This window comes from Perna viridis, chromosome 8 (assembly GCF_037379345.1).
Source record: "Perna viridis isolate PV_CMFRI_1.1 ecotype Kerala chromosome 8, ASM3737934v1, whole genome shotgun sequence".
Classification (NCBI taxonomy): Eukaryota; Metazoa; Mollusca; class Bivalvia; order Mytilida; family Mytilidae; genus Perna; species Perna viridis.
In genome coordinates, this window is record NC_142452.1 from 4,930,244 (window position 1) to 4,984,695 (window position 54,452).

Below are 54,452 nucleotides of genomic sequence, written 5' to 3' on the forward strand. Positions count from 1 at the left end.
ATAGAAAATGGAATTACAGTATTAAACTTAAACTTATCTTATTTGTTTATTATTTATTAGAATACATGTCCTTGAGATACAACTTCATATCAATACGATAAAATATGCTAGTGTTGAAGTATGATTTCTCCCCATTCCAGACTCACTTCTCCCCATCACTCCTGGAAGGGAGAAGTCACTTTTCCCATTCACTGAATCCTAGATTATGCCCTGGGTATGGGATTAGAAATTTGGGGGAAAAATAGTTCAAGTTATTCATTTATTGAAAAAAAAATTAATAAGTCAAATTTTTTTAAATAGAAATATTAATTTTGTCTGCTGCTTAAATATAAATAAAAATATTGCACTTGCAAGCAAAAATTTTCATTAGGGTCGATCCCCCTCCTCATAATGCTCTTTATTATTTTTACGAGTCTCATACAGATGGTTCATGTATGGTAAAGCTCACGGTGATCGCAGATTTAGGCAATGCCTACCCCATATTATTTGACAGTGGGAGCAAACCCCTGTGATCGGATGAGTAACATTTTGACCACCGGCCCGGGATTAAAAAACCCAGGATACATTTGAATTTCTTTGTTTTGGCTTTAATTATGTGCGTACTGTTTATGATTTGGGCATCTAATTGACAAAGATATGTTCTGTGCTACAGTTCAGATCACAAATAGCAATAAATTGTCTTGCCCCGTTGTTGGCGAAATCAAATCAAATGGTCGTCCCTTACTGAGTTTGAAAAGAGGTATTATTTTGTTATCTAAAACAATGTATTTGATAATTTGGCGGCAATTGCAAAGGACTTTAACTTACATCTCAAAAACATGCGCCGTTCATGGATTATCAAAACACATGACAAACGTTCCAGTTTCATCAGTCTGCATCATTCATCTTGCGCGCTGTTACGTTGATTTCTATCTTCCGATACAAAAGAGTACATATTACAGTTCTATTGACACGGAGAAGAAAATCGTATTACTGACACGAAATATGATAGAGGTATAAAAAGTTCAAATAGTAGATTGACCGTCCGTGCGAGACCCGACACTCAGTACAAATAAAATAAGCTCTGCGGAGCTTTTAGTGGTCAGTATTACTGCGTACTCTGACAAAATCTTTTTGAACCGAAAAAACACAGCAGGTTTACGAGCTTGCAAGTGATTTTTTCTATTCAAGTGACTCTTCAGCTAATTTTAAAACCAGACAATCTGGTCAATTTACATTAGATTTTTCAATGATTAGTTTTGAAAAGCATATTTCGTTTCTTTTGTATTTTTGCAATTTTTAGTTACGATTAACTTAACTGAGTATTACGCTTAATGTTATACCTGTTACATGCTAGACGTTTATGTATTGAAATGTTCATTTTTGTTACAGTGCCTTTTTATTCTGGAACTTGATCAATAAATTGATTGAACACTAATAGCGTTGTTTGGAAGACCACCCCAACAATTAGCGCTACCACATAAGTATTTGGCTTATATTTTTATTTTAAAGTAACTAAAATAATACATACAAAGTAACAAAGGCAAATGAGCAACTCGGACTCCACTAAAAATTGGGAGCATGGACCAAGTGCACCGGTAGGGTAAGCGCCTCTGCTTTTCTAGAAACACCCGCCGAGTTGCTCATAAAAAGTTTAATCCGGGGTAGTCGAAAGAGGAAAGGAAAATCATGACACGTTTAACAAATCAGTTTTCATGGCGCAGATGGATACACCGTAACGATCCACGAGTTCATGATGACAACAATAAAACTTCTGTAGTGATGATTTCAATCTTGTAGCATCATAACCCTGTTCCAGAAGCCTAGTTGTTAGAAGTCTAGCGCAATACAAAAAGTCTGCGTTGTTTCGGCAAGCATAACGTATGAGTTGAGAGAATCGGGCAGTCGATAAAACATAGTATAAAAAAACCCATCATTTTGATAGTGTAATTTGACTATTTGTACCAAACATCAGAATCAAGGAAAAAAGACAATATTTTCCATTTTATTTTGGTAAATTGAGTTTTAATTGCAATGCAATGCACCGTGCTGAAAATGAGCATTTTAAGGACAGATAACTGTCAAAAACTATTTTTTTAACATTTTATCGAGAAATTTCTGAGCAAAGCTAGCTATATAATGATGCAGAGATCAAATAATGGTCTTTTCAAATAAAGAAAGTATCCTTGAGTGATATTACATTGCCAGATCGGTGGGTTTTTGATATGCATATTTCTGATTTTTTTTCCATTTTGCCTGATTATCACAAATACTTACACATAATAATTAAGTTAAAATTTATTTTAATATGCATTAACAAGTCAGTATTGTAATAGCTGGTCATTTCCGTCTAACTATATATATATATATGACAATTAGATATACATTGTACGCTCCTCAATATATGCTAAGGGTGAAGTAACGGACTTGCTACAAGTCCCTCTTTATTATTTATATATGACACAGAAAATCTATGTATTTAACATCTCTGATAACACCACTACTAATATCTGTAATAATTAGTAGATTTGCTACCAGAGGGATACATGCAATCAATAAACTTTTTTTCATATATTCCTTAATATAAAGAGAGGGACTTGTTAGCTAGCAAGTCTAGTGGAGTAAGTACGTATTTGGCTGCTAACCATCCCTATCTGACGCTATATATATAAGTGACCCCTTCGCATTCAGTTCTCAAAACTGACTAACAATGTACATAGCTATGTAGACCAGTTTAAGAACTAAGAGGATTTTCGTAGTTTGCAGTAACTAAATAATCATAGGAAGGCGAAATCGCGCTTTACAATATCCTAGCCTGCAAGCTATAAATAAATTTTAAAATACCCAATAATGAAAGAGGAAGCTTAAAACTAATGTTTACGTGTACAATCATTGAAAATGGAGTCGTGCGAGAAATTAAGAAATCTACTGAAATCTTTCACAGGAAAAGTATTAGCAGAAAGCGATATAAACGGAGCTTTAGACATACTGGATTACATTCAAAAGTCTATAGTTTTGGAAGACCGTACTGTTCGTTTTGTTGATGTTGACGCTATTGATAAACATTGGACTAAAGTTGGATCTGGCCACTTTGGATATGTCTACTCTAGTAGATATGGGGGTTCTAAAGTAGCCATAAAAATTTTCAAAGAAGAATCAGCATCCAAAATGAGAGAAGGAAAAATTCTGGGATCTCTAAGTCACGAGAATATAATAGCATTTCGTGGTATTGGCTATATATCAGAAGAGAAAACAAAAGATCTAGGCATTCCGGAAATTGATAGCCCCGAAAGTGAAGATATCGAATCCGAAAATCATGGTGTAACAAGAATGTTTCTTGTGATGGAATACATCAACCAGAACCTTTTTAAGTACGTGAAGGATATGCGAGTTCATGAAAGAATGGGGTTATCATTTGATACAGTTTGGTTCATCGGACAGCAAATAACAAGTGCTCTGAGTTACCTCCATACTTTAAAGATCACTCACAGAGACCTTAAACCAGATAACATTCTCTTGGAGATTGGGCCCAGAAGAATTGTCGTAAAATTAGCCGACTTTGGACTAGCATCCGATCTGAATCAAATCAACACCAATCCACCTCGGGGAAGTGTGAAAGGTTCGTCGGCTTCCTCGGTCAATTCAAGCACGAACGTCGCTAACGTCAGATGGGGTGCCCCGGAGGTTTTCAAAAGTGCAGGAAGCAGCAGTCGGGAATGGACTCTAAGTGATTACAAGGCCGTAGATGTATACTGCCTAGGAAATGTTTTAACATTCACTCTAACCGGCGAGGTACCATACGGGAAGATTTCAACCTCTGAAATCGGAGATCGCATTGGTTACTCAGGTTTTGAAGACGAAACTATATTTGTTCCAGCCTTGCCTAAATCACTTTTAGGACCATTGAAAGAAGTAACACAAAAGTGTATGAATAAAAATGCCAATGAGAGACCAAATGCTTCAGACCTTCTAAAAGATTATTTTGGTTTGGATAAAAATCCGTATCTGCAATTCGATCCAGAAACAGAAGCAGAATTTTTCAGCTGCGGTTTTATGGACAGGACTGATATTTTTGTTGCTGACTCCTGTACGAACATTGAAGCGTCTCAAATCGGTTTTTATGAATCTGGTGATATCCCTTCTGGATATGATCATATTGATTTGCGATGTCCAATAGAGGTGGGAGAAACTCCTTACCGAGAAATACCTGAATGGATTGGTGAGGCTACTTATTACGATGTTTTAGAGGAATTCCTTGAGAAGGTAAAAGAAGGCAAAATAGACAATAATCCGACTGTTGCTCTTAAAAGATTAGTTTTTAGTAGGCCTGGAGAGGACGAGCGTCAAAAAATAGCTTTCGAATTCAAAGAATCCGAGTATGTTCACCATAGAACAATGAGAAAAATATGGACTGAGCTAACAGGCGAAGAAAGGAATAACGTTGTTAAGGCCAAATCAGACGTTAATTCAGCGTTTAGCAATACCTTTGGTTTGCACGTAGCTGTTTTAACTAATGAAGGTCCAGATGCACCACAGAAATTTCTGTTCCCTCGTCGAGCAAGTACAGCTGGGATGTCTTCGCCGGGTAAATATACTTGTGGGGCCGTGGAAAGTGCATCAAAACCTGACTACAAATTCGAAAATGATGGCAAAAAATACGTAGACCTTATCAATACAGCAGCGAGAGGACTAAAAGAAGAAATAGGACTGGAGTTAACAGGATCCGACTTAGAAGCGATCTGTCTTACGACCGTTTATTTGAAGTTCGATACTCATGAGTGGGGTCTATGTGGGTTTGTTAACCTTAAAGACGAAAGGGTATCCAAAGAACATAGACTAAGTGCTGATAGTTTAAAAGACATTTTCAGTTCGGGACCAAAAGATAAGTTTGAACACCAGACACTAACGTTTATTGACTTTGATTTGAAAACTATGGTCGATTTTGTATTCAACAACCATGAACATTTCGCAAGTTCTGCTAAGCTAGTGGTTGTCAAAGTCCTTCAAGCTTTTTACGGTTGGAAAGATGTCCAACATGAATTCGAAACTGTCCGTTTCGGGAGTAAATGATACACGTTTTTTCAAGCGTTGCAATAGGTTAGCCAGGCTTGAATTACTCAAAAATACTAGTCCCACCTATTGACGTGCTTCCAGGACGATCACCGTGACCAGCTATGGTTTTAAGACACACATTCTCAGCTTTATTTTGACTACTTTTGATCCACATAAACACAGATTATGCCCTTACAATTCATAGATCTAGGTTTAGTGTGTTTAAGGTACTTTATCAGCGAGTCAGATTTCAGTCATGAAAAAAAATGCAAAAAGAGATATCATTTAAATACATCAATGATATCATTTCTTTACTTGTTTATTACAATAACCAGTATTGTAATTAAGGGCAACTACAGATAATCATTATATTGAGACAAAGTACAGATATTAGTAGTAATTAACATTTCACATATAAATTTCAGCGCATAAGATTAAAGCAATATTTATACACATATTCGTAATCATCTTGCAATAACCGCTCTGGCAATAACTGCGATCCAGACAAGGAGTTCTTTAAAATAAAGTTAAAGACTGTCAAGGCTATTTCATTAAATCGGGAGAAAAGGGTATTTAGATGGATGTTCGATACTTTATCAGAGTATCACAAATATTAGTGGAGAAAACAGATATGGTGAAATGCAACAATTTACACCTGTCCAGCGTATAAATTTAGTCCAAAATAGTACTTTCAGACACCACCAAAGGTCTTTAACAAGTATTAACACACTGAACACGGAAACACACAGCTCTGGCAACTAAAATAATAAAATCCATGGTAACAGAATGATGACAATTCTTCAAAATCAAACGGAATATAACGACACAAAGACACATTAGTGACCCACATTGGATTCTGGACGGCCGCATGATCTTAATCTAGTTTTATAATCAGCGGTGGGATTAAACTAGATTTGTGGTCTTAACTATCCATTTAATGTGAGGTAAAAATGAACTGAAACAGTAGAAAAAACACCATATAAATCACTCAATAATTTATCCGACTTCCAAATACATCATATAGAAAAAATGAGATATATATATTTAAAGAACGCTCAAAGTTACTGGAAGCAGTACAGGAGCTTTATATATAGTCCTTGCTGAAAGCTAGCTAAGAACATATCCAAGAATGAGAATACCATTAAAACTATATACAAGTATTGAGGGGTCATCCCAACTCCCCTCCCCTAGACCACCGCCTCCCACCCTTTTGACTAACGCTTCCCGACCCCTTTTATTTTTTCACCCTATTCCCATTCCCCGCATCCTCCACTAATTTCCACCCCGTTAGCCCCTATCCACCCTACTACTATTAGAAGTAATCAGTCACTACAATTTCGGTGAACAGGATTTAGAGTAGTAACATCAAGTACTAAATAGGTAAGGCACCGAACATTTTCATACTGAGGGGGTGGGGGAGCTGGAATTTTCAATGTTGCTAAATAATTTTTTTCTACTCTTCTTAAAATTATTTAATTTTTTTTCAATAGCAATTGAATTTTTTTTTCAGAAATATGGCAGGTTTTATTTTATTTTTTTGCTAGTAAAATTTACGATAGACATTAAATGGAAAATACTATATAAATATAAATGGAGGACAGATGAAAATAAAGACTCAGATAATCAGATATTTCATTCTTGTTAAGGCCAAATAAAATTAATTAATAGGTTTACATCCCCTACAGCTCCTAAAAAATAACATTTAAAAAATGGAACGGGAATTTCAAAATCAGGATTTTTTTTCACTTCAGATTCTTGTATTTAGGCACAATAATATACAAATCTTTCCATTCAAAATAATGTTTCTTCTCTGAAACTGATGTGGCTATGGATTTAGAACGTGTCTATACACTAAAAAAGATAAAATTAGACCAGCAAATATCTGGTAAGGAGTAAAAAATTAAAAAAAAATAAAATTCTCCCAACCACCCCATATTTCTGGTGAGGGTTGGACGAAATTTACTTGGCTTGACTTCGTCCCAAAATATCAAGGTTGTAGCGCTCCATTTCTATATAATGTTATAATGTCTCCCAGTCCAGCTTACAATCATTGAGGCAGTTTTAAGGGAGAAATGTTTCGGTAGATGAAAAATCATAATTAAGTGAAATCGAATTTATTCTGTAATACATATACACATATTACAAATATATTTCACGAATGTTGCATGGGCTTCAGACCATATAGTGAAAAATATTAATTAGTTTCGTAATTAAATGTATTATGTAAAGGATGCATACATAAAGAACGGTATAAACGTGATGATTTTACCTTCAACAGATAAAAAGTGCTATGGAGTAATATTTATAGTTAAATTGTTCATGAAAGACGTGCATTGTAAAGGTTTGACCAGGGTCTGCTTCAGTATTGGTTCTATTAGTTGAGAGCATTCAGGGTCATTAATTATATAAGACAAGTGCTTTCTTAACAAATACGAGATTGTGTGTAGTGTTGGATAATATTTTGATACGAATGTTAATAACTTCTTATTATTTTTTTATTGACTTTAAGTCTGAGAGCGCACGCTCTGCTATTGGGCAGCACAAGCTGTATATTTTTCAGTCTATTAACTTCTTAATGAATTAATGACTTGACTTTTTATGAGCAACTCGGCGGGTGTTTCTAGAAAAGCAGAGGACGCTTACCCTACCGGTGCACCTGGTCCATGCTCCCAGTTTTTAGTGGAATCCGAGTTGCTCATTTACTTTTGTTACTTTGTATGTATGATTTTAGTTACTTTATGTTCTTTGTTGTGTATGTCTGTTTTCCATGTCTGGTCTATGTCCATGGATTACACTCTTTTGATTACCACTATAACCTTGGTTCCCTTGATTGCTCTTAAAACTGTTGAGATTATGCGTTAAGGCACAATGGACTACTATTAAGTCTTAAGTGTCGTAAGGTTTTACCTTATTCTATTTGGATTTAATTGCACTTTCTTCAAGAAATTAACTGGGGATATACATGTAGATAACGTATAAGTAAACTTGAGTAGTTCATGTTCTTATTAGCGATGTTAAATAACATTTGAAGTTTATCAAAAGACCCATTAAAGACAATATAGCCATCATCTCGGGGCTACTTATGTTGTGCTTTGTTTGGGAACTTTTCAACCATAAAGTTTATATGTTCTTACTCTTGTACGTCGCATATATCAGGGCAAGGGACTGTCCTCAATGCACATCGCATTAAGAACTAATTCTAATAGAACAAATTATAATATTCTCATTGCTCAAAAGTATAGCATAGTCTTCTCTTTCCATTTCAAAGTGAACGTTTTCAGCCGCCTTAATTAGTTCGTTACTAAACATGCTTGTCATGTCATAAGTACATAGGCAATTTGTTGTCATTTAGAAACTGTAAAAGTTCCGAGCTGTCTCGTACATAAGTTCCTTGGTCTTTAATAATAGGTAGCAAAAATAGTGAAGAAGTCTACGCAATTTCCACAATGGGAAATAATCGGACGGCATGGTGTTCTTATCTTATTGGAGATAAAATCTAAATTGGTTATAATGTTTATTGGTAGTTCGTGTATTTTTTTCCATCTTTCTGATAGTTTAATATACTGGATTAATATAACACTAAAGTGTCTGGATATTGATATCCAATTATTTGCTCATCATAACATAACGAATTTTTCGACTATAAACCGTAAAATGTTAATATCAAAGACATTTGTTACTTACTTCTTCATACATAATTTAACATGTTGAATGGAATGGTACATTCACTATATGTACATGGTATTCCTCTCCTCTCCTTTTCTTTTCTTTTTTTAATTTTTTTTTCTACCTAAACTTTTTTTTAATGAAAAACAGAATACAACATTATTTTTTTTCAACATTAAGGAACATCATTTATTTTTTTTCTTGCCACAGCAAAAATATTTTTTTTTGTTTTTCTTCACAGTGAAATTAATATTTTTTTTCGAAAATATCCCAGCCCCCCTTTCAAAATAAAAGTGGTCGGTGCCTAAGATTTGATGTTGAAATGTACTTTAAAATGAGTACGTAGGGGTACTTGATTACAGGACCGGGGTACCGAGGCACGATCCTCCAACATATGCTTCCTCAGGTGTTAAGACAACATATTATCATTGTGTCGTCTGTGAACACTATAAAACATATAATGCCACCATGCCCCTGACGCCTCTCGTAACTTGTATAAGGAAAAAGCACATTTGATATTTTGTAAACGGCACCCCTTAATCCATAAAAGACAGTGTATTAGAATCTTCACAGAATGTAAATGCAATTATTCTTTTGTTAATCATTTAAAGTGAAGAATTTCGAACAATGCTAAAGACTGCATTAAATATAATTTCTCTCACCCTAGGTCTATATTAGAACGCTTACTGACTAAGTGAATTTAATCTTCAATATCGTCTTAATTGCATACACACATTATTTTTTTCTTACAAAATCTGAAATATGAAGAAATAATCTGATCTCTGCCTTTTTTCTGAAACACAGACTGCAATGTTTAGATTTTTCTAGAACAATATCACCTTTTGCTTAGATCTCCAAATTTAATCTCTACACAAGAGCCATCATTTGGAGTATGTAAACAGTCCGAGTTGGCATGGATTTCTCATAAAATCAAAACTATTTATGCCGTTGAGGTAATCCTCAAAACCCAAGTTGGTTTTAAACTTAAGAAAGGTGTATAAATTGCCAAATGTTTTGAATTGCTTCCCTTCTTAAAGGTTCTATGTATGCTAAGAAGCCCGTACAGGTCAGCTATAGACACTACTTAAGGTGTGATGATCTTTCAAAGGAAACAACTTTTCTGAAATGCTGATATTACTGACATGTTTCATGAAAATCAAACACATCCATGGCGGTATTGTATTATTACTTGATCTATGAACATGGTTGTCACCTTTAAAACATTGGAACTAGCCTATACAAGTCGATCGGTTGAATAACGATTCTACAGATGTAAATGCTTTTGAGAAAGATTTAACATTTGCATTGGGCCCTTATTCCTTAAAAAACAGGACTAATCAAATCTTTGAAATAAATATCTGCCAATCAATTCAAAGATGTCACCCTTTAGCTATTTATCAAGTTATTTTAAAGAAAATTTTTCATAGCAGTTTTTTTCCACAGATGATAGTGTAGAAAATGTTAAAAAATACCAACCACATACTCTTATAGGCAACAACATTGGAAATTAAAACAACAAACACTTGAAATTTTATTCAATTTATTGAAGAAAATTCCACAACCTAATATTACAAATGCATATCTGTTTGTACACAGTAAAACACTATTGGGTCATTAGACAATTAAATGTCATGTACAGTTTGAACTTTGGGAAAATAAGGCAATGCATAACTGTTTGAAAAAAAAATACATATATAAAACAAATCAACTCATTCCATTTAATAAAAATAAGATCAATGCCACATGTAAACCAATCTACAATGTAATCTTGCATAGCTCCCTGCTTTCTGTTATCTCACACACACAAATCACTGAGAGCACTGCACATAACATAATCACTTTGAATATTGTAAAAATGTGAAGCACATTTAACTTTTTGCCAAATCTGTAGTGACATTTAGTTAAATCGTTACAAGAGTTTTTTTTTCTTGTTTTTTTTTATATTACACTTACAACTATGTTGTTATCTTATTGCAACAGAGTACAATACCCCTCAATGACCTTATATAAATGAGAAATAATAACATTTGTTTTGTAAAACCACAAAGAATATTAAAACTTTCTCATTGTAAAATATACAAGAACATTAAACAAAATTTATTCCTAAAATCTAGAGCTTAACAATTTTCATAAATAAAAGAGAATGCAGAATGATATAAAATTATTAGATGTGCACTACCCAGTACCAATGTTGAACTTAAAAATCATTTGATTAAATCAAGGAACTAAAATCAATGCTGGTTTTATTGCAGTAATAGCACAATACATGTTCTAAACAAATTAAATGCAATTTACTAATAATAATGCTTTGTATATACTGTTTTTCTTCACAGAGTATTAAAGCACCATAATCTAAAATTTGAATTACAATAATGAACATTACCTCATGAAAGACATAGCCAATCTAAGTCAAACAAGATGTAAATATTTTCTATAGAACACTTGAGAAATTACAGTTGAATAGGGTATTTCAGTCTAAATAATGAAAAACTTCAAATCAATATGAATATTAATAATTATTCGTGCAATTATTAGTAACAAAACCTCATTTTGCAGTTTGTGCATGCCTTTCATTTAAAAAAAGTTGAAATTTTAATCATTGGGAAAAATACTTTATTGCAATGTAGGACACATAATAGTGACATGTATTTTCAACATTTCAACTATGAATTTCTGTTGTCTCAAGTCAACATTAAAAAAAAATTTCAGCCTGTAAAAGCATGTGGTCAATATTTACAGATATAAAAAAAACCAAGCTGTAAATCTCTGAGTTTTATTTGAAATCAATGAAAAATGCACATAAATGGTAATTTGTAACATCAGGTTATTATAAATAATGACATTTAAGCTAAATTTCTCTGGTTTTGATATTTTGTTTCACATTATGTAATGAGATTTATTAAGATGCTTTCTGGTTCTAGTGAAGTTCAAGTTGCTTTTTTACTTTTGTTGCTTTGTATGTATTATTTTGATTGTTTTATGTTCTTTGTTGTGTGCCATTTTCCATGTCTGGTCTTTGTCCCTGAATGATATTCTTTTGATTTCTGCTAGAATCTTAGTTACTCTTTAGTATGTAAGGTAAAATTTTCAGTGAAACCTGGAAACCAGTAGAAGGGAACAAAACCCTTTGATTTGCCAAAAAAAATTACAAAAACAAACCAAAAACCAAAAACAATGTGAACTTGCAAATTACTACATTGTTTTTTTTTTTTAATGTTGTCTTAGGGAAATACCCATCACTCAATGAAATTTAATGTTGTCTTAGGCAAATACCCATCACTCAATGAAATTTAATGTTGTCTTAGGCAAATACCCATCACTCAATGAAATTTTATCTTGTCTTAGGGAAATAACCCATCACTCAATGTAATTTTATAACTTCAAGAACAAAATTATCCTTGTTTCGACATGAACCATTCAACCATCTTAATTTTTTTATGCATCTCCAATAAAGGTAAAATAAAAATTGGAATAATTGAACCATGATATATGTTATTGCTCCTAAAAAGTAAATTCCAATTACCCCATGCTGGAAAATCTTATCATAAATGAAATACGTTTATTTTTATAGAAATAATCCTCTACTACAGGTATGGTACGTTTAAGAAAGATTTCATATAAGATAAAAGTATGTCATTCTATAAATTAATAAATGCAAGAAAATGAAGGATGAAATAAATTCGTAAATGAATTTATACACTAGTTCATCGTGAATATCTAGCATCAGCAAAAGAAATGCCCCAGAATTTTATCCTGGTCAAATGAACTAAACATGGTTTCTTCTTAATGATAATGGTTAATCAATTACATGTACAAAAATGCTAATATGAACTTGTAAATTTTTTTTCACCCCTTATTCTTCATTGAAATTTCAGGAAAATTTCCATGTTCAACTATTAAATGAAATTATTTTCCTCAAAATGTTTCTAACTATTTAAGCTGTAGATAAGCATCAGAAAAAAACAAAATGATAGAGATGATAACAGAGTGCACGAACAATATGTATATATTCCATTGCCACTGTACGTAAGCAGTTTACTGTATAATACATATCTGTACTACCTTAACTGTCCTTACAGAGTTCGAAAAATTAAGTTGGCTAAGAAGCCTCAACAAGGACAGCTCAGTAGAAACGGAAGTGGGATGTGTCTAATCTAATGAAAACAATGTAATTCCATTCATAAAAATCATTTCAATTTCACATGACAATTAAAAATAAAACCAAAAATGTAAAACATAAAGACAGCACTTTGGTTTAATACAAGATTCAGCACTTTGTGATTATAAATGACACCTTAACACATAGGGAAAAAACATGGTAATGTCCAATTTGGACAACTACAGATTAAAATAAATGCACCGTTTGATTGGTCTTACAATCAAAGATCTTATAAACAACATAGTGTGCTGTTTAACTTGTCCTGTAAAACATCTGTATCACATTCAATTCATTTCTTGTGGAAAAACTTAACTAAAATAATATTTGTTCAAAAGTCTAAAATACATCATCTTCTTACATATAGCTTTTTAAGTCCCAAAGACTTTGGAAGATAAAAAAGTATCCCTAATGTGTCATTGAGTTGATGGACTGACAGATAGGCTATGCAATCTACTTAAGATCAGACCTATTCATTGTTCCCTTCAGTCACTGCATGTAGGATCTAACAACACTCCATTCTACTTTCTGTTCAAATGACCTTTCTGATCAGCAAATCAGAATGCAGCTTCAACAATTGTAAAAGCATTATTCAGACGGAAAAGGTGAGGGTTCTAAAGTTCATCTGAATAGAAAGTAGAATGGAGTGTAGTTAGACCCTACATCCAGTCACTGGACAATTAGTAGATCAAATCAATATGGCTGTGCAATAGGATCTACATGATATGGTGACTGACAATTGTACACAATTTCAACAAAATCTGTTTAACAGTTTCTGAGAAGTTGTGTCCACAAAGCGTGGCAGCAAGGACACCAGAATTTCTATGTCTCCTTATGTGTTGTTGTGGAAGACAAAAATCTCATCAGAGAAACTAAAACCATCACAATTAAATATAACTGCATAGGAAGTTACTTTGATTGGGTTGACATAACAGGTTTATTAGAAGTCACAGAACTTAAAAAAATGAAATGTGCCATGATTAAAACAGTCATATATAAAATAAAAATATCTGTCCTCAAGTCAATTAACAGATTGCTGAAAGAAATTAAAATGTGAAGGAGCAATATTCCAATAGAGTAAGACTACAAGGTCAATTCAGAATTTTTCTACTTTACCACTTGTGATAAAAGTGTCTGTAATCAAATCATACTATGTGTAGTGACCTTAACGTATAAAACAAAGAAGATAGTTTCGGGTAATAAATGACAATTTATATTCAGTTTAAAACCAAGATTAAAAAAATAAACAGTATATATTGAAATTAAACAATAAGGCACAACTACCAGCTACACAACATTACTTCACAATTAATTCTGTATTAAGTGTGTGAACCATAACATTTATATAACATTATCAGCCCTTCTTCCTATATCAACCCACAAGCATGCTTAATGATAGCAGACTTGCATACAAACTGCCCTGAAATTAACCTGTACTGAACAAAACTTAAGTATTTTAGAGTGAATTATAATCACTTATTATATAGATAGCAGTGATTTTCCGAATGTTCCCATTGTAATATTTTTCCATAATTCACACTGTGAAATAAATTCGATAATTCACTCTTGCACTTTCTCCCACCAAAACATCACAACACCAATATCAATCCACCGTTCAGAAAATTTAAAATTTATGTTGAAAATAACAATGAACAATGGAGGAAATCTATATAATGAATAGAATAATCAATTGGTTAGTGTGAATAACCAAAATATGATCACTTGTGCCAAGAACACATTCAGATTTGACTCGTGCATGGAACAAGTTCCACACAATCATTAAATCTAGGCATTCTTCAGCACTCGTGATCATATTTTAGTTATTCACTCTTTCCAAATAATTATCCTATTAATATCCCATTAACAGTACATATTTTAATAAATGTTCTCATGTTTAATGTATAAAAAAAAGAAAGTTTGAACAACATTTGCATTTCAAATATATGAATACACCAGAAACGGGTTAACACCATGTTTATATAAGCCCTTTACTTTTACTAATGTCAAAGCCTCAATCTACCCTTTCCAACTCAATACATCTTGGAAATATGACTTGTAAGTCTTGTCATGTGACCCTGTGAATTTAATGAATAATAATCAAGTCTTTGAGTTTTGAATGCTTTCAAGAGAAGAAATTCCGGATAAAAAATAGGTCAAGAATATGAATTACAAGCCCTATTTTGGTAACTTGCACTTAGCTTCACTTGAGGTGCAAAAGTTTAAATATGGTAACCTGAATTGACATGAATAATATGATTCAAATAATGATGTGTTTTTGATTAATAAGACTTTTACTAATATGAGATCAATCAACAACATAAAATGTAATCCCTATCACACTAGTTTTTCCTACATAAGTTTTTCATTTCCAACAAACTTAAACCATGTCCTAGTTTTTTCACCACATTGTCAACACAGGAGGCTATTGTAGTATTAATCTTAAACTTGTTTCTTTCCATTGAAAAAGAAATAAAAGAAAGTAGACAGAATTAACAATATATCTTTCATATAGTAAGTATCACAATTTAAGAAACAACCATCTGAATTTTCAAAAGAAGGGCTAAATTATAATTATGTCTAAAGTGACAGTCTCTGTAAGAATCAGGCTGTGAATGAAAAAAAAACAAAAAACATGCCATTTTGAAAGTTTACTTTGACTAACTTCCATCAGAATTAAGGAAAAAAGACAATATTTTCAATATCATATATGTAAACAAAGTCATAATTTCATTGAAATGCACTTAATATGAACATTTCAAAAACAGATAACTCTGTCAAAAACCTCATTTTTCTAACATCCTATTGAAAAATTATAAACAAATGCAGCAATACAGAGATCAAATAACGGTCATTTCTAATAGAAGAAGCATCTTTGAGTGAAATTATATTGTCAGATCAGTGGGTTTTTGACATGCATGTTTCAGATTTTTCCCATTTTACCTGACTATTACAAAAACTAACATTTAAATATTTGTTCTTGATATTTCTATTTTATTGTTCACAATTTAAGTTTCTTCCTCTTCACTTTTAGTAATGGAACAAATTGCATATCCTTGTTTTAACCATGGACTTTTTCCATGACATTGGATTATAATTTTTACACTATCTTAATAAAATCAGATTATATCTGTAACACTACAGCTTAGAACTATAAGTAAAATGTGTAGTAAAATATGCCTATCCAGGAATAGTGACATGACATCAAAAAAAAGAATAACATTTGTAACAGTTACAAAAATGAAAAAAAATCATATTGTTGTAATAACTATAATGGTAAACTAGTCCTTATTTATAGGTAAAGGAAAATACAAGAACAGTTGGAACAAGTCAACAAATAATTCATAGAACTTATACAACAGGTAATATGACAATTCTCTTATACACCGTAAAACAGATCACATATCTTGGAAAACAAACTAAATAAAACTAAGGTAAGTCACATGTTGGTAAAATCACCAGTATTGAGACGAGGTCTGGGTCTTTCTCCAAAAATACATCGGTCATCATTGTGAATGCTCTGAGCAAGAGCTTGCATAGAGGCAGCAATCTGGTCTGGGTCACTTGGTAATGACTACAAAAATAGAAGCAATCATCAAGCAATAGATTTCACAGATTTCAAAACAACATGCAAGACATCTTTTCAACTAAGTTTTCACTGTGCAAAATGTAGTTACAGTAGTTAGAGGGGAAAGTATAACAGGAAATTGTGACACAGGACAGAACCATGAGGTTTAGACAGTGTATATCATATCCCTAAGTGTAAAACAAAGAATCTGTATCCCTCATAACTATAATGGTAAAAAAGGTGTATCACCCATCCATCAATCTCAATGTAGAAAGTTACCTTCAACAGGGATCGTGGTGCATTAAAATTAAGGTCACACTATTTTTACTTATCTTTCTTCTTGACATCTTAAATATGGTCAAAGTAACCCTAATTCAAACTATTGTCTCTTTGACATATTGACCATTTCCATTCTCATTATATACAAACAAATATTCGAGTATGTGTCACTATGTGTAATTCCTATGTGTTATGATTGAGCTAAAATTGATCTCTAGACAAGGCAAAGACAAAGAATACCTGTATTTCTACTACCTAATATGCGCTAAAAAACTAGGAATGGTAGGTAGGCAAAACGTCTAATCCTTTCAAATTTTTTTTTATGACTGGTTTGTTTTGGAGAAACATGCAGACTTTAATAGTGCTTGTCAAAAAATTGCCAAAAAAAAAAAACAACTTATAGGTAGGCACAAAAAATTAGGGTCAGTAAGTTAAGCGGAATAACAGGCAACATTTTTAAGCCTGACGGATATTTTGATGAAAGATACAATTGATGTTAAATGGACACCACTGACTTTTAAGAGGCTGTCCATGTAAAAATCTGTCAGATCCTTCTGATATGAGTGGCACAGAGTAAATTTTATCCCACTGAATTTTTAATTTTCATTCCAGTGCAACGTATATACCATATGTAAGTCAAAAAGTATCAAGTTTGTTTTGAATCGACAATGGATGGCAAAGCAATCAAACTTTGTTCAAATTAAAGGGTTATCTCCAATTTTTCAATTAATTACCATGCTTTCTAAGTAATTTATTTCTCTTTTAATGTTGCAATAAATTCAAAACCAACATTCAACTGTGGACAAGCTGATTTTTACTTATCAAAATAATTATTGTTTTCCATTTATTGACTTATATTTCTTTCGAAATTTTGATCTGTTCTCTACAGTGGTCTGAGTTACTCTACGCTTCGTTGCATTTTGCATTTTCTTCGCATTGTGCTGAAAATCTGCTCACTGGTTGTTATTGGATTTAATATATTTAGAGGTTGGATGTTCTAGTTTTTCCACTTGTGAGTAGTACTATATTTTGGTATAAATACTCAGAACTTTTTATAGTATTTCAATGTGGAACTGGGAGGCCAAGATGAATGTCCGCTTTTAATTGTTAGAAGTATAGCCAGCAGATAAGGTATTTATGATGTTACTTTTTCATGTTCTTACTTTTCATTTTTCGTACTGGCACTTTGCATTTAAAGCATTTTTGTATTTCAATGTTTTATTTCAATTTGTTTTATTGATTTTGCAGATCATTGAATCAGTTTAATTGATTTAATGTTATACCTTGTTATAGTGAGTACTTATAAAGGACTTTAAATGGTCAGTTGTGTACAGTTATAGTTAACTGTGGGTATTACATTTAAATATTCAATTGATGATTTGTGTTCTTTTCGTGTGTTCGTTAAGTTAAATTGTTTTGAACATGCAAATGAATTTGATTTATGCAAGTTGTTTGAATATTTGCAATGATTTTCTATGCTTTGCATGTATTTGACAATAATTGGTCTATTTTGTATATTTATTCATTATTCCTTTTGTTCTCTATTTTGTAGATCTTTCAATGCCTTCTATGTGTTAATAAAAGTAGTTCCACATTCGTGTTATATTTGGGCCAGCATTTACCATCACGCCCCACTTGGTCACAGAATGGCGTCGTCGACAATTCAATTATGTAGAAGGCATTGACTGCTGGCAAGGCGGGAAAGCAAGGTTAAAGGCATTAAGCAGACGATATTTTGATAGGATTCCGGAAGATGTCGAACATTACCAAGTGAACTACACGGAGTTTGCCGAGTAACATACCTGTAAGGATGTCTCGCCCTACATGTAAGTCGCTTCAAAGACAAGTTCTTGAACTACAGCATCAACTTAACCAGATGAAAACAACTGATGATAATGAAGACGTGGAGAATGATGAACAACTATACGACCAGAAACGTTCTGTTATATATGTTCAGCGTGACAGAAGGGTACCAAAGTTTTCCGGATATAACATGAACGTAGAGGATTGGCTTGAAGATGTTGAGTCTTGCACACGTGAAATGTCTCGTCAGGAGCGTGCTGATTTCATTTATTCGTTTTTGGAAGGTGCAGCCAAGGAAGAAATTAAATATAGATCGAACGGTATTAGACAGAATCCTAGTCGAATTGTGAAAGTTCTGCAGGATGCATTTGGTGGGAAGGACAACATCACAAAGCTGCAGAAAAATTTTCTCGACAGAGTGCAACGACAGGGCGAATCCTTACGTGAGTATTCTTATGCTCTAATGGATTTAATCCGGAAAGTAATTAGAAAAGATGATTCATTGATTCCGAACAAGGACAAATCACTATGTGATCAGTTTTCCCAAAATGTACAGGATGTCATGCTTAGGAAGCACCTGAAGCGTTTAGTTAGATCTGATCCAGACATTACGTTTCTCGGTCTCCGCGAAGAAGCGATTATGTGGTCAGAAGAGGAGGAGATAAATGATCCCGTACCTAAAGTGAAAGTTCAGGTAGATTCAAATGTACTGAAAGATCAGCATTCTAATGATGATAAAATGAATCAGCTTTTCGCGATAGTAAGGAAACAAAGTGAACAGATCGATGCTTTAACAAAAACAGTCAATTCCAAGCCATCTGGTCAGAATAGATCCTACAATGAACAACGTTCTTCTAATTTATGCTTTGGGTGTAAAAGGCCGGGTCATAAAGTTGCTGATTGTCCGAATAAGCAGGGAAACTAGCGCCATCTTTCGTGTCGAGTCCCATGTTAGATGGAGGATATATGGACTCTGTTGATTGTGATTATTTGATAGGAAAGTGTCCGGTGGTTACCGTTGCCATAGCAGGCACAGAGGCTAAATGTTTAGTGGATACGGGATCTACTATTTCTTCGGTTACAGAGTCGTTCTATGATAAATTTCTGCGGGATTGTACTCTATTACGTACTGACGTAGCTTTGCAGCTTCGGGCTGCAAATGGACTTTCTATTCCATATATTGGTTATGTGGAAGTTGATATGGTAGTGATGGGACAAACGTTGAAAAGCTGTGGTGTATTGATTGTGAAAGATTCCACTGATCCAGTCACAAGAAGAAGGAAGGCATTGGTTCCAGGGCTATTAGGTATGAATATCATTAGGAGCTGTAAAAACATTTTAGAATTTGATTTTGGCAGGAACTTTTGCGAAGAAGTATCCACTATTGCGGAAAATTCAAAACTTAAAGAGCAATTTAAAGCTTGCATTAAAGATGAACATTTGAACACTATTGGTTATGCTAAAGTTTGCGCTAGTTCTCCTGTACGCATACCTGCTTCGTCTGTTGTTACTTTAAATGGCACAGGACCAAATCTTCCTAGAATATATGATGCCGTAATAGAACCATTAAAATCAAGCGGACATTTGCCAAGTTCACTAGTCGTAGTACACACTTTTGTAACCGTCAAACGTGGTCATTTTTCATTTCGAGTCGCAAACCTAGGCAGTGATGACATTTATATTGCACCAAAAACAAGAGTTGGCATTCTTATGAAAGGAGAAGTCGAGCAAAACAATCGGTCACGTATTGAGTTCATTCGAACTGATTCTGTTGAAGAAATAATTTTCCACAGTAATTTACCATTTTCTGATGTTCCGAATTCTAAAGTTGATGATGATTATAAACAATTTGAAATGCCGGTTGATATAAGCCATCTATCTGTTAACAAAATTGAGTTAAACGCTGTTCAAAAGTTGTTTTATAGATACAAAGATGTTTTCTCAAAAGATGATAATGATGTTGGTTTCACTTCTACCGTTAAGCATACCATTCGGCTGCAAGATGATAAACCGATCGTACAACCATACAGGCGTATACCGCCAACACAATATGAGGAAGTTAAGAATCATATCAAAAAGTTGCTAGAAAATAAGATCATTCGTGAAAGCACCAGCCCTTATGCTTCGCCGATCGTTTTGGTCAGAAAGAAAGATAACTCTCTGAGGCTCTGTGTTGACTTCCGTTTACTTAACTCGAAAACCAACAAAGACGCATTTCCGCTTCCGCGAGTTGAAGAATCTTTTGATGCTCTCAGTGGCGCTAAACTATTTTCTACGATGGACTTGACTTCTGGTTACAACCAAATTGCAATGAATGATGATGATATTGAGAAAACTGCATTTACTACTCCTATGGGTTTGTACGAGTATTTACGCATGCCTTTCGGACTCTGCAATGCGCCGGCTACATTTCAACGGTTAATGCAGCATTGTTTTCGAAATGAACTGTTTCAAATTTTGCTTGTATTTCTTGATGACATTATCACATTTTCTAGTACATTTGATGATCATTTAAAACGTCTTGAAGTAGTTTTTCAGCGTTTAAGACAGCATGGACTGAAACTGAAGCCTTCAAAATGCCATTTTTTCAAGCGTGAAGTAAGATATCTTGGTCACGTGGTGTCTGCTGATGGTATACACACAGATCCTGACAAGGTTAGTGCTATAGAAAATTTTGAAGTTCCGTCAAATGTAAAGAAATTGAAATCATTTTTGGGATTAGCTGGTTACTATCGACGTTATATTAGAGACTTTAGCAAAATTGCTTCTCCTTTGAATCAATTGGCTCAGCAGTATACACCACATCCACGTAAACTTTTTGGAAAAGATTGGAACACCGATTGTCAAAAAGCGTTCGATACGTTGAAAGAACACTTAGTTTCTGCACCGATATTGACATATGCAAACTTTAATAAACCATTCGTTTTGGAAACCGATGCAAGTATGCAAGGCTTAGGTGCTGTGTTATCTCAATATGTGGAAGGAAAATTACGAGTTGTTGCTTATGCGAGTAGAGCATTAAGACCGAACGAGCGAAATATGAACAATTATAGTTCTAGAAAGTTAGAACTATTGGCAGTAGCTTGGGCGATAACTGAGAAATTTAGAGACTATTTATTATGTTCTAAGTTTACTGTTTATACCGATAATAATCCATTATGTTATTTGCAGACGTCAAAACTTTCAGCACAGGAACAGAGGTGGCTGTCCCGATTAGCAGTGTTTGATTTTGATGTCAGGTATAGACCACAAAAGCATAATTTAAATGCTGACGCTTTGTCTAGAACACATAATAAGGTAGAACTTGCAAAGTCCGAAGATATAAAAACATTGCTACAGAAGTTTGCTACCGGTACAGCAGTTCCAGGTGATGTAGTTCAGAATGTTAGGTCTGAAGACTGTCAAACTGTTTTTGTTGAAGAAGCTCATACAACTTTACCAACTTTTGACAAAGGTGAAATTCGAAATTTACAAAATTCTGATTCAGTAATAAGTAAATTTATTGCAATTTGGAACACTAAGGTTAAACCTTCACGGTCAGAAATACACAAGTTAGATAGAAATTTAGTTACTCTTTTACGTCAATGGGACAGAATGATTGTTGTAAATGGTATATTTTATAGAAGGATACGTGATCCGATAAATGGTGAGATAAACCAGTTGATTTTGCCAGTTGTTCTGAGGGACAAAGTATTGAGAAAGTGCCATGACGATTTAGGACATCAAGGGATTGAACGTACGTTTACCACCATACGGACCAGATGCTATTGGCCAGGTATGTTTAACACAATTAAAGATTATTGTAAGAATTGTAGACGTTGTGTGATTTCAAAAATGCCGCAACCTAGTATTCGACCAGCTATGGGGCATCTCATTGCCAACAAACCGTTACAAATTTTAGCAATTGACTTTACCATACTTGAACCAGCACATGGCAAAGAGAATGTTTTGGTAATGACTGATATTTTTACAAAATTTACTAGGGCAATTCCCACGAAGGATCAAAAAGCAGACACCGTTGCAAACGTTTTATTGACCGAGTGGTTTTGCATTTATGGGGTACCTGAGCACTTACACTCCGATCAAGGTCGGAATTTCGAATCTGACGTTATTCGCCAGCTTTGTAAACTGTACAACATTAATCGCACTCGTACAACACCGTATCACCCGGAAGGAAATGCTCAATGTGAACGATTTAACAGAACTCTACATAATCTTTTAAAATCGTTACCTGTTGACAAAAAGAAAAATTGGCCGAAATATTTACCAGAACTTGTATTTTCGTACAATGTATCAATGAATTCATCAACTGGTTACAGTCCGTATTATCTATTGTTCGGACGGCATCCAAAATTAGCTGTTGATTTTTTGTTGTGCAATAATGAATCTAATGACTCTGAAGTTCTTTTAGATGAATGGATTGTTGAACATCAGAATCGTCTACGATATGCTCACGAAAAAGCTGGGGAGCAGATGAAAGACCGTGCATCGTACAGGAAGGAACAGCACGACAAGAGACATTTTAATCCTGAAATCCGTGAATAAGATTCGGTTTACATCAGGAATCGTGGCGTACATGGGCGTAACAAGATTCAAGACACTTGGGACTCCGCCGTTTACCGAGTGGTAAGATCATCCGAAAATACCGTTGTCGTTGAACCTAGTGATGGAGCTGGTATATCCAGGACGCTGAATCGTCAACATGTGTTGAAGTGTCGGCCGGATTGTGATGAACTTACTCCGTACGATTCGAGCGACGGTGATGATGATGATACTCTGATGGTACCGAGACGAAGTACGAGGATAAATGCTGGTAAACATTCTAATCCGAATAGACTACCATGTGCTGTTTATTGTAGTTAGTATTTATTAGCAAAGTAAACTGCTTACAAAAGTTAGTAATTTTAATACAATGTGATTTGTAGTGCTGTTGACTCTTCAATTTATCATTTTGATTATGGTAAATGTATGTTGTCATTTTACTATTGTTCCTATTATTTGGGAGTATGTGGAGTTAATTTTTGGTATTGTTTATCGAGACGATAACATTTCAGCTGGGGAGTATGTGGACAAGCTGATTTTTACTTATCAAAATAATTATTGTTTTCCATTTATTGACTTATATTTCTTTCGAAATTTTGATCTGTTCTCTACAGTGGTCTGAGTTACTCTACGCTTCGTTGCATTTTGCATTTTCTTCGCATTGTGCTGAAAATCTGCTCACTGGTTGTTATTGGATTTAATATATTTAGAGGTTGGATGTTCTAGTTTTTCCACTTGTGAGTAGTACTATATTTTGGTATAAATACTCAGAACTTTTTATAGTATTTCAATGTGGAACTGGGAGGCCAAGATGAATGTCCGCTTTTAATTGTTAGAAGTATAGCCAGCAGATAAGGTATTTATGATGTTACTTTTTCATGTTCTTACTTTTCATTTTTCGTACTGGCACTTTGCATTTAAAGCATTTTTGTATTTCAATGTTTTATTTCAATTTGTTTTATTGATTTTGCAGATCATTGAATCAGTTTAATTGATTTAATGTTATACCTTGTTATAGTGAGTACTTATAAAGGACTTTAAATGGTCAGTTGTGTACAGTTATAGTTAACTGTGGGTATTACATTTAAATATTCAATTGATGATTTGTGTTCTTTTCGTGTGTTCGTTAAGTTAAATTGTTTTGAACATGCAAATGAATTTGATTTATGCAAGTTGTTTGAATATTTGCAATGATTTTCTATGCTTTGCATGTATTTGACAATAATTGGTCTATTTTGTATATTTATTCATTATTCCTTTTGTTCTCTATTTTGTAGATCTTTCAATGCCTTCTATGTGTTAATAAAAGTAGTTCCACATTCGTGTTATATTTGGGCCAGCATTTACCATCACGCCCCACTTGGTCACACAACTTTGAAAAAATGATGCATTTGTGATATAAAATGGGTGAAAATGTTTTGAAAACAAAATCTGTCATGCGCCACCCACTGCCTGGTTTTTGCCAGGATACCCTCTTAAGTCCTTATGGAAAGTTTCTTTAATGAGAACACAAAGGTACATTGAAAGACTTGAATTGACACCAACTTACCCCTTCCTCATCATCCTCTTCCAGGTCAGCATTGTCCTGGTTAGAGGGGCACCATGTGGGGACTGATATTGGAACAGATGCTGAATATATCAATTTATTCTTCTTCACGTTTGATGGAGCTTCTCTCTCAGCTAAGAACAATACAAAAATAAATTATTTCTGAATTAGTAGCGATATACATGATAATAAAGATAATTCTTATAAGCCCAATCGGGTAAATACTGCACAGTATGACATCAACTCTTCAAGCAAAATATTGAAACTGAAAAGTCTAACTTTAACCAAGATCTTTAATAAAAGATTTATGTATCTGTGGTTTAATAGATTGTCATTGTATGACGTACAAATAATAATGTTACAACATCCCGTGTATACTATGTTTCTACTTCTGGTTGTCTGTTAGTAATTAGATTTTATAGCGTAACTGTTCTCTATGAGCAGTCAAATGATCTGTCCATTTATGTATAAGTAATTTTTGGCCACTGACAAAACGTTAAGTTGCACACAATTACCAAACTGGTACAGGAAGCTGATATAGGACAACACCCATATCGCTAATATCATATGCTCCATCTAAATGAAGCCACACACCAATTCATAATCAATCCATCCACTGGAAGCCAAGAATTAGTGACAAAAATTTTTCTCTATCATTTCATAAAATGAAAAATAGCAAAGTCCCATGAAACAGAAAGTTGATATTGGACAAAAAACCAAAATTGCTTACAATGTATGCCCTTACTATATAAAGCCATACATGAAATTTGAAAGCAATCCATTCATTGGAAGCGGAGATAATTGTGATAAAGCAATAGACAAACAGGCTGACAAGGTGATTCCACCTAGTGGGGGGTAATATATAACTCTGTTATAATGTCACAAATGTAGGTTATTCTGAAAACAATAACAGTTCAATGAGTCGACAAAAAGTTTAAAATACAAATTGGGCTCAAAGTAGTGAAAATGCTGCTCACAGTCTCACATTTGCCCGTGATTGTAAGCCTCATCTGTATATAGATCTGTATTCTGTCAAGTTGTTTACAATGTTATTTATGTAAGCACACAATAAAGATATCAGATGCAGTGAAACAATCCATACAGTTAATTTAGAATTTAAGAGTGCATTTATAACTGGATTTCTTTGAGCAAAAATACGCTTTTAATTTTAGTTATAATGAGAAACATCCTGTTACAGTAATACATAGTAATGCAAGGTGCAATTGTTGTGACAAAATACGCTTTTAATTAACATTGAAAAAATCTGAAAAGTACACCTGAATTTGTTCATAGTAAACATGGAGCAATGTAACATTTAATTGGTTATAATCATATAAAACATACAAAATCATTAATAAATCACTATTGTTGTCATAATGAGATAAGCATACATGTACATGTACAATACCATGTTTTTAAGAAGTCAAACACTTACAAGGGCTATCATCTTCACTGTCTGATTCCTCATCTGACCTGTAGAATGGTTCCTCACTTTGTGGTTCAAAACCATCATCTAACATGAACATTTCTGAAAAATAATAATAATATCATTATTATAAATATTTCTAAATTATCAACTACTTTTTTAAAAACTATTAAAAATTTCGACATTAAATATTGCAAAAAATGTTATGAAAATAATGGTTGTGAACTATTTTTGGAATGTCAATAATTCATTTCAGGTATTAGATTGACAAGATTTGTATCATTCAGTAGATAATTGTGACTTTTCTACCCTGTATAAAACACTTCCATGGAAACTCCATGAAGCACAGTTGTCATATTTATTTAAATGGTCCTTAGATAAACCTGGCTCTCAATTCATGTTTTGTAATGACAGTAACATGTACATTACATATTTCAGTGATTTACAAGTGGATAAATACCTTAATTGGACATATTCAGATATTATCAATGCTTTTAATTTTTTCAACTGGCAATTCCTACATGTATATTCAATTTAGTAATACTCAATTCAGACAGATTGTTGGTATTGGGGACTAATTGTATCATTTAATCCCACTCCATGGCTTTCCTCTATAAAGATCCTTCAAAAATAGGATCTGTAGCATTTTAATAATACTTTCAAGATATTTTGATGATCTTTTGGGCATTAATAATCCAAAATTTGAATAATATATTCAAGGTATCCACCAAAAAGAACTTAAGTTGACTAAATCTAACAAAAATAGTGCTCATACAACTTGTCACACTATAAAATGGCAGCTTTCATACACAAATTTATGGCAAAAGAAATGACTTTAATTTCATATTGTTAATTTTCCTTTCCTCAATGGTTTATATTCATGAAGCACTCTCCTACAGTATTTCCATTTCACAACTAGTCAGCTTTGCTCGTATTTTTATTTAAGTGTCAGGTTATAATAAATGCAGAAAAGCTTTTGCCACAGGGGTAAAGATATCACAAACTTCTAAAATCATTTACAAAGTTTTTTCACCATTACAAAACTTTGATACAATTCTTTGTTAATAGTGATGTTGCTCAGCCAGCTATTTATGGAGATATAGTTTATAAAGCAGATTCTTTCCATGGATCTATCAATCTGATTTATTTGTAATGGATACAATTTTCGTATTGTCTTTTTTTTTAACCCTGTTTTCACAAATAGAGATATTAAACCACTGAACAGCATCTCTATATAATTCCTTTGTCATTTTTGAGTATTGCAATTCATCAAATCTGGCCTATTTAATATTTGGCATTACTATTCTTAATCTAGTAAACTGATATTATAGTGATCTAATAAAATTAGTTTTACCCAATTGCAGACATGCACCTGTCCAGCCCAGTGATGTAGGTCAGTAATGTGTATTTGTGTTATTTTACATTGTAGTTTATTTCAGTGTCATTGTTCTGTTCCCACAGACTTTTTTTTTACTTATGTTATCATTCCCTTAAGAACTTACTTAAAAGTGTGTTTAAACTTGTTGAAGACATTTTGGTGACCCGTCTGAAAGTAGTCAATATTCTGTATTTAGGTGCATTCGTTGTGTTTCACTATATCCATTTTTTTCTATTGTTATGAATACAAACCTTCTGCATTTTGGTCAAACTCCTCTAAGGATGACCCTCTTGGCACAGGGGTAGACTTAGTTCTTGATAGTGGGGTTTTCTGAAATATTCAATAAAGTAAAAAGTTCTTCAAAGTCTTCAAATGTTTTTACTATGAAATAAATCTAAATAAGTGCTGTTGAAGCTATAAGTTTATCATTTTACCAGGTAAAGCAGTATAAAATTAGTCAATAGAGATATAGTTCATGTAATATGAAAATAATGATTAACAGCTGTGCAATAGCTCATAGTATGTCCATCCCCATTTTTTTCATGTTTAAAAGTTCAAGTTTCAAGAACTCTGAAAGGAAAAAAGAAAAAGACAAACATGGAACCCAAAAATCATTTAAATCCAATATAATTTTGAATATGAAAGGATCTACTGTGATATATGGGGTTACAAAAACTATGGTACCTGGGAAGTAATTCCTTTTGGTTTTAATCTTTCTGGTGTGGTTCCTTTGGACCCTGTCAAATATAAAAGTTAAAACTGAGTAAGATAGATAATATCTCAGCTACCATTTGAGAAAGATAATATCCCAGCTTCCATTAAAGCAAGATAGATAATATCTCAGCTTACATTAAGAGTTTCACCATTTTTACTTTATCATAATGTGTTAACAGGATACCTAACTTCATATTCTTATGTATTTACATATGATTCCAATTTACTGCTTAAATTTTAAATTAACCAAAAACTTACTTTAAAAATTAATATGTATAGAAAAATGATTCCCACAAGCATCATTGTATCACATATGGGCCCTATTATTACCCACAAATACCTCATTTTTAATCAACTGCAAAGTCTAAGAACCAGAATCTATTTTTCATTAAAAAAGGACATTAATGAAACATTAAGTGATACCCCACCACATTATGGTGAAAAAGGGGGTGGTAAAATTTTCAAAATGACCAAATTCAAAAACTACATTTTGGGAAAATTAAACTTAACCTGTATTTTATGGAACTGAGCAACTATGCAAAGTTTCAAAACACTTCATTGATCTGTTCACAAGTCATCATCTGAAAACAGTTGGGGGACAGACAAATGGACAGATGAACACACAACTTTTCTGAGGGTATTACATTGTACCTTGTCATTTCATATGGCGGGACATAAAAATGAAAAAAAAAAATGGAAGTGAACAGGGGCATTACCTAAAAGTCTTTCTCTTAGGTACTACTAAAAATTATTTTAAAAAGTTTCGGGAAAATTAAAGAATACAAAATCAAGTGGTTTAGGAGAAGTTGAGGATACAACAGTGTGACAAAGGGGAAGACTGTTTTATTCCCATTCACAAGAATACTGACATACCAGAACTTTTACTCATAAGCAGGGAAATAAAAACTTGCATCTTCATTCGGAATTTCCCCAACTGATGAACTTCCATTCACACTTAAAATTACTTATATTAACTTTCAGTGTTGTGGAACACATATTCAGATCTGTTTATATTACTTGTATTACTTTATGACAATCCATACTTTTTACAGTTTTCTATGGAAATGATCCATAAAATCCTGAACTTTCTAACAATTTTAACAAATATAGCTAGGAAATATTAACAATCCGTAGATCGTAATCTGCAGTCAAAATTCGTAGAAAATAGAGAAAATCTGTATAAGTAAACAACTATGCATATTCATAAAACAATGCTTAAGCAATTTCATTTCGAATATTGAGCAAAAAAATTTTGCTTTGGTTATAATTTAATCAATTCTTTATTTTTTTACCCAAGAATCACACATTTAAGTACCCAATGAAATGTCTTTTTTTCTAACCACAAAATTGGTACCCAGTAAATACATGACAACACAGTAAATACTATAATAGCAGGTTAACATTTTGAGTCTAATTACCTCTATTTTCACTAGTGGCTTTAAACTTCTGTGCATTAAGCATTAAACTGAAATATGAACAAAGTGCATGTAATAGTATAGCTTTATATTGATTGGACAAAAGCCCACATTTCATTATTAAAAATACATGTAAAACATTCAAATTAAAAAATTCAATGATTTAAGTATTCCAACATTAGTACTGTATTGTTTCATTCTGATAGCTTGTTTCATCAGGGTCATTTTGTGTTGATGCATGAAAAATTGAATGTTTTAACCCATTTAGTTATATCTGTTTTTTAAATATCATATATTTTACATTGCTCCTGTACACATATGAATTTTGCTTTTATACTGTAGATTAAAATGACAATCTGATTCCTTAAAATGTTAAATATGATGAAGTTCTTAAACTGCATTGATATTCAGTAATAATTTACAACTAGATAAAGTGATGCTCCCGCATTTAACCTTCATACAGCTATATCATAACTCATAATTGTAAAAAGCACTTTGTCAGATGTGTTATTGTGTCTGTGAGATACAAATGATGCCCCCACATGTGGTTTTGAGTAAAACTCAGCATAGCTGAACAAAACTTAAACTCAATCTGTAACAACTCATGACAGACTAACATACCAAAAACCAGTCAAATATCTTCAAGCATTTACAAAAAAAAAGCGAAAAACTATTATTTCAATACAATTTTTAAAGTGCAGGGCCCATTATTTTGGTAAAACTCAGCGTAGAAGAATTGAACTTACACTCCATTTGTAACTAATCATGACAGACTCGCATACAAAAAATCAGTTCAATATCTTCAAGGGTTTACAAAAAAAGTGTGGAAAACTATTATTTCAATACAATTTTTAAAGTGCAGGGCCCATTATTTTGGTAAAACTCAGCATAGCTGAACAAAACTTAAACTCAATCTGTAACTAATCATGACAGACTCACATACCAAAAACCAGTCAAATATCTTCAAGCATTTAAAAAAAAAAGCGAAAAACTATTATTTCAATACAATTTTTAAAGTGCAGGGCCCATTATTTTGGTAAAACTCAGCGTAGAACAATGAAACTTACACTCCGTTTGTAATTAATCATGACAGAATCAAATACAAAAAATCAGTTCAATATCTTCAAGGGTTTACAAAAAAAGTGCGGAAAACTTATTTCCATGAAATTTTTAAAGTCCAGGGCCCATATTTTTGGTAAAACTCAGCGTAGCGGAACCAAACTTTAACTCGATCTGTAACTAATCATGAAAGACTCACATACAAAAAATCAGTTCAGTATCTTCAAGGATTTTCCAAAAAAGTGCGGAAAACTTATGGGACGGACAGAATTGCTGACGGAATTACAGACGGACAGGAGTAAAACAATATTCCCCCCAACTTATCGTTGCAGGGGCATAAAAAAAAGAAGAAACAATTCATTCCTTTCAAGTATTTGAAAAACACTTTTTTTAAAAATTTTTCAACAGTGACAAAGTTTTCGAATGAATTTTGAAATTTTCTAAGCAGCACATCAGAATATTTTACCTCACCAGCAAAATGACCAAGTGCAATATTTATCAGAGGAAATAACTGTGAAACATAGCTAACAATATTTGAGTAAAATTATATAGGTTCTCTAATACTACAACAATAAAATTAAAACATTTATATGCCTATAGCATAATATAATCTTCCATTTAATGCATACAACACAGAAAAATGTTAAGTAACAATAGATCTCCTGCAAATTAAAATGTCACTTACTTAATTATCTGTTTCTTTTCTTTCCTTACTTTTTCTTGTAGCTGTTGGAACTGTAACCTCTGTTCACCTTCATATTGTCTGTAGTGGATAAAGATTGGAAGTGTATTAGTACTGCAATATAATGTTTCCTATATAAGAACAGTTCTCTGTAATCACCAAGATGGCACACAAGGAATAAATAAAAAGCTTCATTGAGAGCAGCATTACACTACCACAGCCAGTTCAACTCTGTTCACTTTGGACAAGTCTTGATACAATATTAGTTTTTGACATACTTAAACATGGAGAATTACAGTTCATTATGGGTACAACAACCGGTTTCGATACAAATTGCACAATATTTTGAAATTCAATTAAGGTAAAAAGATCTTTTTTCAGGGTGATTTCAAGGATCACTTTATAGTCCATTATCTCAATTTGCTATGAATAACCCCTATCATACAGCCATATTGGCCCTCTTTCTTCTGAAAATTCATTTTCTGGACGGAACACTGCTTCTTTTCTGTATTATATTACAGTCTTACTTAATTCTATTTTCCATTGCCGTCTCTTCTTGCAGGATATAGCTGGTCAACTGATCCTGTACAAGGTTAATCTCATCTTGAAGAGATTCAAAACCTCCTGACCTATGATCTATTTCATAAACAATCAATAAATAAAAAAAAACTAATGTAAGTAAATATTTCTTTTTTTTTATAAGTCTGAAACCAAATAAATCTGAAGACAAAAATTTGCTCTTCTTTTTGCAACATAAGCCATGTTGTTATCTATAAGGTGTAATATTTATATGAAATAAATTTTGTTTGAAATTTTAAGTATAGTTAAACATAAGATCAGACAACAGGTGGTAAATCCAAATTTTTTGTCAACTTTCTCAATCCTGTGAATCTATCCAGATTTGAGGTTTTTTAGGAAATTAACAAAGGAATTTTACTTTGCATTTGTTTTTTTTTTCATTCATGACTCTTAAAAGAACTTGTATCAAAATGCTTCTTGGTGTATTATAGAATCATTTATAATTGCCTTCAATGATAGTAACTTTACGGTAGATATGCAAATATAAACATCTGAAGGAGTTGTACCTACCTGAAATTTGTGGAACATTGTCACCTTTCTCTGATAAAACCAGACCAAACACCTCGGAGTAGTTTGATGACTGCCTGAGTCTTTCTATTACAGCAGAATCATACTAAAACAAACAACATAAATAACACAGATAATATTCAAGTCATCCATACAAGAATTTTGTAATGTGTCCAAACCAGTTGTTATTTCTATAATAAACTATGCTGAAGTGTGGTAAAACTACATGTAGTATTGTGTTCACACTTGTCCCAATTTAACAGAGTTATGGGGCTGCAGTCATATCATACTGTGCTGCATGACGCTCTTGATGTACATGTTTCATTTTTACAAAATTCATACACTTGTCTTTTTCAGGTGGAGGTGTTGCAGTGGGCACAGTTTTCCTATTAGGTATGGCTCTAAATAAAACATTGTACACATTGAAACTTTCATTTTACATAAAATTCCTTTCTTATTTGTTTATTCTTAAAGTCCCTTCATTGTTTGTTCACTCTTATACGATTGTTTTATATTGTCAATCTTTTAACTATATAAAGAATCATTTTCAGTACCTGTTAAACTTTGCAACAGTTCATGTGAGAGATTCTCCCCCAATGACACTGTCTAATGTCGGAGATTTTTAGGTAAAAGCAATTTTTTTAATGTAAAAATTCAATCACTTAGTATTTTCCATAGAAAATTTAGTGATTTTATTCAAAAATCTTCCACCAATCGTACGTTTTCAAGATGGAGATTCTATTTTTTTCTTGATTTTGTGTAAGTTTCCCTGTAATGTGAGAGGGATAATAGGTGAACATGAAAATGCAAACAAAGTCTTTTTCCAAATAACACTTATTCCAACCCCCTCCCCTAAAAATTTACACAAATAAACAAACAATATCAAGATTTGAAATGCCACCATCAGCTCTTTTTTAGTGTGAGTCCCAACATCTCTAAAACAAAAATGAGAAAACAAGGACAGCTAACAGGACATTCCTTCCAAGAAAACAAGGACAGCCAACAGGACATTCCTTCCAAGAAAACAAAGACAGCTAACAGGACATTCCTTCCAAGAAAAAATAAAAAAAATCCCCAAAAAATTACTGAAATCCCTCAAAGTCTGTGTTTACAAACAACAGGTAGACATCAGATTAACATGTATACATGCTAACCATTAGATAAGTTTCTATGTGAATATGGAAGGATTTTTAAAGTACAATATTGTAAACCCAAGAAACAACAAATATGTAAAATAAATCAATACTCTTACCAAAACATTTTGGCTAATGAGAATCTTGGAAGACCTTGGTTTAGTCACATAGACATCAAGTTGACAATTCAGACACTTATGAACCAACCATTCTCCTATGTACTGCCTATGAACTAAGTACTCTTGTTCCTACAATAAAATCATATTCATTGTGATGCTAAAATTATTATGCCATCATTAATAATGTGTTGTTTTGTGACTTTACCTTGTAATCATTTAGAAGAAAGGTATAGACATGCATGTCAAATTGCAAAGCAGTTTGTTTAAATATTCAACTAACTCCATAATAAGTTAGAATTCACATGAATTGAATGTGCATAGAATAACTATATGCATGTAATAAAGTTTCTTGGTAGTTGAATGCTCAAAATTCCTTCTAAAAATTCTGAATAAAGTAATACAAAGCAGGTTAATTGAAGAAATGGAAGTTCAGATAAATCCACTATTCATCAATGAGCTGCTTGGTCCAACTGGTCTTTACACCTGTGGTCAGACTTGTTTTGTTGTTAAATCATTTTAAAAACAAACGTCAGATCTCTGAAGTATGAGTTCAATCAAAGTATTTCAGTAAATAATTAATTGTTTTTGGGTTCCATACAGAAACTGGTCACATAATTAAGGACTGACTTTGGTTTCTCAAGAGGGATTTCTATATTGGTATAGAGGTTGACAGAACTGTGTACATATGTACTGGATAAACCATGCAGAAAAAATAATGATGTTTCTACCATTTTATGTACACCCAACTTATATGCTCATTATGTACCTTCAGAATGGACAATACAAACTTAATCATAATTTGTAGGGAGAATCAATACATTACCAGTATAATATAAGTCAGTTTACAAATTAGGTATAGTGTAATTTTAAGTTAATGCTTTAATCAGTTTCTATTGATGATAATGAAATTTTGGCTTAAGGTGATTATGTATATATTTACATCAGCAATATATCAATCATTACATCAACTCTTTTTTCAGCACAAAGCAATAGTAGCAACACAATGCTCTCTTTTATTAAGCAATACTTACCAAAGTAATGCCTGGATCACATGATTCAGCTTGAGATACTTTGAAGGGTAAAAATGATGAGTTATCACCACTTCCTGTCACTAAAAATATACAAATTTAATATAAAGATGGTTGCAGAGTGGTTAGAGCACAACATTTATCATTACAAAGGTTAAGAAAACCACTGTTGGTTTGAGCAATGCAAACATCAAAGTTTCAATAGATCAGCATTATACTATTACTCTGTGTGTGTGTGTGTGTGTGTGTGTGTGTGTGTGTGTGTGTGTGTGTGTGTGTAAAAAAACAAGGATTTTGAGCAATAAATTACGATAACTCACATGTGATACAATTTAGGTAATTTCACTATCAAACTTTCTCCCACCAAAACATCAAAACACAAATATCAATCTCCAAAATTCATGTTGAAAATAGCAATAAATTATGGAGAAAATCTATATAATAAATAACTAATTAATTATCATCAATAACTAAAATGTTACTTCTTAATATAATCAGCATATTTTTCAACTGTTCCATTCTTTAGTGAGCATTGTATTTCTTGTTGTCTGACACAAGTTTATGTATTAAAAAAGAAACATCAGTAGTTACAGTTGCAATAACTTCAGTAAACAAAAATTTGTAATTCTGTAAAAAAAGTAAATCAACAAGCTTTCTATGTTTTTTAATGTTTTGCATATTGTTGAAAAATAATGATAATTTTATCTTTCAAAGTTTCTGACAATATTGTGGTAATTTACCATGAATTTAAACAATAACTAACAACTAATAACAACAATAACCTCCACATATTGATTCTGATCATTGAGAGCAACCTTCAGACAAAACTGCTTTAAAATGGAAATGATGACTTATGGAGTACCATGAATTTATTGCATGTATGTACATGTATAACAGTTCCCACTTATCTTATATTGTGAAATGCTTTGAAAATAAATGATACATTTTGTTCTAACCCATTAATAAAGCAAGATTTGCAGAAATGCATGTAAATACATATCTATTCTGGTTAAATACAATGTATAATACCTTTTTTACACATACACATTAAACATAAAAGTTTTACCTGGTAAAAAATCAAATGAAGAAGGGGTTTGTTTGATGTTGACTTTTATATTCAGACAATTACAGGTGACAAGAACCATCTGTAAAAAATGAATTCAAGCTAAAATTTCATGTACATTTGTAATCTCTTACAAATAAAACTAGTTTGTCCAATTAAAAAAAAAAGACAATAACACTTTCCTTGGATCTACAATGCATACATTTTGCAGAGGACGCTTACCCTACCGATGCACCTGGTCCATGCTCCCAGTTTTTAGTGGTCTGAGTTGCTCATTTGCTTTTGTTACTTTGTAAGTATGATTTTAGTTACTTTATGTTCTTTGTTGTGTATGTCTGTTTTCCATGTCTGGTCTTTGTCCTTGGATTATATTCTTTTGATTACCGCTATAACCTTGCTTCCTTTGACTACTCTTTCACTATAGTATAAAACATTGCTTAATATCGTTCCTCATGAATTACATTTATAATCATATTTTGCATGTTTTAAACTGTCAAAAACAACTATAAATATTTCCTAAATTTATTGAGAAATAAACTGTGCTGTGTAATGTGCAAATGTAGAGTCTATAATTCACCTTATAACAGTAACTATAAACCTCTGGTTACAATAAACCAGAATTATACCCCAGCTATCTTAAAAATAAAATGTCCTTTTAAATGTAACAGTCAGACCATATTTTTTCAGCCAGATCCAAGTAAAAGCATACTGGGTTAAGTCCCACAAAAATTGGGAAAAACATATTTCTTTGCATATAATCCTTAAAAACTAAAATTTTTCTTCACTCATAAATCTATATGAATACTGGGCAATTTGGCCAAAAACATTCTAGACCATGACAATTCTGAGAGTATATCAGGGTAGTCCAAATAATTATGCTGTCTTGGGAGGCTAATTTTTATCTTGCTTGGTCACCTCCCTTTGATATAAACATCAGATTAAATAAATGCCTCATCAGATATCATGATTATCTGGACTTTAGTCTTTAGTATTGGGACAATTCAAACCATATGCCAGGATGATTTAAGCCGTATTGGAAGGAGATAAATATAACACAAAAGGGCTAACAAAATGAAAGGTGGTATGAATTACTGTTCCTTCAGGACCATATAAGGTTTCTCTTGTCTCTTAGTACACTTGTATAATGGCAAAAGTAGTAAGTCAGGAAAGCTTGTTCTTAAATGTATAGAATTTCATCTAAAAATTCATCATAATGGCACTTGAGAAAGTTTTGTCCAAGTAAAATACTTCATCGGGAAACACTGAAGTCTAACAAATATAGAAGATGCAGAGTTGAGAAAAGTTTCAAAGACGTCAATGTTATTTTTCAAAAAACCTACTCCCGGTTGGAAGGATCTTGACTAAACCCTGCAATCTATGCTGAACCCTGAACCAATCTTCACACACAACTTTTCAACTTACCAGTGTTCTAGAATTTTTTTAAATTTCAGGTTTCCATAGAAAAACTCTAAATGAAGAAATAGCTTTCCCACATTTGAAGTTTGCTTTCCAAACAATAAATCTATTAAAAATTCAAGTTTTGTACTTGCCAAAGGGAAAGTTTTGCATAATTGACAACATTCCTACACCAAGTTTACACATGTGAAAGTGAAATCCTAGAACACTGCTTACAAGCCCACCAGCACCGATCCTGCAAGTTGAGAAAAATTTACAGGCCCACCATCAATTCTACAGGCACAAACTAACCAATCACTGCTTCTGAAATTTTCTTTCCCTTTTAAGTTTTTACTCCTTTTTAGATTTCTTTTACTCTTCCACTTTTGGGGTCATTTTATGTCTTTTCCCCGGTTTGGCACCCTCAACATAACTCAAACTCACATCACTTTGTCATTGACAATCTGTTAATATTTTAATCATGGTTTTGCATTAAGAGACAACTTAGGAGCAAATACATAAACAACTTTGACACTACATGTACATCTGGTTCTCTGTAATCAGAAGTGCATAGTTTAGGTGAGGACTGTTTCTCCAGGGTCAGTTAATGGTACTGAAAATTAAGAAACAGAATATTGAAATCCATCACTTAATGCCTTTTCAATTACTTTCACAGACACTGAGAATAACAAATAGAAAAATTATAATAAGATTTTAAAAATAGTGGTATTAATTTCCACAGGCTTGACAAGTGCTTGAAGCCCAATATTTTACATTCCTGACTGTGAAATTTTAACACACCACGGCCTTCAGACTACCAGTATATTTCGAAGACTGCCCATAACCGTTCTTTTGATAATTTTACATATTTGACGTCTTCCACTTATTACTGATGAAATATTCATACATAAACTGATAAGGCCAAAAAAAAAAATATGTCTGTATCGGGTTTCCTGTCTGACCCGAATACATTTTTTCTCCAAAATTGACAAAATTGGTAATTTCTGCAAATTTCCGTTATAATACAGATAATTTCCGGTAAAACTGAAAGTATGTTAAAAACCTGGTCACAAAAGCGTTTGTTTGAATAGGAGACTTATTTATATCACGTAAATCCAAGCGTAAATACAGTGTACATATATTTAGTTAAAAATTCCTACAAAAAATAAGTGTATTGTAATAAAAGACATGATTAACAAGTGTGTATGTTAAAAATTAAACTTTCTACTAAAACCATACACATTCATGACTTAAACATGATGCTATTTTACAAATATAGGCTCAACTTTGGTTGAGAAAAAATAAAATGAAAATGCCGACCAACCTACCCTATTTTTGGGAGGAATGTAACCCTAAACAGACATATTTTTTTGCCTAAATGATAAATGACATAAGTCTGATTTGTCGAAAAGCGAACCTGATATTTTTGCTTAGGACTTTGCTGGCACTTATAGCCATTGAATTCCTCATATTATAATGACACAACTAAAATCTAATTCAATCCAGTTAGCAATTGCAGACATCTTTGTATTCATTTAAAGCCTAGGATTTAGTACATGTATATTTTCATGTATAGTTTAGCGAGTCTGGACTGTAGTCTGTACGATGGTACATGTAAAATCTCTAAAAGATTACGTCACTCTATACCTTAAACACATTCAAAGGAGGTTTTGTTGCAGAATGCTTTGATCAGCTGATAAGAACCTTATACCTCAGACATTCACTTCAGCGGTGCCCTATTTTGATCACGTACGGTTTTTGGGTGCTAAAAATACCAATTCATTCTACCAGTACAAACTACAATACAAATTACTACACTCGTCTACAGTCTACAATGAACAGAATTGTTCAACTGTAGACATTGACTTACAGTTTAAAGTTCAGATCAATGGACACGTCTACAGGACACAAGTATATTACTTGAAATTTTGCATTAGATGTTGTCGACTGACATAATCAGAAACTCGGTCATGTCATCAATCAACTGCGGTCAGGTCAAAGCACATGACCTCTCTCGGAACTTTTATTTAGTTTCGGACACAGGAATTATTTCTTAAATAATTGGAAAAAAAGATAAACACAAGCTAAAAAAGCAATTAATGCAACAGGTTATTAAATAAATATCCTTTTGTCCCTAAACAACAAACAATATAAATATTCATCTTATTTTCCCACCGCAAGTACAAGTACGAAACTAAACATTGTCTGCTCTAGAGTGGTTCTGAATGTCAAGCAGACAGCATTTATTTTTGTCAAAGCCAGGTGAACAAAAAATGTAGGCTCTTCCATAGCAATTAAGATTTTGTTATTTTACCATAATGATTATATCTGCTTAGTCCAATTACAACAACTGACACAAGAATGATAGGCGAACTCGATTTGTAAAACTGATTGAATACTGTCGCCAGTGTCGGATCGTACATTGACATTGTTCAGTACTTGTCTTAAGTTACATGCTTATTTACAGCAAGTTGGTGTTTTCTGGGACACAGAGGGGATATATCATTTCAATTGAAAGTTTAACCTAGACTGTCATCGGGAAACTAGTTAACAGTCATCATAAATAACTTTCCTGTTCACACTCAGAGATCCAATTGACCAAAATACATTTTTCAGAATTTTTTTATGCACTATGTAGTGACTGTTGGCCTGTAGTAGTTAATTTACAGGCCCAGTCCATTTTGATAAGCCTTTGGCTTTGGACTACCTCTTAACCGCGAAGACTGCTAGTACTGTGGTGCATGAATCCATGATATTAGGAACTGATTTGATTTTACAACTTGAGGTCATAATAATAAAATTTCTAGATTATTATCCAACTATTCTGAAAAATTTGGGCAGGGATGAGTTTTATAATTTTTTTTTCCTACAGTAACAGGGAGTGTCTATCAAGTTCATTGATGATATCTCAGCTTTTTAGTGGAATTCCGCAAATTGAAATCTGGATTTTACTGTTACTGATCTTTTTTTTACTGTTTATTTATATCCAATTTTACCAATTTCCGTTTTGTTTGATGACGTTGTAAAATCATCCCTGCCAGTTAAAAAACTAACATTGTTGTTATCATCTTTGTTTGCTTGGTGGTGGATTCTACCACCTCGAACATAATGAAACGGCTCTATCAAAGTACATCTCTACTGCTACACCCATACCCGCTTTCATCAATTTTGAACCATTTTTTCAAAGAAATAAACATAACTCACTAGTTTGAGTATTCAGAGATAATAAATATTTAGAAATACAAAAATAAGTTATGTATACTGGTATATACAGATTATCACTTCCATTTGGTGAGAGAAACCAATGCTATGTCAAAAATTTTATCACAATGCTATGTTAGAGTTGTTTAAAGTTTTAATAATTGTGTTCTATACCATTAGTCTCTACCTATCAGGTCTTTATCAATCTGTTCAAAGCATATCATTTAGCACTTTTGCTACAAATATTTCAGCTGAAAATCCAGACTTTTAAAACTTAATACAAAAAGCTTAATTATTTTTTTCTCTCCAATTGTAGGAAATGAACCTAAACAGGAGGAGGACCTTTTTAGTAAAGGAATGACCACCAGTTTTCAAATGTTCAGAGTCCTTAAGAGAGTTTTTAAAACACAACATTATGGAAGATCATATACTACTAAAGCTAGTATTGCAGAAAAAGACCAATACATATTATCCTATGAACAGATTCTACCCATGCAGTTTAGACCTTATGATTATGGAAAAAAAAATATTTCAGTTGATGTAAATGTCCGAACTATTCATAGGCATGATTGGGAGCCTAGAGACCCTGTAATTTTGTGTTTACATGGGTTACCAGGCGATGGTGGGGATTTCCATGGTTTGTCATGTGAACTTGCCAAATATGGTTTTCAGTGTGTTGCTCCAGATTTTCCAGGTGTCTATTTATCATTATGTTTTCATCAAGTAAAAACATTGAATTTTTCTATTTATATATTGTCTTCACAATTATACTGTTGTCTGTCCATCCTTCACACTTTTGACAATATCTTGAAAATACTTCCAGCAATTTCCATGATACTATGGCGAATTGTTCATTTCTATTTATGTGAGCTTCTTGTAAATTTTTAGATAAAAATTCCAATTTGACATTTTTGAGTAATAGGACTTCATTTGTATTTTCTCACTTTCTGATACATTGTAGTACTACACAAATGTAACTCAAAAATGCTGTTTCATGAAATTTTGATGATTACTTGTTTCCACTGTTTTATTTGTAAAGGGGACAGATGTATCATGAACTGATGGTATAGCATTCTATCCAAGGATTTAATGATATTTTAAAGGAAAAATTATATACACATGTATTGTGAAAGTATTATTATTAGAGATTTGCTTATGTTCTTTGTGTTCCTGAGTTGGTATTTGGTGTTTAAATCTAAGTGATTTAGCTGACACGTTTTACATGTAAAGTGTGATAAAGACAATACAAAGGCAATCCAATTTTCTATCAAATTCAGAAACTCCTGAATGTACTGTGGACTAACATTATACTAGTTGTGACGCTAATGCTGACTTAGTTAATATTGGAGGTGAATAATGCTTTTTTTTTTTCACACAGGGTGTGGTAAAAGCCAACTCCATCCAAAAGATATATATAGTATTGACTATAGCCCTTCTGGCAAAGAAGAAATGCTGAACAAAATTCTGGACAAGCTAAAACTGGAAAGGTCTGTAGTTTACACCTTCATCACAAACTTTTATACTGGATCCATTGTTTTTTGTTTTTGTTTTTTGTTTTGGTTTATACTTCAAGTAGATAGTCAGTCACTATGACACAAAAAGGGAGATAAAAAATACATATTTCAACTTTGGAAGGAGTATAGTTCTAGTTTATGTGACCCACTGCTAAGTGGCCTTCGAATGATTTTCTAAAAATCTTTAGATATTAAAGTAAGTTTGGTCAATCCCTTAATGGGTTAAAAACTATTCTATTAAACTTCTGTTGCAACAGCACACACACACTAAAATAAGAGGTTGTCAAATGAACAGCCAACCAAATTTTCCCTGCATTGACATTAGAAGTGTGTATGATGAAAGTCCCTATTTTTGTAACAATATTGGTCATTATTTGGAAACAACAAAAGCAATACTTGTAAAAATAGGACTTCACCATCATTTTGTCACATGAAACAATATGCTTGTCAAGTTATTATACCAACAAGGATCATTGTTCCCTCATACCAAAAAAATTAGTCTCTTGCACACTATTCTGGCAAACCAGTCAAAACTATGCAGCAGACTTGCAGCAAATACGTATTTCACATGCAAATTAGTTTTACTGCAAACTCTTTGTGGCAACTTTGCACCTATCTTTCTGCGTTTTTTTTGGCACACTTTTGTGGTGCAGTTGTGGCACACAGTTTTCTGGCACACATCGCAAGTCTGACACTATATTCTGCTTTATGTTCTAGCTCACCTGGCTCAAGCGAACATAAATTATTTAAACAATTAAAACTAGACACTTGTAGAAATGAGCTTTCTTAGCCAGAGTAGCACACTTTTATTATACAAAAAACAATTATTTTAATAGTCTCATCACCGAGACCAAAACAGTCCAGACTCTATACAGTCCTTCTGTAACTCAGAAATTTCTACAAACACCATGAACTGCCTGTCCAAACACTGACTTTCCAGACATCAAAAACAGCATTAATAATACACATTCTACAAAACATAAAATAAAATTTAATTTCTGATAAACGTTATATTTCATAATCGACAGAATTAGATTTTACTACAAGAGACACCTTTAAAAAAATTTTAGATAAGGAATTTTGGTGGTGGGTTGGGGGAGGGGGGGTGTAACCGGTGTGCTACTAGGCAAAGCTTCGAATGACGAACATCCTTCAAACATCCTTATTTATACCCTTATAATAGAAGATCATGCTTTGCATGAACCCGCCAACAGGGGTGTTAGTCGTTAAAGAAGTATTCATAAATAAAACAAATACCCGTTTTACAGGTATACATGTCAGTACGTCACACTTGATTATAGTCATACCTGTAAACATGTTTATGATTTGTAAACATTAACACATGTTCACTTGTGTGCGTTAACAGTAACATTTATAAATATATTTACATTGGGCAGCATAAAGAATTCAACAAACATAACATGAACTATATTACAGTGATTTATTTCAATGTCTCATGTTTTATTGACCCTTGTTATGTGTAAAAACCAGTTTTAACTATGAAGACATGCATTATTCTGAAATTTGGACGTATACATGTCTTCGTCAAAGTTGATTTTAAATAATGTTTTAATTAAAGTTAATTGTGCACAAACTGCATATTGTGAAATGTTTCTGTCCAGGTCTACATAAATTGCTAGACATACATGTATGTGGTAAAATATATCTTTCTGGAAAAATCCACAATGGTCAATGTTGTAAGTTATTTGAACTATGTAGTATAAATACATGAATCTAGCATCTTAACAATGCCTGTATACATGTAAAGGGAGATATTCGTTTGATACAATGGATTTGATTGGCACTTTAGGTCACCTGATTTGGATTTCAGTTTCTGGTACAAAGACAGAATGTTTCAACAGATATATTTTTCTGGATCGCTTTTTGCTCTATTAGTGAATGCTCATAACTGTAAGACTGAAAACCTTCAACTTTTAACATTTCTGCAATTTTTAAGATGGTTTTTGTGTGGAATGGAAGTGGCCACACATCAGTTGACTAGAAATTTTTACACGAGTTGTAACTGATAATTATAAAAAAAAGTTGCACAAAATTTTGTGTTTTCCAGTCTTTTTAACAGATTATCCCAAATGAAGCCAAGTTTGAAGGGCATATAAGACGTATAACAGTATATTCAAATTATAACCTATAACCAATCAAATCAACTATAAAGCACATAAAAGAGCTGAAGAACCAACATAAAATTTTTTTAACAATATATTCTGATATTTGAGTTTGAAAAGGATATATATATTTGCAATCAGAAATGGATACATATCCAAATCTGTCAAAATACTTCTGCAAGTTATAAGACAGACAATGTTTGGCAGTCCACTGGCCATCTGGCTGGATACCTGCTGTACATCCCTTTCTAATTCATTGAGATCTTTCCAACACTAAATTTGACTGTGTGTTCTATGTTTCTTTTTAATATGACTGAAAGAAAAGTTTGCAGATCTATAATAGTATTACCCTATGGTGAGTGGTGTTGATGACATTAATGTCATTGGGGTTCATTACCTTTTGTTTATATACAATAGCGTGAGTCAAACTTATCTGGTTGTTTTGCAGTTTTAACATATTCTTCCTCTGGACATGGTGAAAGGCGCTATAGTTTTAACTTTGAAAATAAGTAGCTAAAAGGTGGAAATAGTTATTATCACAAGTACTGATTAAAAAAGTTTTTTGTTAATCCGATTTTGATAATTCTGATGTCAATGTATTCTTTTTGAAATTCTGTTTTAAAATGTGTTCACAGGATACATATCTTTAACCCTTTTGGATTTAAAAGGTATGAAATTAAACTGTGCCCAAGAAAAATCTTTTTATTTTTGGTCAGATTCTGAAATTTTTTTTTATTAGTTAGATATATTGCTTATGAAATCGCTGATTGCATATTTCAATCAGATTTCCAATGTCACGGTTTTTGAGCTATAGAGGGCCAAAGGGGCTATGCTCAAAAAGATTTACCTTTTATTTTTGGTCTCTTTTGAAATTGTTTTTTTCATTGGATAGCTAATGAAAATCCTAGCCTGCCTTTTATCAATCAGATTTCAGATATCTATTCCAGTTTTCAAGTTTCAAGGGACCATAGGGGCCATGCCAAAAAAAATCAACTTTTTTATTTTTTGGTTAGATTTTGGTGAGAAAAAAAAATGCATTTAAAAATCAGATTTGAAATATTTCTTATTTAGTAAGAGGGATTGAAGGCAAAATCTTTAGTTAGGACCATGAAAGCAAAATTTTTTCACCTTTACTGGTAATTGAATTTTGTGCTTTTTTGTCTTCAAACCAGTTGTTGTGTCTTTTAAGAACTGTAAGTCCCCATGCTGTTCAACATGCTTCTGTCATATCATTCTACCCTCTGCAAAATTCTTTATTGTAAAATGTTTTCAAGTTGATCTGAAAAGTCCAATATTAAACTTTGGTTGATTGCAACCATTTAATTTTTAGAGATACTCTATGCCGAATAAACTGTATAGAATTTGAATATTGAACTAAAAGTAATAGGACACTTAAATTCTGTGTCAAATACCTATGCTGTGTCAGTGTTTTAATGGCTGTCCAAAACCATAGCTGTATCAAGCTTGACTATAAACTACCCAATGACCTCTGTAGTTATATCAAGCTGTGCCAAATTGAACACTTAATTGGGGCACTTTATTATATATTTATGTAATAAAATTAATGTTATCTCAAAGAATACCTAAAAACATAAGAAAACAACAAAAAGTATACCCTGTAAAACTTCATTTACAATAAGACATAATTTTGTAACATTTTTCTGAGCAACTATAAATCAAAGCCACTAGATATTCGGTATGCAACTTCAGCAAGGGTCTGATATTTTGGATGCATTTTCAGGTCTGTCACATTTTATGGCAACCCAGCCATTTCTGACTCTTTGCAGTGTTGTAAGATTCCACTCTACCGTCACCAAGGGCAAGTATTTTTATTTGGTGTGGGAAAGTTATATATAATATTCCACTTCCAATTTGCCAAGTAGAAAACTTGAATTTCTGAAAGGATTTGTTGCATGTATGTTTCATGTGCTTTATCAAAGATGTTTATTTTGTCTTATATTATTATAGAGTAGATGTTTTGGTTTCACACAGTGCAGGGTCATTTCTAGGATTCAGGGCAACAGCAAAGATGGACAGAATAAAATCTGGTGCATTTATTTGTTTTCTTGGAGGAAAGCCACATAGGTATTTCTGACACCAGAAACTTACTTTTTAGAAAAACAAATTTTGTACTACCCACATTTTGAGGGTCTTGCTTGCAAAAAGGTCTAAAACTAGTAAGTAAGAAATCTTTATTTAGAGTCAGAATATATATACAATCAACATTGCAAACACGAGCTATAAATAATTAATTTGTTTGGGTTTTGATTTTATTTCCTTGGGTCTTGTTTAGACTGGTTTTTTAATGATAACTAGGATTATGTGTAGTAGTGAGCAAGATTTCTTGAATTTTGATCATTTTTGCCATGAAAAAACATGAAAATAATAAAAAAAAAAGGGAAAAGGCATAAAGTATATTTGTTGTGAGTAAATGATTTTCATTGATGCACTATGTGGATTAATTGCTGTTTGTGTTTATAATTTTTATACTGCTCTACTAGTGTTTTAAAAACTTTCAATAATTAACTTTAGTATGCTGTTATTGTTTTTATTGCTAAGAACATTCACAAGCTTAGCTTTGTAAGTGCAGAGTGTTACATCATTGTTACATTATCACACTATTTGTTTTATTTATAGATATGCAAGACCATTCAACTTGTTGTTATTCTTCGCAAAACTGTTGAAGAAACCAGTATTTCAGCCCTTGTTATGGTTTTTGCCAAAGTTTTATGAAATCATTGGTAGGTGCACACATGTTCCAGTTATTATTGAAGGGCTAAATAGCACATCTTTCCAAATTTGTAAACTGACTATAGGTAACCATGCATGTCTGTCAGTTCAGCTTGTGTTTTACTCCAGCTCCTTCTATCAGTAAACAGTTTTAAAACAGGCACAAAATATTTGCGGTTTGGTAGTGAAAGTCATTGTTATCCATACACACTTTGTTTTTGTTGTGCAATGTCATCCATACACTCTTTTTTCCCTGTGTCATTAGCATGAATATATAGTTGGTTTATGATTTGACATTGAAATCCACACACACTTTGTTTTTGATGTGATATTGAAATCCACACACACTTTGTTTTTGATGTGACATTGTCATTCATACACACTTGGTTTTGGTTTTTATTGATATCCATACACACTTGGTTTTTGGAGTCATTGATGTCCATTATTCACCTTGTTTTTGATGTGACATTGTCATCCATACACACTTTGTTTTTGATCTGACATTGTCATTCATACACACTTAATTTTTGATGTTACATCGAAAACCATACACCACTTTGTTTTTGATGTGACATTGAAATCCATATACACTTTGTTTTTGATGTGACATAGTCATTCATACTCACTTAGTTTTTGATGTGTCATTGGCATCCATAGTCTTCTTGTTTTTGATGTGACATAGTCATTCATACACACTTGGTTTTTGTATGATTAATAGAATATTTGTGGAAGTATCTTGATAACACTTTTCATCAAGGTTATAAACTGTAAAAGGAAGCTTTGAATTGATTTTTTGGGGCTGTTGGCCCTTACTCTTTTGAAGTTAGAGGCCAAATTCGGCCAAAACCAAGGATTTCTTGAAATTTGATTTTAAAACTTAAAGGAGAAGACCATGTTATTGTGCTAGTCATAAATATTGAAACTAATCTGTGAAATATTCATGAAAATTAAATTGAAACAAAATAATTTTCTTTTCTTAATTAATTAGACGAGATTTATTATTAGGAAATTTGAATTTCCCGCGCCTATGGATGCCACCTTGATCAGTTGAACTGTGACGTCACGAAGTTGGTTTGTAAAGTGAAAGTAAATAGGTAATTGATTATGATGTCCGAAGAAACCGCTAATTTTGGACTTTCCCCCTATAAATTCAACCCAAAATAAATAGAAGAGATTGAGGCACAACATGTAAGCAAATGTCAGACATCATTGACGAACAACGGAATTTGCAGCCAGATAGCTAGTATTTGTATAAAAAAATCTTATGGCTACTTCCATGACTTCCACAGAACGTTTGTGTTGCTGGTAAAAACTTTCAGAACATTTCTCTTTTATCATTTGTGCAATTGTAAGCTTGACAAGTCATCGTGTTTTGGTGATTAAATAAACAGGATCATAGAAATATTTACGGAATATTCTTTGTTTACATATTATTTGCAGTACTTGTATCAGTATCAAACCGACTTAGTGACGTCACAAGCCAATCGGAAGCTATGGGTAAAAATCAGTAAAGTCTGACTATGATCTTCCTTCAGATAGGAGAGTTCTGCAAGATGGCCATCCCCTTATATTTCAAGGATTTCGAACTTTGCATAGCCTTGAGCATTTTATAAAAGTGCATTTTGCATTAAAGGTTATTTATTTTTGTTTACATGGGTATGATTTATCATAAGAGCCTAACTTAATGCAAAGGTGGTATTTCCCTTTAAGCATAAATCTTAGGTATGTATCTCTTTGATATTGTACCAGTTTTTTTCTTGTTTTTAATAAAGTGTATGGATGTCCATGAAGTTGAACCATAAGTATGAATAAACTTGACTATATAAATCCAGTAGTTATATATGGATCTCCATAAAATTGTATATTGTGTCCTTTACTTTACCAACTGTGTAAGGTTTGACCTTTGCAGTGGTATCAGTATATGCCCTGCAAAGGGTTATTACCACTTGACTTAAATTTTGCTCAATAAATTCTAATGAATCATGCACAGTTGAAAGCCTTATTTACTGACAAGATATACTTATAATGGATGTTGTTTTATTTTGTGGTCAGTAGGTCAAAATGTAAAGTTAACTGATATTTAGGTTTTTTGCAAGTTGAGAGGTCTTAGTTTAGGCAGCTCACAGGGCTTTCCTTTTGTGTTGAAATTTGTCTAATAATTGTTCAATGAGAGAATACATTTTAATTCATATGGAGTTAATTTTCTTTAAGGAGATTGGGATATTAGTAGCTAGTAGCTGTACTTTTTTATATATTTTTTTTATTATTTTTATTGTGATTGGTACACCTTTCAGAACATCCTGCTTGTTAAAGTTACTTTTTTGTAAGTTGTCATAAAATGTTTGTGTTTCATTATGTCACAAATGTTGTATATTTTATTATGGGAAGGAAAGGAAGCTCTTTGCCTGAAATTGATTATACCTCCACCTGAAACAGGTCATGATTAAAATTTCATGGAATTTAGATTGTTTTTTGACCAAATATAATTTAAAATTTCACTCACCTAAGTATCAGTTAATATACTAGCTTGCATGACAATATCCCTTGAACAATAGACATATATTGTTTTACCCTATATATATTGTGGCGGTAGGGTATACAACCTTTTACAGATGTAGTAATTAATATCCACAGAAGTCTACTGTTTCTGCTAAAATATGATTTCAGAGATTATTGGAATTAAGGGTCTCTCACTGACAAATATGATATGTATATATTGCAGGATTTTCTAAGTATGATGTTCAGCCATTACAAATAGCTGTTGAGAATGTTATTACTGCTGAGTACGAAAAGGTAAGACTTATTGTTGCTGTATGTTTTTTCTTTATACTCCAACTGGCGCGTTCTATTTGAGCAGTCAGAAAGCAATGACCATATATTCACCATTAGTGATATACTTTCATTGAATATAGCTTTCTGTTGTGACTTCACAGATGTTACATTACTGGTACAAGTGGCCAGGATATTGTTTAAAATTTTGTTGCAGTATAAAGACAATAACAATGCATTGACTTGACAAAAACTTTGATATACGAAATCTCCTACGGGTGAAAATGCTCAGCGTGGCCTCACATTTTCTCACAGTTCTAAGCCCATCCATAAAACAGTTTTATGTCGAGTCAATGCACTATTATTTTCTCTATGTTGTGTCGATATTCTAGCTACATTTTATATATCATCCATATCTACACAGCAAAATTGGTACTCTGACAGATTATCATTAGGGTATACAACTTCACTACATTGCAAGTCATGTTATACAGTTTGCTTAAGACTGTTCAGTCTGTGGATGAAGAGGCTTTAAAAACAACCAATATATTACTGATGGTTTGTTGTATTTTAATCACACCACATTTTACTGGGTATTAGCATTATTTTGGTTGATTACAATATCATTTTTCCCATACAAGGTCTGCATGGTCAATACATATATTTGTTTTTTTTGTTTTGTTTTTTTTTTGTAGCAATGATATCTGATTTCTTTTATTGTAGATACTAGATCATGCTATGTCTATGAAGGATCAAAAGAAGCCAGCACTGTTTGCCTTTGCAACAACAGATAAGATTTTAGAGTTAGACATTCCTTTTACAATTTTAAATCACATTGGAATCAACCAATCAGGGATCATTAATCTATGCAGAGAAAATAACAGGAAGGAAAATATACAAGAAGAGTTAATGGAGAAAGAAAGTATGTAAAAAAAATGTATATGTTCTCGGTTTGACATTGCTGTTATACCAAGCTGTGATCTGATTTTATATTAACTTTACAAAAATTTGTGGCATAATTTCTTCATACAATATCCTTAACTAACTTCCGAGGTTAAATTTGGTTAATCAATCATATTGTGTCAGGAAAATAGTTATTCAAGTATTGTTTTCATTTTTTATTATGTTATGCAATGTTTCACAACTTATTTGGATAGTTTACACTTCAAGATCTGCAACAAGTGTAAACTTTCCCAAAGTTGGTTATGCTTGGATTCCTCAACGTAAACCATCCAATCAAAATGCTTATTCTCAAATCAAATTAAATTATATGTGGATGATTTGCTGGCTGATATTACCAACCACTCCTCCATACATATGCAATAGATTTTTATCAACCTCTTTATAAAGATTTGCATCACGTAGAGATGTTTACCATTATGAAGATAATTCAGCATGACAGTTTTTGCCAAATCCTTGCAAGGAGAGATAATACAAATTAATGGGAAATGTATTGTAGGCATTTGTCCTAAAGTTTTAATTGATGTATGTCCATATATATATGTAATTTCTGTGTGTATATTTTAGGTGAAATGAATTGGTATTACAAAGCTATTCAATTTGATAGAGGAGGACATTTATTACAGAAAACACAAATACCAGAAATTACTAGACAGATTGTACAGTTAATTCAACAGACACGCAACTGACCACTATAAAATTTATTATATATATTTTTCCAATCTTCGTAAGTTATATTGTTGTCATCTAACAGTCATTATCTGTTTTATTGTCTCACTCTAAGTGTAGCTTAAATCAATACCAAACTTTGTAACTAGCAATTGTCTTCACAACATTTATATTTCACACCAGTTTTTTTTCAAGAATTGATAGTAGAAATGTATGGTTTCTGTAGATCTTCAGCCAACATGGTTTCATGAGAAAAAAAAACTAAGTATAAAATGATCTGTTTAAACTTGTTTCTTTTTACATTGTTTTCAACTTAAAAAAAAAACAGACAGATTCATTAAGTTTATGTTTTCTAGAGTTTTTTCTGTGACCTTTTAAGAGGGGGTCAGTTGAACACTCAGGCAATGGTGACATGTATGTTTTATTTTAGTTTTTAAATTCATTCACTACTAAAGATCAAGTACAAATTTTTGTTTTCCAAAAAGAAAAACGAAAATTGGTTTGCAGTTCAATGAAATGACAAGAAAGAAACAAATGACATAGTAAACACTAGAAACTTTAAGATAAATTGGCTAGTTAGGGAACAAATCTCTTACACCATAATGGGTTTAGCATTACACTTGAACTTCAAAAATGGTGGGATAAAATTACTATGTTTAGCTCATATCATCAGATTTGGTTTCTACATTCTCTTTACTGTGTATTTTGCCTAAGAACATTTATGAGTTTTAGAGGATAGTTCTTGTAATAATCAGTCTTGTTTTTAACTAAATCATGCATTAATGGAGGATAAAATGGAACTGTCTAACATTCAAACAGTTGCAGTTAAATTGTTAAATTGTTTAGTTGAATCTACATTGAATGATTATCTATTCTAATTTCTGATGTAGATTGTTTCTAAGATGTCTCACTGAAAAGTTGGTTCAATTATTTTTTTATTTTCCAAAATATTTAGTAATATATAGAGAGATATATTATCTTGCATTTTAGGCAATGCCTCATTTCACTTGATTTTTTATGCTAATCTGGTAATAGTACAAAGGCTGTATTGCTATTTTTTAAACTGCTTTGTAGGTCATGTTCACTCCTATACAGTTCATATAGAAAAATGTTATCAGAACTTTTTTTATTCATTTGGCCAACTTTGATATTGATATGCTTTGTAAGCAGCGTATAAATCTTGAACCTTGAATTGAGCCTCTGATTAGCCATGTTAGTGGAGTCACCCTCACTGTTACTCTCAGTATAGGTTGTCTGCTTACAACATTACTTGTGATCTTAATTGGGTTTGATCAGTGACCTATAATATGAATAGTATGTATTATAATTAGTACTGAATACTTTATTTTGTTGTAGTATTATGTACCAATTAAATAACTTTATTCATTCATAATGAATGAAAAGCACAGTACAATTAACATCAGTTATATATTGGTACCCAACCTTTGCATTATAAGACACTGCTTTTAAAAACGTTTCATTTTGACAATATTTTCTTGTATAAAACATACTATAAAAAAAGTTAGGCTAAAAAAAGTTGGAATTTTTTCAAATTTGTAGAATTATTTTCTTTTTAGAAATTAATAATTTCAGTTTTATCTTGATTCATAGTTGTCGTCCATTTGGAATACATAAGGTTTTTTGCTAGGTGCACTGAGAGTTATGTTAATGGCATTGAGGAGAATAGATATATTAAGGTTAACACCAATATCACTGGTAGATCCAGAGGTGGCACACCCCTCCTTGTTATTGGAGAATTTGTGATTTTTATGTGAAAAATTGACAATTATTGGCAAATACATGTAATGTCCTAGCACCCTTCTTTTTTTAGGACCCTCAGGTAGCAAGCCACCTTTTCAAAGTGTCTGGATCCGGCCCTGAGTATAAGCCCCAAGTCATTAGTGTATATAGAATATAGTGTCCCTTGTCCCAGGTTTCATGTACAACTTTTAGTGTTGTGAACCTAATGCAGTTTATCTGCCGATATTCTATCTGGATGATATTCTACCAGGGTGATACCATATCATGATGATATTCTACTTGGATGATATCATACCTTGATGATTTTCTGCCTGGATGATATCATAACTTGATGATTTTCTGCCTGGATGATATTCTACCTCGATGATATTCTACCTCAATGATTTCTACCTCGATGATTTACAGTTGTTCGTATCAGGTGTTACTTAATTTTTGTATAATAAATTGCTAGTCCTTAATTTTATATATTGAATAGAATGACTTTTAACTGTTTATATTAGTGGTTGGAAATATAGATATGGAAACCTACAAATGTAATACTTTTTCCATGATTTTATATTTAATAATTAGTTGATTATATTTTATTTTTACAAACAACATTGTAATCTGTAATGATTGTGATAATGATGATAATTTATGAATATTTTGTCAATATTAATAAATTGTTTTACGCATAATTATTTTTGAATTATTTTTTTTTCAAGACACAATAATAAAATAATGGTTTCATGAAAAAACTCCCCTTAACAACCTTTTTTTTAAATTACCTTCCTGACCCACTCAAAAATGGTAAATAAATCCTATAAACAACAGTGATGGATCCAAACAAAAAATTGGGGGTGGGGGATGTCTCAAATGGATTTTGATTGTCTGAAAAATTGTTTTATGTACTATAGTATAACATACTCTTATAAAAGTTTAAAAAATTTTTTTTAAGAAATATTTTGCCAGCCTATCATGTGCATAATCCACATATCTAAAAGAAGTTTTATGATAACATACTCAAATTATCGGATCCAAATAAAAACAAGATACAAAAGAATCTGTGAAGAGAGGGTGAATAAACAAGGCCTGTGTATCTTTCTAGCCATGACCACTGAAATGTTATTTTGGGACCATCATACTTTGTAATGGGACATTCATATATTTAGGTCTTATTTGGAATGTAATGGTTTCATAATAGTTGATATTTCTGCTCATCAGAAAGACTTTGTTTATAAGAAAAAAAGCACCAACATCATTTTTGGGCATAATTGTTGAAGTTTGAGAAGAAAATTAAATTCTAGAATTGATTCTTCAGGCAATCGTCAACGAATATCAGACACTTCTTCCAAACGTTTTCTGGGCTGAATATCGTAATCTTGCTCAGACTTTTGTTTGGAGCAAGGACTGTAAGATGACCTAAAAGATATTAATCTTACAGGTCAACATTTTTAGGGGAAGGTGAGGAGGGAGAGGCTTCATGATTTTCATCTTAATTATAACATGATACATATTCTTGTACATATGTATTGGTATATATGTTGAAAGACAAGTTAATGTGTCGTCCATCTTATTGTACTTGTATCAGTGCCGATTGTTGCCCTTTATTAAAACGTAGATGACAGTCATGTAAACTACCATGGACAAATTTGTATGC

At 32.4% G+C, this 54,452-nt stretch overlaps 5 protein-coding genes across 11 annotated transcripts in view; 3 read left to right on the plus strand and 2 right to left on the minus strand.

Annotated features, from left to right (window-relative positions):
• The window catches only part of LOC148609038 (innexin unc-9-like), an 8,685-nt gene extending 7,756 nt beyond the window's left edge, over nucleotides 1-929 (minus strand). The window contains exon 1 of the mRNA XM_088541646.1: nucleotides 808-929. Coding sequence (XP_088397772.1) covers nucleotides 808-809 — 2 coding nt within the window. The 5' untranslated portion in view covers nucleotides 810-929. The remainder of the gene's footprint in view (nucleotides 1-807) is intronic.
• Nucleotides 930-2,823: 1,894 nt separating this feature from the next.
• Nucleotides 2,824-5,572, plus strand: LOC148609039 (uncharacterized). Its single transcript, XM_088541081.1, has one exon. It carries the CDS (start codon nucleotides 2,878-2,880, stop codon nucleotides 5,047-5,049), a length of 2,172 nt encoding a protein of 723 aa, XP_088397207.1. The 5' UTR covers nucleotides 2,824-2,877; the 3' UTR covers nucleotides 5,050-5,572.
• A 4,648-nt stretch (nucleotides 5,573-10,220) lies between these two features.
• LOC148609040 (uncharacterized) lies at nucleotides 10,221-39,098 on the minus strand. Of its 6 annotated transcripts, none has more exons than XM_088540378.1 (14): nucleotides 38,957-39,098; nucleotides 37,631-37,699; nucleotides 35,695-35,773; nucleotides 34,632-34,711; nucleotides 33,601-33,729; nucleotides 32,352-32,454; nucleotides 31,790-31,898; nucleotides 31,266-31,343; nucleotides 29,525-29,571; nucleotides 28,077-28,129; nucleotides 27,644-27,722; nucleotides 26,024-26,116; nucleotides 24,592-24,722; nucleotides 10,221-16,424 (listed from the first exon to the last, which is right to left on the minus strand). In XM_088540378.1, the coding sequence occupies exons 3-14, from the start codon at nucleotides 35,771-35,773 to the stop codon at nucleotides 16,290-16,292; spliced, it is 1,116 nt and encodes a 371-aa protein (XP_088396504.1). In that variant the 5' UTR covers nucleotides 37,631-37,699; nucleotides 38,957-39,098; the 3' UTR covers nucleotides 10,221-16,289. The 6 variants fall into 6 exon arrangements, with proteins under 6 accessions (XP_088396504.1, XP_088396505.1, XP_088396503.1 ...); XM_088540379.1 differs by having other exon boundaries at nucleotides 37,625-37,699; XM_088540377.1 differs by having other exon boundaries at nucleotides 37,531-37,699.
• LOC148609041 (uncharacterized) lies at nucleotides 17,500-19,425 on the plus strand. Its single transcript, XM_088540383.1, has 2 exons — nucleotides 17,500-17,828; nucleotides 18,250-19,425. The coding sequence occupies exon 2, from the start codon at nucleotides 18,508-18,510 to the stop codon at nucleotides 19,423-19,425; it is 918 nt and encodes a 305-aa protein (XP_088396509.1). The 5' UTR covers nucleotides 17,500-17,828; nucleotides 18,250-18,507.
• Nucleotides 39,099-39,280: 182 nt separating the features above from the next.
• On the plus strand, nucleotides 39,281-53,487 carry LOC148609042 (uncharacterized). 2 transcript variants are annotated; one of them, XM_088541270.1, is made up of 8 exons: nucleotides 39,281-39,361; nucleotides 40,604-40,981; nucleotides 41,666-41,774; nucleotides 45,893-46,009; nucleotides 46,562-46,665; nucleotides 49,377-49,447; nucleotides 50,147-50,345; nucleotides 50,951-53,487. In XM_088541270.1, exons 2-8 carry the CDS (start codon nucleotides 40,645-40,647, stop codon nucleotides 51,070-51,072), a joined length of 1,059 nt encoding a protein of 352 aa, XP_088397396.1. In that variant the 5' UTR covers nucleotides 39,281-39,361; nucleotides 40,604-40,644; the 3' UTR covers nucleotides 51,073-53,487. The 2 variants fall into 2 exon arrangements, with proteins under 2 accessions (XP_088397396.1, XP_088397395.1); XM_088541269.1 differs by having other exon boundaries at nucleotides 39,302-39,348; nucleotides 50,951-51,220.
• The last annotated feature ends 965 nt before the right edge of the window (nucleotides 53,488-54,452 follow it).

Excerpts from the sequence above, each read along its gene's own strand:
- LOC148609040 (XM_088540376.1), bottom strand. The coding sequence starts at position 35,773 with ATGGTTCTTGTCACCTGTAATTGTCTGAATATAAAAGTCAACATCAAA. Across the intron at positions 33,730-34,631 it reads GTGATCCAGGCATTACTTTG|GAACAAGAGTACTTAGTTCA; the intron begins GTAAGTATTGCT and ends ATTTTATTGTAG. Across the intron at positions 28,130-29,524 it reads AGCCACTAGTGAAAATAGAG|GGTCCAAAGGAACCACACCA; the intron begins GTAATTAGACTC and ends TATATTTGACAG.
- LOC148609039 (XM_088541081.1), top strand. The coding sequence starts at position 2,878 with ATGGAGTCGTGCGAGAAATTAAGAAATCTACTGAAATCTTTCACAGGA.
- LOC148609042 (XM_088541269.1), top strand. The coding sequence starts at position 39,312 with ATGTCAAGCAGACAGCATTTATTTTTGTCAAAGCCAG. Across the intron at positions 40,982-41,665 it reads TGTTGCTCCAGATTTTCCAG|GGTGTGGTAAAAGCCAACTC; the intron begins GTGTCTATTTAT and ends TTTTTCACACAG. Across the intron at positions 46,666-49,376 it reads AAAGTTTTATGAAATCATTG|GATTTTCTAAGTATGATGTT; the intron begins GTAGGTGCACAC and ends TATATATTGCAG.
- LOC148609041 (XM_088540383.1), top strand. The coding sequence starts at position 18,508 with ATGTCTCGCCCTACATGTAAGTCGCTTCAAAGACAAGTTCTTGAACTA.